Genomic DNA, 72,089 nt, shown 5'->3' on the forward strand with positions numbered 1-72,089 from the left:
ATCTAATGATATTCTTGATCTTATTCATACTGATTTGTGTGGCCCTGCAAGAGTTAAAAAATTTCAAGGTGATAGATATTTCATGCTAATCATTAATGACTATTCTAGAATGATGTGGGTTACTTTTCTAAGGGAGAAATTTGAGGATTTTGAAAAGTTTAAAATCTTTAAGGTTAAAGTGGAAACTGAGTTAGGATTGAAGATTAAATGTTTGAGGTCAAATCATGGTGGAGAATTCACATCTGGTGAGTTTAATAACTTTTGTGAGAAGCATGGTATAAGGAGGCAATTTCTAGCTCCTCAGACACCTCAACAGAATGGATTTGTGGAAAGGAAGAACAAAACTATCTTGGATGCTACTAGAACAATGATGATGGAAGCTAGTCTACCTCATATCTACTGGAGAGAAGCAGTGAGCACAGTGGTTTATACATTCAACATAGTACATATCAAAGGAGAAACTGGTAAGATGCCTTATGAATTATGGTTTGGCAATACACCTACAGTTAAGTATTTTGAAATCTTTGGTAGTAAATGTTATATCAGGAGAGATGATATCATTGGAAAATTTGATCGTAGATGTGATGAAGGCATATTTTATGGTTATTCTAATGAAAGCAAAGCATATAGATGTTATAACAAGAGAATGCAGAGAATTATGGAGAGCGCTAATGTCAAGGTGGATGAGTTGAATAGAGGTCAAATCAGAGTTTATGAGCAAGAACCAGTACTAGAAATGATTATATCTAAACCGGTAGCACCTTTACCAAAATAGAGTGTTGAACCAGTTACTCCAACAGTATCAAAAAATTCAACAGTAACTAAAGAATCGGGAAGAGGAACAGAGAGTCAAAAGACTCCTAGGTATGTGAGATTGAATCATTCAGAAGATCAGATCATTGGGGATAAGAACAATGGAGTGATGACAAGAAGAAGACTAGAAACTAATGAGGTATGTTTAATTTCTCAAGTTGAACCGGTATTAGTAATTGAAGCGTGTAAAGATGAATGTTGGTTGAAATCTATGGAAGAAGAATTAGATCAGATTGAGAAGAATAACACATGGACTTTAGTTCCCCAGCCTAAAAATAAGAATGATATTGGAATGAAAAGGGTTTTAAAAAAAAATTGAATGAAGATGGTCAAGCTATAAGAAATAAGGCTAGATTGGTTTGTAAAGGATATTCTCAGAAGGAAGGAATTGATTATGGAGAGACTTTTGCACTTGTACCTAGGATTGATGGTGTAAGATTATTTCTTGCCTATGTTGCCCATAAGAACTACAAGGATTATCTGATGGATGTCAAGTGTGCATTTTTTAATGGGGATCTTGATGAGGAAGTTTATATTGAGAAACCTGATGTTTTTTCACTGTCAGATGATAAAAACATGGTTTGCAGGTTAAGAAAAGCTTTATATGGATTGAAACAGGCACCTAGAGCTTGGTATGCAAGGTTGGATAAATATCTTTTGAAGCTTAGTTTTACTAAGGATAATGCTGACAGTAATTTATATTATAAGATCACTAATGATGATATATTGATTATTGAAGTATTTGTTGATGACATTATTTTTGGAGGTGAAGATAAGTTTTGCATGGAATTTTCTAAGAATATGGAGAAGGAATTTGAAATGCCTATGATTGGGGCAATGAAATTTTTCTTAGGTTTGTAGATTACTCAGACTGACAAGGGTATTTTCATCTATCAAACTAAGTATAATAGGGAATTATTCAAGAAATTTGGTATGGGAGATTCTAAACCATTAAGTACTCCTATGGTTACAAGTGAGAAATTGACAAGGAAAGATGTTTTTGCACCAGTAAATCCTACAAGATACAAATCTATGACTGGAGATTTGCTTTATTTGACTCAGACTAGGCCTGACATAATGAATGTTATTTGTATTGCATCTACATTTCAGAGTGATCCTGGAGAAAATCATGAGAATGCAGTGAAAAGGATTTTTAGATACTTGCAAGGTACATTAGAATATGGTTTGTGGTACCCTAAGGAAGATGAATTTACTTTATGTGCATATACAAATGCCAATTGGGCTAGAGATGTTGATGACTGAAAAATTACTTCCGGTGGAGCTTTATTTCTTGGAAAGAAGTTGGTTTCATGGATCAACAAGAAATAGTCATGTACTTCTGTATCTACTGTTGAAGCTTAGTATGTTGTTGCTACTACATATTGTACACAGGTTTTATGGATGAAGCAAATTTTGAAGGATATCAAAGTGCATTGCACTGGACCGGTAGTTATTCACTGTGAAAACTCTACTACTATTGACATATAAAAAAATTCGTTATTTCATTCTAAGACAAAGCACATATCTATCAAATATAACTTCTTGAAGAAGGTGGAAGAAAATGAAGTTAGATCGGTTTATGTGAACACCAAAGAATAGATTTCAGATATTTTCACTAAACCTTTGCCTAAAGAATTATTTGAGACCCTGAGAGACAGGTTAGGGGTTTGTGTCCCTCCGGCAAAAAATGATTGATGCTTTTTGGCATCAGTCTGGTATCTATTATTAGAGATATCATTTATTCTGGCATTTATGTGGGGATGCTACTACTCAGGGGGAGTAGTTAGCCTTGTGTTTCAATGGTTTTTGTTTTTGCTTTGACATTTTTGTCATATTTCTGGCATTATTGTCAAAGGGGGAGAAATATTGATGTGAAAAAGAAAAAAAGGAGTTGCATACATTAGGTGGAGTTTGGTTTTTGTTTCAGAATTTCATTGATATATCTTTATGTGGGAGATTGTTGGATGTCTTCCATTGGGGGAGACTTGTTTGGCATTTCTTGGTACTTAGATGTTTTTCACATCTAGTGTTGCCATCAATGCCAAAGGGGGAGATTGTTGGCCATTTGGAGGAATTAATTGTGTGTTGCATTGATGTCAGCACTAGTTGTCTTAGATACTTTACCGACACCCTTCTGGTTGGTTTGGATCCAGCATGATCTGGTATGATTTGGTTATGGAATTGAATTATTTATGCTACTCATCTTCATATTCAATCAGTTGGTTTTGGTCTGGTGATCTGATGCTATCCTATTTTCTTAGAAGCTTGGTTTGTGGTTCCAGCAAGGGTTTCACTGGCAAAGCTTTGATGAAGATCTTTGATGATATGCATAAATGGTGTTGGTGCAGCTTCTCGTATGGATTCAGGATATTGATGGTGATCATGTTCGAGACTTGGTGGATGGAGATCATTGCTTTAGCATGTGGACCTATATTGGGTCTCGGTTGATCTAGGCTATGGACCGGCTTAATGTAACACATGGATTGGACCTCTCGATGTGTTTCCAGAATGTCTTATACATTGGATATTGTTTTGATTAAGTAAAAGTAGGTATTTGAAAGGTACCCGAACCTTTTACAAGCTAGGAAAATAGAACTACTAAAAAAGTGCCTGATCACTTCAAAAAGACAAAATGAACCCACCAAAAGGGATCAACTTAACACAACATTACATTAAAAACTCGGAATAGACAGCAAAAGGAAAGCACAAAGACAACAAAGAGACAGAACCAAGGACAACAACTGAAACTAAATACTATTCATAATTTCCTCAGCGTGAACAACCATTTGTTTCATGTTGTTCGTTGAGGTCTTCATATCCTCCAGCTCATGACCTTTGATGTCGCCCTTATTCTTTATGTTAGCTCTGGTCCTCCTTTCATGACCCTTCTTGTTCAACTACTCTTTATCACCATCCTTCTTTGTATTATTCTCGAACCTGTTGATAAGGATGTTCATGTTGTCCATCGAAGATTTGAGGATTTGGAAATTTTGATCAACAATCTTCTTGACGTTGAGCTCCAACCTATCAATTCTACTATCAAAATATTTCATTTTGTTTTCCATTTCCTTTCTATCTCCCATCTCATTGACCTTTTTTCTGTTGCTATGATTTTTCCAACCATACATTCAATAGCTTTCGTATTATGCAGAATGGCCACTAACTCTTTAACATGATCCGCCAAGGGCTTGTCACCAACTGTAATTCTTGCAATGGCATGTGTATCAGTTTTAAGACTGTTAATATCCTTCACCATAGTAGCGATGGTCTCACAGAAGGCCTTAACAGTATCTTTTTCACCACTGTCACTTTTATCCCCTTTTTCCTCCTTGTGCAAACTTGTGGTATTCACGGCCTCCAAATTGTCCTTAACCAGGTTACCCTCCCCTTCTTTGTCCTGACTATCGACCCTCTTGTTTTCTTCAGCCTCCTCCTCAGATTCAACCAGAACATAATTGAAATCAGAAATGCTACCCTTTTTAGTATTCTTTTTCTGAGCCTTCTTTCCAGTGGCTTTCCCTTTCCTCTTTTTAACAGATTTTTCCTCAAGAGATTCAATTTCAGAATCCGACATTTTAGATTCCACAATAATCCTCCTCTTCTTGGCCCTATTCCTCCCTTTTTTGCTAGTTTCTTTTGACTCTCCCTCGGTCTCTGAATTAAAGTTAAAACCACTATCCTTACTTTTTGTAGTCTCATCTCTAGCATTTTTGCCTTTAATAGGCTTTTCAATGCACTTCCCCTTTAGCATTTTATAAACCAGGACCATAAGCCCCTAGTGGAGGGCATGATCACCTTTAGGATCCTTCTGGATCTTCTTTATAGTATGATCCATAGAACGGATGAGGTAATAGGGAAGGATAACCCTTTCTCCATGATGGAAATGGTTGAGTAGGACGAAGTGATACCTGTAGGCCCTGGTAAACCTACCATCTAAGCTAATGTATTCAATAGAAGCAAATAAAACAAACCTCCATGACCTGCAAATTCTCTTCAGGGAGTGGTAGGAGTTGTCAATTTTTCTCATCTTTCTCCTCTCTCCATCCGTAATAGGAAACTTGTCTGCTGCTTTATCTGATATTCCTCTGTCCCTGTAAAATTTCATACCCTCGGTAGTCATCCTCATGGCCTCAATGATAACCTCTTCATCAGCATTCATCATCTGTGATCCAATCAGAATTTTTTTGTTTTTCCAATTCTTGATGAAATAGCTAGTGATTGTGGGGTCTTTCCCACTTAGTCGTTCCATGAAAACATTCAGACCCCCCTGATGAAGGATATCCCATACTTCTTCATTCTTTCTCCAGTCAGAGAAAGAAGCAGGTTCAAATCTTTTCTTGTTACCTCCCATTTTTCCAGCACCTTCCTTCTAATGCCTTCTCTTGTTTTGATAACTTCTCCTTTGGTTTCTGTGGTTATTCTGTAAGAGCGCCCATAATCCATGCCAAATAATAATGACAAGACACCTATTTAAGAGCTCATTATCTTCAAGCAAGCCCTACATAGAAAAAGGTGGAAAGGTCATTAGAAATAATGATTAAAAGTACCAAGTTGCCTTGTATAGCTTCAGTCCTGATTGAGCAAGGATTTCATTTCACTTGCAATCTCCATTTCACCTTAACTAGTAATGATGTCTCACAATTGGCAAGCCAGGTTGGCTGCCCAATTAGCACAAGAGTTGGCCTCCCTATAAACATGTGTAAAAACACACATATCAAACTCTTTTTTGATTTTCCTAGTAGCTTTAATAGCATTACTAATTGACCAAGATGGTGGGAATTTCATATTTAAACAATTGATAATGTTTAAGGAGTCTCCTTCACACCAAACTTTAGTGCAATTGGCTTCCTTGGCAAGGATCATCCCATGATAAGCCGCCATAGCTTCGGCAACATGATTGGTTTGATTTCCTATGGGAATACATTTTCATATTCCCCATTAATCCCTTAGGACCACTCCACATCCTGCAACCCCCGGGTTTCCCTTAGAGGCCCTGTCAAAATTGATTTTCATCCATCCCCTAGCGGCCTGATCCATATCACTCCCTCTCTAGGATTGCTCTAGATGCTCTCTTGAGCCTTTAATCTCCACTTTTTATAGATAAATTGATCCTCCTTAGTGTTAGGATTATCAATGCCACCTATAATATTCATATTTTCCACTATACTTCTTCTTTTTTTTTCAAACACAATTTTAGCCTTAGTAGTCTTTTCTCTGAAAACTCTATCATTTCTCTCTTTCCATAAACCCCAAAACATGTGAGGTAAAGCAATTTTCCATAATAAGGTTGTGGTTTTGTTTTTTGAAGGATGATGCCATGACTTGAAAATCTCCTGAATTGAGTTAGGGAAGCTCCAACTGATATTGAATTGACCTAGACAACCTCCCTAAACATCAGCAGAGAAGGGGTAATGAAAGAGCATATGATTTATAATCTCCTCCCAGAACTAAATAAGATTCCCTTTCCCCAACTTCCATTTTGTACCTTTGATAATTAAGTCTCTAGTCCTAGAGACATTTTTCCAAATATTGGATCCAATTGGGATAATCTCTACTTTGAGGAAACTTTGAAGATTCAGACATTGGCTTTTATATTTGTTGTCCCATATTTTTTTCCACTCTCCTTGATTTCTATATCCTCTCCAAATCTGCTTGGCCATGAGGTAATCATTTATGTCTCTTATTCTTCTAAGGCCTAGACCTCCTTTATTCATAGGCTTACAGGCCTTCTCCCAAGCAATTAAGTTCATTCTCTTCTTCTCCTCAACCCCTATCCATAAAAAAGATCTCTGAATTTTTTCAATAGCCTCAGCATACTTAGTAGGAATCCTAAACAAGCTGATGGCATAGAGAGGGATACTTTGAAGAGTGGTTTTTAGCAATTGAACCTTACCTGCTTGACTAAGAAGAGCTCCCTTCCATCCAGGTAGCTTTTTATGGAATTTATCCACCAAGGCTCCCCAAAAGGTATCCAGAGGATCTTGGCCTAAGGGGAGCCCCAAATAAGAAGCAGGCAGACTACCAATTTGGCCACCCAAAATGTTACTAATTTTAATCCTCCTTCTCTCCAGGGTATTGATAAAATAAACAAAGCTTTTAGATCAATTTATAAGCTAACCAGTAGCCTCTCCATAGTTATCCAAAGCCTTTTTTAGTCTTCTATAATCCTTCACAATGGCTTTTTCCATTATTATAGAATCATCAACAAACTGTTGATGAGAACATATTTGATCTACCGAAGAAGGATTCAAACCACAAAACTCCCTTTTCTCAACCAGCTTTCCAATACATCTCCCCAAACATTCTACCATAATGATAAAGATCACTGGAGATAGAGGGTGCCCCTGCCTAAGACCTCTTGAGGCTTTAAAGAAAGGACAGGGGGAACCATTCATTAAAATAGAGAAAGAATCCAAAGAGACAAGTTGCCTGATAAGGCTAACACTTCTAGGACTAAAACCAAAAGCAAAGAGAACATCCATCATAAAATCCCAATCCACTCTGTCGTAGGCTTTAGAGAGATCAAGCTTCATTAGAAAACCTTCTTTTTAAGAAAAAGCCAGAGAGTGGATATTTTCATGAACAGAGATGATAGAATTCAAAATTTGCCTTCCTGGGACAAAACCGTTTTGCTGAGGTGAGATGATGGAGGGAAGCAACTTTAGAATTCTAGAGGTAAGGACCTTAGAGATTATCTTATAGAGAGAGTTTCATAAACTTATAGGTTTGAAAAGATCCATTGAATCTGCCCCCATCTTTTTGGGTATAAGAGCAATAAAAGTACCATTAACTTCTTTCAAAAGTTTTCTAGCACCAAAAAACTCTTTCATGGCTCTGGTAACATCATCTCCAATAATATACCAGTACATTTGGAAGAAGAACATGGGAAAGTCGTCTGGACTTGGGGCCTTGTTTCCCTCAAAGGATTTAACAGCTATCAGAATTTCATCATGGGAAGGGATGGCCGTCAAATGATCATTCTAATCATCCCCCAAAATGGTAGGTATATTGTCCAGTAGTTTGCTTTGGGCCTGTATATTCAAATTCTGATCCTTAGCAAGTGAATTAGAGAAAAAATCCATAGGAACCTTGCTCATGGAATCATCATCTACAACACATCTGCCATTCACTTTAATCTGAACAATTCTATTTATGGCCTTATGTCTTAAGGTGGACATATGGATGTATTTAGTGTTCCTATCCCCCTCCTTTAACCAAACATTTCTCGATCTTTGTTTCTAGTAGGTTTCCTCTTTAGTTATTATATCATGATATCTCATAAGAATAGCATCTTCAGTATCTCTAGACATATTAGTGTAACCATTGTTTTGTATCTCATCCTGGATTTCCTTGAGCTCTAAGAGGGTAGTAGCTTTTGAGGTAAAGATGTTCCCAAAGCAATCCTTATTCCACTTCTTAACATTATCTTTAACATTCTTCAGCTTTTTGACCACTTTATACATGGCATTACCTTCAATACTGACCTGCCACCAGTCCTTAATCTTACTTTCCAGATCCAAGTGTCTAGTCCACATTTTTTCAAATCTATAAGGTAAATGTCTCCTTCTATTCTTTACTTCAGCCATGAAGGTTATAGGGTAATGATCTGATCCTGCCCTTATGTGAGAAGATAAAGAACATTCATGAAGATTAAACCAATCTAAGGAAACAAGAGCTCTCTCAAGTCTAACTTGAATCAAATTCTCACCACTTCTTCTATTATTCCAAGTGTATTTGACTCCTTGCAACTCCAGATCATGAATGGCATTATTGTTTATGGAGTCCATTAGGTCCAGTCTGCTATCTAGATTAGCTTAAATCCCTCCCTTTTTCTCATTTTCCTTCAAGGGAGTGTTGAAATCTCCCATAATTATCTAGATGTCCTCAGCAAACCTACTTCTCAACCCAGTAAGATATCTCCACATCTCACTTCTACCAGTCTTATTGTTGGGAGAATAAACATTAGTTAGGACCTGAGTAGTGCAATTCTTAATGTGCTTAAATCGTATACAAGCCAGATTGTTGTCTTGAATCAACACCTCTCCTTCTATATTGTTTTTGTTCCAGAAGGTAACAATTCCTCTCGATGCACCTTCTGAACTACCTCCGCTAACTCCTCCATTTTTGAACATATTCAAACTTTCAACTTTATCTTTTGCCATCTTAGTTTCTTGAATCAAAAAAATATCAGGGTTTTTATCTCTAATATTATTTTTAACTAAATTATGCTTGTGAGGACTATTAAGTCCCCTAATATTCCAGAAGATGATTTTCATGGATTTTTAGAAATACCTGCCTCAAAGATGGTTCTTTGGGTACCATCTGCTAAATTCCTACTTGTTTCTAATTATCTTTTTTTGGCATTTGAATGTCTTCCTGGAGAAGTGTGTTGCGCTCCCACATCACCAAGCCTACTTCTAGTGTTTCTAGTCAGCGTACTATTGACTAGGTTATTGTTATCTTTTTTTTTTGCTTGTTCCTTCTTTTATCCTCTGCTACTTCTTCATCCTTCTGCTTTGTTTCATTCTTCCCCAGTGCCTTTTTTATGTCCTCTTCATCTCCCCATTTTGGATCTTGTTCCTCTGAAAGGGCCAACTTTCCCTTTGCCGGGGTGGTTAGTGAAATTTTCAATAGCCCTTGGCCCAGAATAGTATCAGGTTGGGCCTCCTGGAACCAATCTATTTCTTTATCTTGATCTTGAGATTTTAAAACAAGGTTAAAGTTATCTCCTTCCTCTTTGTTATCTGTGGGATTTTTATCTACTTTCTCTAACTTTGTCTTGTCCTCTTTCTGATCCTCTTGATGAGTGTTGTCTTTTTCTTCATGCTCTGAGTCCTTAACACTCTGCTCTAACATCTAAATCTTTAGTTCATTACCCACTCCACTGGTGATTTCTTCCTCCACCCATCCTATCTGAGACTGCTTCTCCTGATTAGGATCATTGGATTCCAGGGCTTTTAGTGGCTTCTCCACTTTTTTCCAAACCTTAGTTTGGAGATGGAGTTTATCCTCTATAGTTGGACATTTTTTAGCCCAGTGTCTGACTTTTTTACAATGAAAATAGGCGAAGGGGATTGTTTCATAAACAATATTCTGCTTCCACTTCCCCAGTTTTGATTCTATCTCTATTTCTTCTGGCATGTTTGTATCAGGTCCAACTCCAACACAGATCCTAGCATGGATCAGCCTTCTTCTAGATGTCGTGACCTGGTCAATAGCGATAAGCTCCCCAAAGGTATTGGCAATTCCTGCAAAAACATCTTCCTCCCAAAATTCCATTGGGAGCCCAGGGAGCTTGACCCACACCAGGACTTGGACCAAAAAATTCTTTCCTTTCGCTACATTAGGGTACCACTTCTGGATGTACATGATGTATTTTCCTATTGCCCAAGACCCACTACATAGAATTTTTCTTCTATCCTCATCACAAGAAAAAGAGAAGGATAGACAGCCTTTGTTCATTGCTACCACATCAACCTGACCTTTCAAGTTCCACTTTCTTTTGACAAATCCACGAACTATTTCTATATTAGGTCTAGACCCCAAAAAATTACCAATCAAAGTATTTTCCATTCTAGCAATGTTTTGATCAATGATTTGGTCTGGAACAACGATAGCAAACTTTCCCTAAGACACATTCGAGGAGTTTTTAATAGGAGGCGATGAGGACTTACCTTTAGGCTTAACCCCAAACAACAAGGACCACTTACGTGTCTGTCCATTGGGTCCCCCCTTAGGGTCCGTTGACGAAAGAACCTTTTCCAGATGATCTTTACCTTCCACCATGTTCTCTGAGACACAAGTCGCTTGTTGTCCTTGGGCTCCTTCCAAGTTGTCATCTTCTATTTTTGAAGTTTGAACCTACCCTTTCCTACTCTCATCTGCTAACTGCTCTTCACATGGTTTTGGTCCTCCCCCTGGGTCCCCCAAATTCATGGGATCATCGGGGTCCTTACCATCTGAACCCCCTCCATCTACAAGAATCTCTGAATCATCTATCGCATGCTGTCCTGATGCCGATCCAGAACTCCTGCTCAAATTTGAATTCTGGAACCGACTGCCCTCCATTGTTTTCACTATACATTGGATATTGTTTGTTTGGCCTAAGGCTGACATATTTTATAATTATCTAATTGGTTTATTGTTTGGTGGCTGACCTGATTGTTTATGGTTGAGGGTTTGTATATATATGATGTAAGATCTCATTGTAGATCATGGTCATGGAATGGGATATGGATATGTAATGTGTGAATAATGTAATCTCATTCAGACAGAGGATTTGGTCGATCATTGAAGATCGATTTGGGTTTATGTAAGAGGATTTAGTCCTTTGGTAATGAGCTTAACTAGAACTATACTTAGGCATAGGAGATGCTATCTTTGCAGTTCATTCATTCTTCCAGATTGTAGTCTGGATTTCTATGTAGTTAGTGAGACTCCTTTTATGATGAGCAGTGCACTCTAGGATGTTGGCCTTCCTACAAGTGTAGGCCCCTCAATTGTAATTCACATACTTACTGCAAAGGTATTATCTGACTGTGGGTAGGCTTCCCACCGTGGTTTTTTCCTTTATCAGGTTTTCCACATATAAATCTTGGTGTTGTGTGGATGATATTTATTCTGTGATTACTGTTTATGCTTAATTGGTTTAACTGTTATCCGATATTTGGTTTAAGCATTATGTTATTAATGTTTTGGGTTTTAGTATTCAAGTTTTAATTGCTAAATGTTCTGATAATTTGTGACAACTAATTCACCCCCCTCTCAGTTGTCTTTTGGTTATTTGAACTATCTAACACTCCTAAATTACATAAGTATATCACCTATATATACAAATCATCAACCTTGATAGCAAGGTCAACTAAACCCACAACATCCAACAAAAATTACATTACACAATACAAAGATCGACCAACAAACCAATATTATGATTTACATTACATAGCATGGACCTAATTCGAATTCCCAAATGATCATATCCACTGGAAATCATGCCAAGATCAACCGCAATGCATTACACCACCATAAACACTCAAATCATCACCAGTTATAGAAATCACCAAAAATTGCACAAAAATCAATGTGGATCACCAAAAGAAATAGGACACAATTAGGAGACACCAACAAACACGTTAGAATCATCCGAAACAGTTTCACCAACACCTCAAATCAAATCTTCACCAGTCAACGTCTCAAAGCTCAAGAACACATCCAAACAACAACTGTCACAAAGAAACATAACTTGTGGTAAACCAAATCATGATCCATCTAAAATGAAGATACACAAGATGATCCAAAACAATATCCCAAAGTCTCAACACAAGAGATGATCATACCAAAATATATCGGAGGGCATACCGACAGAAACACCAATAGGAACACCAAGAACTGGTAACCAAAGAATTGCAAATTGGATCAAAAAATCTTCACAATCTCAGCAGAAAAAATCATAGGAATATGTTGACATCAATGAAAACATCATATCCAAGTCCAACAACAAAATACAACAGACTACAACAATCTCCCCCTTTGGCATTGATGGCAACATATGAATGTGAAAAACAGTCAATGCAAAGAAAGAGAATATCACCAGCAAACTCACCCTAAGATCAAGATAGATAATGCAGTTTTTCACATGATCTCTCCCCCTTTGACATAAATGCCAAATCTCTCCAAATTTAGAAAACAAAACACCTATCTCACTCCACCAAAACACAAAAACATGAATCTGTCACAACCAAATCAACAGACTACTCCAGTAGAGGAGCAACAATAACACATCAATCCGGAGAAGAAGAATAAGGCTTTGTAATCCACCAGATCAATGCAACTCAATGTATATAGTTCTCATTAGGAGGGGTGGTTACCCCTAGCTTATCTCTCAAATAGACAAATGTATCTATAGGCAAAGGCTTAGTAAAAATATCAGCAATTTGTTCCTTTGTAGATACATATTCCAGCTTCACCTTCTATTCATTGACCTGCTCTTTCAAGTAATTGTATTTGATTGATATATGCTTAGTCTTTGAATATATAATATTAGGTGCATCATAAGTAATTCTAATATCTTTCAACATTTTCTTCATGCAAACTATCTGAGTGCAATTACTAGCAGCAGCAATATACTCAGCTTCAGCAGTAGATAGAGATATTGAGTCTTGTTTCTTGCTAGCCCATGAAACCAACTTCTTACCCAAAAAGAATGCTCCATCGGTAGTACTCTTCCAATCATCTACATCACCTGCCCAATTTGCATCACATAACATGAAATCATCTTTCTTAGGATATCATAAACCATAATCCATGGTTCCCTTTAGATATCTGATTATTCTTTTAACAATAGTAACATGACTTTCCTTCAGATCAACTTGATATCTAGGAGCCATACATACAACATGAATAATGTCAGGCCTAGTCTGAGTAAGATATAATAGTCCACCAACCATATATTTGTACAAACTCCTATTAGCTTTAGGAGATTCATCATTTTTAGACAATTTACAACTAGTCACCATAGGAGTTCCAACCAGTTTGGAATAATCTATTCCAAACTTCTTCAACAATTCCTTCACATACTTAGTTTGAGATATAAAGAAACCTTTCTCTATCTGTGCAATCTACAAACCTAAGAAACATTTCATCTCACCAATCATAGACATCTCAAATTCCTTTTGCATATCACCACCAAACTTCATACTCATATCATCATCACCACCAAAAATAATTTCATCAACAAATACTTCAACAATCAAAATGTTATCATTTTCAATTTTAAAGTATAGATTACTATCAATAGCACCTTTAGTGAATCCTAATTTCAACAAGTATTCATCCAAGCTTTAGGAGCTTTTTTTAGTCCATAAAGTGATTTCTTCAACTTGCATACCATATCACCATCATCTGACAGTCAAAATCCATTAGGTTGTTCAATGTAGACTTCTTCTTCTATATCACCATTCAAAAATGCAGATTTGACATCCATCTGATATACCTTGAAATTTTTATAAGCAGCATAGGCAAGTAATAACCTACCAGCTTCAATTCTAGAAACCGAAGAAAAAATTTCTTCATAATCAATTCCTTCTTGATGTGAATACCCTTTGCAGACCAGTCTTGCTTTGTTTCTAACTACTTCACTGACTTCATTCAATTTGTTTCTAAAAAACCATGTAGTACCAATAATATTTTTATCCTTAGGTCTAGGCACAAGTTCCCAAGTATTATCTTTTCAATCTGATCTAATTCTTCTTCCATGGCCCTTATCCAATTCTCATCTTTACATGCTTCAGTAACATCTTTAGGTTCAACTTTGGATATCAAACATACCTCTTCTGCAACTAACCTTCTTCTAGTCATCACACCTTTATTCTTATCACCAATAATCTAATTCTCAGAGTGATTTAATCTAACATACCTCGTATTCTTCTGATTCTCAGATTCCTGCACATCATCACCAACAGAAGCAATATCTAGATTAACAGTCTTTGTCTCTACCAGATCATTATGCTTGGGTCCTTCAGGCTGAATAGGAGCTAAAACAACAAGTTGACCTTCATCATAAGCTCTAATCTCCTTTCGGAAGTTCTCATCCACCTTCACACATGCACTCTCAACAATATTTCTCAGTCTCTTGTTATGATACCGGTAGGCTTTAGTCTTTGTGGAATATCCCAAAAAGATACCTTCATCACCTCTAGCATCAAACTTTTCAATATCCTCATCTCTCTTGATATAACATTTGCTACCAAAAACTTAGAAGTATTTCACAATAGGAACATGACCAAACCAAAGCTCATAAGGGGTCTTACCAGTATCACCTTTGATATGGACTCTATTAAATGTGTAGACTGTAGTGCTAATGGCTTCTCTCCAATAGATCTTCGAAACATTTCCTTCAATCAACATAGTCCTTGCAGCATCCAAAACAGTACGGTTCTTCCTTTCAACAACTCCATTTTGCTTTGGGGTTCTAGGAGCAGAAAGCTATCTTTTGATTCCATGCATCTCATAGAAATAATTGAACTCACTGGAACAAAATTCTCCACCTCTATCAAATCTCAGATACTTCAACTTCAATCTGGACTATGTTTCAACTTAATCTCTGAATATCTTGAATTTCTCAAATGCTTCTGATTTCTCCTTCAAAAAGACAACCCACATCATCCTGGAATAATCATCAATTAGCAGCATAAATTATCTATCTCCCTGCACACTTCTAACATTTGTAGGTCCACATAAGTCAGTATGCACAAGATCCAGCAATCCATTTGATATATACTGTTTGTTCTTGAAAGAAATTCTTGTTTGCTTACCCAACTGACACTCCTTACATACTGAATTAAGAGGTTTGACAATCTTAGGCAGATCTCTAACAGCATGTGTAGAACTAATCTTGATTAGTGAATCCAAGTTTACATGACATGTCCTTCTATGCCATAGCCAACTCTCATCTATCTTACCAATCAAACAACTTTTCTCACTTGCATTCAAATGAAAAATGTTACCTTCAATCTTAGTCCTAGATGCAATCTCTATACCGGAGGCATTCAAGATTTTGCATTTACCATCCTTGAATTGCAGATCATAACCTTTCTCAACCATCTATCCAACACTCAAAATATTATGCTTCAAACCTTCAACATACAAGACATCATCAGTGTTATGCTTACCATCAAAAGAAATAGAACCTCTCCCATGAATTACATAGGATTTGTCATCTCCAAATCTGACTATTCCACTATCATACTTTTCCATAATTACAAATTTGTTTTTATCACTGGTCATATGATGTGAACAACCATTGTCAATCACCCATACACTCTTTTCTTCTACTTTAGTAGCCAAAGTTTTTTCTTCAACAAAACAACTAGTGGAATCAATAGGCATAGATCCACATTCCTTAATGGCAATAAACACAACTTCATCTCCTTCTGATTCTTCATCTGTAACACCTTCATCTGCAGCCTAATAAGAGTTCTTTAGGTTCCTAAAATTCTTGTTAGACTTATAAGGCTTATCATACTTCTTATGCTTCTCATATCTATCATTCCTATCATACTTGTCAAACTTATCATGTCTAGCATACTTAGTCATTCTCTCCGAACATCTAGAAGAAAAATGTCCTATCTTATTGTAAGTAAAACATTTCAAAGGCAACTTTCCATCATACTTACCGGCACCTTTAGGTAATCTTTGGACAATCAACACTTCAAGCTCATCAAGTTCTCTCTCTTTCTCTACAATCTCTCTTCTTTCTCTTTCATACCTGGATATCCTACACTCATCAGGATCATAATTCTACTTACCGAAGATAGATGTTGATGCTTTAAATGTTGTCTCAAACTTTCCATGTGATTCTCCAAATTCGCTCAACTCAAATGCAGCAAGTTTTCCAACCAGCGTATCTCTTGTTACTGTAGTTACACTCCTAATCTCATCTATAGCAGCAACCTTATGTTTGTAAGAAGGAGGCAAAGATCTCAACACCTTAACAACAATCTCTCATCTTCCTCAATCTTTCCACCATCATTCCTGATACCAAGGACAAGTACATTCACCTTAGCCATGTATGAATGTATGTTCTCATCATCTTCCATCTTCAATGTATCATACTTTCCTTTCAAGCTCTGCAACTTAGCAAATTTCACTTGACTATCACCTTCGTACAAGATCTCAAGCTTCACCCAAATTTCATGTGCAGTCTGAAGTTCCATTACATTTATCATTTCAGAATCAGTCAAGGCACTAAGTAATGCTTCCTTCACTCTAATATTATATTCACCTTCCTTAACTTCATTGGGAGTGGATGGTCCATTCTGAGGAACAACATAGGCATTTTTAGTAATCTTCTCCAAGACATTTCAAGTGCACCTCCATCCAGTTCTTCCACACAGTATAGTTCCTTCCATCAAACCTTGGACTGTCCTTCTTGAAAAGAATACCTTGAGCTGCCATCCTGGATCTCCTCAAGTGATTAAGCTTCTACCAGATGATCTAGCTCTGATACCAATTGTTAGCAGCAATCAAGAAGGAAGATCGAGAGGGGAGTGGGGGGGTGAATCAGTCTTCACCGAAAATCAGATAATCAAACACCAAAGCATAAACTTGATAAACTGCATCAACTAAAAGATAAGCAAATGAACAACATAACACACAACACCAAGATTTTTGATATAGAAAACTCGGTCAAGGGAAAAACCTGTTGGCATTTCAATAAAGATTGAGAGAAGGTTGTTGATGATCATGGACATAACTGATTAAAGATGTTTTACTATCTTGATATTATTATTTTGTCATTGATGTCAAGAAATTTATTTTCCAATTCAGTATGATGTTTCCATATCTTGAGAAGTATGATATGAAGATTATAAAGAAGTCGGTAAAAGACATGGGAAAGAATATGATGAATAAAGGGATGAATAAGGTATTCAATGGGCAACTACTATCGAGTCAGACAATGATGAGATCATGATGTTTTAGATTGTTTTAACATCATACATATGTTGTAAAATGTAAAGGTTAATACTATGCTATGTTATCAGGCAAAGAACCTAGTCAATAAACCCTAAGGAACCTAGTCCGTAAACCCTAAGGTTATCGCTATTGGTTAATGAAGGCGGAATGTCTACCGAGTGAAGTTTAGTATTCACCGAGTTGTTACCAAGTTGTAACTGAGCTATAATAGGATGCATTAAATGTTTACGTGCGGTATTTAATGAAAGAAGCTAATGAGCTGGAGTGGATCAATGATTGGTAAGCCATGGAAGAAGTTTGTTAACGAATCTAAGGCAATGGAAAGTCGGCATGAAGATCTACAGCTCAGATTGAACCGCAATACCCTGGCACAAGTTCCAAGACTATTATGCAAGTTCCAAGGTAGGGTAAAACATTTTCAGATTGAAAGATGCATTAAACCTAGACAAGATTGAAGATCTGATGGCTATGATTGATCATGGGAAATGTGATCAAGGAGATTAAGTGGTTACCTAATTGTTTATAAATAGGAAACTGTTGATAAACAATGTATGCAGGAAAGTGTATGCACGGGGATGCTACATAGTGATTACTGAGCATAGAAGCTTGAAGACCTGTTAGAATAATAGAGTATAGAAGCCCAGTAGATAGACAAGATTAGTTCTATGTCTAGATCGTATGGAACAAATAGGAATCTGCTTTAGCATTTTAGATGTGAAGGTGCAGATAGATTTTTATTACTGTTATTTTGTGAAAGTGATAGAAAATCTCTTAACCGAGTGGACTTAACAGTCTTATATGTAAATCCTCTAGCAAGGTGACATTCTGATTGAGTGTTTGAAATCCTTTGACAAGGTCACTTCTAACAAAGTAAAGATCCTAACAGATATGAGTGAAATCCTTTGACAAGGTCACATCTAGCAATGTGTTTGTAATCTTTAACAAGATTTGCTTTTAACTGAGCATACTCCAGAAGAGTATATTTCTTAGTGGGTCCGAAATCCCACAGTGGTTTTTCCCTATTTGGGTTTCCACATTAAATCTGGTGTTATGAGGTTTATATTGTTCATATGCTTTTGAGTTTACATGTTCGACAGTTTTGGATATATGATTGATATATATATTACCGAGGTTGAATCTAATGTTTTTATGGATGATTAAGTTTGTATGATTCACCCCCCCCCTCTCATCTTGTTGGCTATTGGATTTGTACTGATATTAAGTATCAGAACTATCAATTGGTATCAGAGCTTTGGACTCCGAAAGGAAAGTTTAAAGGTACTTGAGTTAAAGATCCAAAGATGTATAAGAGGGATGCACCGAAGCTGAACAAGTCAAGTTTCTCTACATGGCAGAAAAGGATGAAGCTACATCTATCAGAAGTTGGAGAATATGTTGTATACTATCTGGAGAATGATTTTGTCACACCGAGCATCTATCCATTGACTATGGAAGAGATAAAAGCAAAGCAAGAACATATTCAAGCAATGATTGAAATAACATCTACATTGACCGATTCAGAGTTTAATGATCGAGAAGGCTGCAATGATGCAAAGGCAATGTGGAATAAGCTCATATCAATATATGGAGGAGATGAACATGTTCAAAGAGAAAAAGTAGACAGTTTAAGAGGACAACTTGAATCTATGAGGATCAATGAAGGTGAGAACACAACTCAGTACAGTACAAGACTAAAGGAGATTGTCAATCAAATCAAAGGAGCAGGTGGAACTATTGAAGAAAAAGATATAACAAGTAAGTTGTTAAGAACCCTTCTACCAGCTTATGCAATCTGAGTCTCAGTAATCAATGAATTGAGGTCTGTACCTAATATGCCAGTTTCTTTGGATGCTACTATTGGTAAGCTACATGCATTTGAGTTAAGTAATTTTGATAACAGTGGATCTTCGGTAAATAAGGTTGAATCTGCATTTAGTTCTTTTCACCTTGATAAATATAATGATTACAATGAAAGAAAGTATAAGTACTCTGAAGGAGATCACAGTGGAGCAAGTGAAAGATTTTGGAAGAACATGGAAGTAGTACACAAACTGTATGAAGAAATCAGAAAGCAAGAAGAGTTTGAAGCACTATTGGCCAAAAAGTTACCGAGAGGCAAAGGTAAGTATAAAGGAAAACTACCTTTGAAATGTGTCAATTGTGATAAGATTGGACATATGGCTTCTAACTGTCCTGACAAAGATTTAATTGAAAAGAGAGATTACCGAGATGATAGACAGAAAGATAACCATTACAGAGGACACCGAGACTTCAGAAGAAGAGATAGAAAGACATGCTTATGTTAGTGTAGGTTTTTTTATTTTCCTTATGTTAGGGGGTATTTATTTTTCCTACACATATATTATTAAGCTTGCTTAGGTTATTAGGTGTGGTTAATATGAGGACACGTGGCGGAATACATTAGCTACATGTGTAACTCTCCACCTCACATGGGTAGTTGAGTTACACACCCTCTTTTGGCTTGTTGTGCCACCTCTCATAACCACTATTTGTCATTTCCTAAGTGGGTTATGGGGTAGTTGGGTTTCTCACCCTCTTTTGGCCTTATGTGCCACCTCTTATAACTCCTTTTTTGTTTTCATGTAAGGAGGTTATGCCACATGTTTTGGCATTTACCAAGTAGGTAAAAACCTCCCACCTTTTATGGGGTAGTAGGTAAAACCTCCCACTTTTTATGGAGGTGGGAGTTAATGCACCTCTTGGTTGTATATGCTATTATTTTTCTATATAATAAGCAATATACTCTCACCTTCACAAGTGAAGTGATAGCTCGGTGAGAGTCTTCTCTAAATTCTCTTCTTTGTCTCTATTTTTCTCTCATATCAGATTTATCTTCATTCAGCTAATTTGATCTTCGATCATCCGTTGCTTGGAGTTGCATGTGATCTATGACCGACATCAGATCCTGGCTCAATTCTTGCTTCTCACAGAATTTAACATGGTATCAGAGCCGTGTTGTCTGGTATAGCTCATTGCTTTTCTGATTTATTTGAGAGATTTGAGATTGTTAGATAGCTAATATTTTTCTTAAAAACCAAGTATGCTCTTCTCCTGCATTTTTGTGTGATCTGGAGAATCAGAACAGTTTAAAGGAAAATAAGCTTCTAGTTAAGTCTGGTTTTATATATGTGTTCTTTGAGATCTGGGTGATTGCAGCATTTTTGGTAATATTGGAGGCTTCTTTAGCTTTTCCAGAATGTCCAGAAGGCTTGTGAAAATCATAAGTGACTTTTATTTCACCAAATTCAGAGTTTGGAGAACACAGTAAAAAAAATCAGAGTACTTGACGGAAAGCTGGAAATGAGCACTCTTCATAATTGCAGGTCTTATTGAAATATTCTACCCTTCTTTTTTAGATATTGCAGGTTGAATCAGCTGCATGTTTTTTTCCATTCTATAGATCATATCTTTCTTTTCACAACTCTATTTTACAAAAATGAATAGTTGTTGGAAAGGTATTAAGATACATTGAGCAGCTATAAGGCTAATTTTTTCAGATTTTGTGTTAAATTTATATGTATCTAAACTTTCTATTTTGGCCATTAAAGCCTTAGAAAGCATTGTAATCTGATAAAAGCCTTGTAAATGCACTAATTATAAAGTGCCAACCTTGTAATATTTGGGGGGGGTGTCTCTTGTGTCTTCTTTCTTGCACTCTTCTTGACTCTTTGCAATCTTCTTTTCTGCTATCATGGATGCATCTATAGTTCCACTTTTAACACCATATAATTACTTTGAATGGAAATCTAAGATGATAATATATCTGAAAAGACATGGATATCATCGTGTTACTATGGGACTTGAAACTGAACCTCAAGATGCTGCAGAAAAGATTAAATGGTTTAATAAATGTGATGAAGCTTTTGGTACATTGTGCATGTCAGTCTCTCCTGACCTTCTTTTTCACATTGAATCTGCTACTACACCAAATGCAGTATGGACTACTTTGGGAAACCTCTTTGGTAAGTAGGATGAACTAAGAGGTCATCAATTGGAGAATGAACTCATAGGGTTGAATCCAACCAATTTTGATACTATACAAGACTTCTTCACTAAACTTAAGTCTATAAGATTGCAGTTGGAACAGTGTGGAACTAAAAAAGATGATAAGCAACTGATCTTGAGTATTCTTTCTAAGCTTGGTCCTAACTATTCAGTGTTTGTTTCTACATTCTATGCTACCAAATGTGCCCTAGGTACCACATTCAAAATGCCTTCTTTAGATGATTTTGCTGCAGAACTCACTAGGGAGCAGGACAAATTGGTTCAAATGGGTACAATAAAGCCCTCTAAGTCACATGCCTTAGTTGTAAATCAAGGCACAAAAGAACAGAAAGGGTTTAGTAAGCAAGATAAGAAACAAAAGAACCAAGGAGAGAAGAAGAAAGATCAGAAATCTGCTACTTCAAAAGCAGACAATGAGACCTCTTCATCAAAAGGTGAACAACCTAAGAAGGAGAAGGTCAAGTGTTCTTATTGTAAGAGGCCTAGTCATGATGAACATAAGTGTTTAAGGAAACAAATTGATCACCTTTCAAATCTTCTTGAAAAGAATAATATCAAGGTTCCTGATTCAGTCAAACAGAGTTCATCAGAAGGATCTTCTAAGGACATAGATAAGAGTAAGGGGAAAGGAAAGGGTAAGGCCCTAGTTGCTATTGCTTCACAACCAAATTCTTGGATAATTGACTCAGGTACTTCACACCACATGGCTTCTTCAGAAGATGATTTCACATCTTTAGAGCCATGTTCTATGCCTTCCATCCTAATGGGTGATGACACTCCTGTTGAAGTGCATGGGAGAGGGTCTGTTGATATGGGTGAAGGAACATTTCAAGATGTCCTTTGTGTTCCATCTTTATCAACTAATCTCCTATCTGTTTATCAGATCACTCACACTGGTTCTGGCAAGCGAGTTGAGTTCACATCAGATGCAGTGGTAATCAGTGAAATGCATAATGGGTCTACTGTTGCTGTGGGAAAAGCAGATCATCATTCTAGATTATATCAGTTTTCTCACTTTGTTCCTGACTCTCCTTCGACAGTTTTACTCACTCATGCAGATGAGGTGAGTTGTTTGTGGCATCAACGGTTTGGCCACTTGAACTACCGTTACTTGCAACAACTCAGTCAACAAGAAATGGTTTCAGGGTTGCCTTCTATTCAATTTTCTGATGGAGTTTGCCAAGGGTGCATTCTTGGTAAGCATCCAGAGGAGAAGTATGATAAAGGTAAAGCTTGGAGAGCTACACAACTATTGGAGTTGGTACATAGTGACTTGGCAGGACCATTTCCACAACCATCTTTCAGCAAGGCTAGATATGTCTTGACATTTATTGATGACTTTTCTAGATATACATGGGTTTACTTTCTCAAACAAAAGTCTGAAGTCTTTGAAAATTTTCTAGATTTCAAAGCTTTTGCAGAGAAACAATCTGGGAAGTTCATCAAGATTCTGCGTACAGATAATGGGGGTGAATATGTTAATAATCAGTTTGAATAGTTTTGTGCTTCAGAAGGTATCAACATGCAGCACACAGTTCCATACAGTCCTCAACAAAATGGTGTAGCAGAACGAAAGAATAGGTCCTTGAAGGAGATGGCTAATTGTATGATTCACTCCAAGTCTTTGGCACCTCAGTATTGGGCAGAGGCCATCAACTGTGCATGTTACATCCAGAATCGAGTTCCTCATAAAGCTGTGAAAGGGGTAACTCCCTTTCAAGCTTGGACTGGTCGAAAACCCATAGTTAAACACTTTAGAGTGTTTGGTTCTCTTGCATGGGCCCACATTCCAGCTGAAAAATGCAAGGCTATGGATCCGCAGAGTAAGCCTTGCATATTTGTTGGATATCCAGATGATGTCAAAGGGTATAGGCTTCTCCATCCCACTACTCATGAGTTGTTCATTGAGAGGAGTGTTCATTTTGAGGAGAGTTCTTCTAGTTCTTCTCATACCACTTCTCCATCCACTATCACATTGGAGAAATTGCATTATGATGACAGTTCTTCAGAGGATCTTAATCCTCCTAATCTTGATGAGGAGTCTTCTTCCTCTACTTTAGATGGTGACAGTGATGATGAGGATTCACATTCCTCTCATAGTCATCATTCAGAGGCTGATGATTCTCCCCCAGACTCTCCAGCCTCAGTACCTCTTTGGGCTCGACAAACTTTTGAGTCAGCAGGAGATTGGCTTGGTGATCCATTAGATACTAGAAGAACAAGGTCACAATTTCAGCAAGCTCCACATCTCTTCATTGCTTCAGCTTCTAATCCACAGTCCTTTCGAGAAGCTTCAGGTGTTCCTGAGTGGGATGCTGCAATGCAAGAAGAGTTCAATTCCTTGCAAAGGAATCACACATGGGATTTAGTTCCTCTTCCTAAGGGAAGGAAACTTGTTCGATGCAAGTGGATCTATCGAACAAAATTTGCAGCGGATGGGTCAGTTGATAAGTATAAGGCTCGCTTGGTAGCAAAAGGTTTTTCCCAAGTTCCAGGGGTTGATTACTCTGAGACTTTTGCTCCAGTTGCTAAGATGAATTCCATCCGACTTGTTCTTGCTATAGCTACAGCCCATCGTTGGGAAGTTCATCAGATGGATGTGAAGAGTGCATTTCTTCATGGTGACCTTCAGGAGGAAATCTACATGGAGCAACCACAGGGGTTTGTTCAGGATCCTTCACTTGTGTGTCGACTTCGAAAGTCTCTCTATGGCCTCAAACAGGCTCCTCGAGCTTGGTATGCCAAGATGGACTCATTTCTTCTGACAGTTGGTTTCACTCGGTGCCATTCTGATCCGAACGTATACATTCTGCAACAGGATGAAACTCTCACATTTCTGGTTCTTTATGTTGATGACTTGTTACTCACAGGGAGTCACTCATCCACCATCAAAGCAGTGAAAATTGCTCTACATGATAGATTTTTGACGTCAGACTTGGGTCTTCTGCATTACTTCTTGGGAATTGAGATCACTCAATCATCTTTAGGAATCTTCCTTGGACAACCCAAGTATGCACTTGATATGCTCTCTAGATTTCACATGGCTGATTGTAAGCCTGCACCTACTCCATTTTTATCAGGGGTCAAACTTGAGGCTAAGTGCTCTTCACCCTTGGTTGATGGCACTTTATATCGACAGCTTGTTGGAAGCCTCATTTATTTGACTCATACGAGACCCGACATTTCTTATGTTGTGGGCATGGTCTCTAGATTCATGCAGGAGCCACATGAGTTGCATTGGAAAGCAGCTAGGCGGATCCTCCACTACATTCAGGGTACTCACAATTATGGAATTCAGTATGTAGCAAGTGTGGATATTGACTTGGTAGGATATACGGATTCAGATTGGGCAGGTGATTCTCAGGATCGCAAGTCTACTTCTGGGTATTGCTTCTCACTTGGTTCTGGTCCAGTTTGTTGGTCGAGCAAGAAGCAGTCTGCAATTGCTCTTTCATCAACAGAGGCCGAGTATCGAGGGGCAGTCAATGCCACCACTGAGGCTATTTGGCTTCAAAATATTCTTACTGAGCTTGGTATTCCAGTTAGAAAGCCTACCATCATCTTTTGTGATAATCAGAGTGCTATACAGATCTCAAGAAATCCAGTTCATCATCAGAGGATGAAACACATTGAGATACATATGCACTATATTCGGGAGCTCATTCAGGAAGGCATCATTGATCTTAAGTATTGTTCTACATTGGAGCAAACTGCGGACATCTTCACCAAACCTTTCACTGAAAGCAAGTTCCTTCATTTGCGATCTTTGCTTGGGATGCAAAAGGTGTCTACTTCAAGAGGGGCTTCTTAGTCCTTCATTCTTTCTCTCTCTATTTAGGGGGGGTCTATTCCTCTTATGGGGGGCTTCTTCTTTTGGGGGGGATATTTATGTACATGGGTACCTAACATGGCCTCATTTGCTGGGACCCATCTTTTCACCCACCTAAGCTACGCTTAAGGGGGGGTGTTAGTGTAGGTTTTTTTATTTTCCTTATGTTAGGGGGTATTTATTTTTCCTACACATATATTATTAAGCTTGCTTAGGTTATTAGGTGTGGTTAATATGAGGACACGTGGCGGAATACATTAGCTACATGTGTAACTCTCCACCTCACATGGGTAGTTGAGTTACACACCCTCTTTTGGCTTGTTGTGCCACCTCTCATAACCACTATTTTGTCATTTCCTAAGTGGGTTATGGGGTAGTTGGGTTTCTCACCCTCTTTTGGCCTTATGTGCCACCTCTTATAACTCCTTTTTTGTTTTCATGTAAGGAGGTTATGCCACATGTTTTGGCATTTACCAAGTAGGTAAAAACCTCCCACCTTTTATGGGGTAGTAGGTAAAACCTCCCACTTTTTATGGAGGTGGGAGTTAATGCACCTCTTGGTTGTATATGCTATTATTTTTCTATATAATAAGCAATATACTCTCACCTTCACAAGTGAAGTGATAGCTCGGTGAGAGTCTTCTCTAAATTCTCTTCTTTGTCTCTATTTTTCTCTCATATCAGATTTATCTTCATTCAGCTAATTTGATCTTCGATCATCCGTTGCTTGGAGTTGCATGTGATCTATGACCGACATCAGATCCTGGCTCAATTCTTGCTTCTCACAGAATTTAACAGCTTAATAGCTGATGAGGAATCTAATGATGATAAATCAAATGAGACTGATACAGAGGAAGTTGTTTATGTGGCTATCAAGGATGGATCAGATGAAGAAAGGTATGAAGAAAAAGCCCTAATATCTCACATAAACACTAATGATTCTTGGATTATAGACAGTGGATGCTCACATCATATGACAGGAGATAAACACAAGTTTGTTATGTTAGAAGATTATGATGGAGGCTATGTTAGATTTGGTAATGATGCACCATGTCTGGTAAGAGGTAAAGGATCTATAACACTTCTTGATAATGCAATATGCAATGATGTCTATTGGGTTGAAGGTTTGAAATACAATTTGTTGAGTGTAGCATAGCTAAACAACATAGGTTGCCGAATAGAATTTCATAAAGGAATTGTCAAAGTTCATGACAAGAATGGAAAGTTAGCTGCTATAGGGACACAAACAAAAGGTAATACATTTCACCTTGACTCAACTCGGAATAAGTGTTTGCATGCAAAGATTGATGATACCTGGCTATAGCATAAGAGGTTTTGTCATGTAAATTTTGATAACCTGATCAAGATAAGTAAAAAGCACAGAGTAAGAGGTCTACTAAGTCTTGAAAAACCTGAGAATGCTATGTGCCAAGGATACCAGATGGGTAAGATGACAAGATCAAGCTTTACAAGTAAGTCTTACACTTCTAAGGGAATTTTAGATCTAGTGCACACTGATCTTTGTGGTCCTACGAAAGTTCAAAGTTATTATGGTGATAAGTATTTCATATTATTTGTGGATGACTATTCATGGATGATGTCAATAATGTTTTTAAAAGAAAAATCAGAAGCTTTTCAAATGTTTAAATGGTACAAGGCAAGAGTTGAAAATGAAATAGGAAGACAACTGAAATGTCTTAGATCGGATAGAGGAGGAGAGTTCACATCTGATGAATTCAACTTATTCTGCAATGATCATGGTATTAAAAGACAAGTCTCTGCACCGAGAACTCCACAGCAAAATGGAATAGCTGAAACAAGAAACAGATCTATTATGGATTGTGCTAGAACACTGATGATTGAGAAGAAGGTGCCACAAACATTTTGGAGAGAAGCAATAAGCACAGTTGTTTACACCTTGAACCAAGTTCAATTGAAGAAAGGTACTTTGAAGACACCATATGAGATCTGGTATAATAAGAAACCTAATGTTAGTTATTTTAAAATCTTTGGAAGTAGATGCTACATTCATAAAGATGATAGAAATGGCAAGTTTGATTAGAAAAGTGAAGAAGGAACATTTCTAGGTTATTCTTCTAGAAGCAAAGCATTTAAATGTCAGATCAAATCATCTAACAAAACAGTAGAAAGTGCAAATGTGAAAATTGATGAATTTGCAGGAAGAAATGATGAAGGAAATTCCAAAGAACCAAAAGACTATGATGAATTTGTCTATGTGCAACCGAGAAGTCCTACCGAGAAAACTCTTGAAGAAAATATCCAGTTACTGAGTGATGAAGAAGATCATACAGAGCCTACCGAGCTTGTATTAGCCAAGTATGTCAGAAGACATCATGCACCAAGTCAGATTATAGGAGATAAGGATGATCCAGTGATGACAAGGAACAAACTGAGACAGAACACATGTTTGATATCTGAATTTGAACCGAGAATAGTAAAAGAGGCATTTAACAGTGAAGATTGGGTAAATGCTATGACAGAAGAGATTGATCAAATCAAGAAGAATGACACATGGACACTAATCCCAAGACCGAAGGAAAAAAATGTAATCGGTACAAAGTGGATTTTCAGAAACAAGCTAAATGAAAAAGGGGAGGTCATTCGAAACAAAGCAAGATTAGTTTGCAAAGGTTATGCACAGGAAGAAGGAATTGATTATGGTGAAACTTTTGCACCTGTTGCTAGACTTGAAGGAGTAAGAATATTGTTGGCCTATGCTGCTTTCAAGAACTTCAAGGTATATCAAATGGATGTCAAATCTGCATTTCTGAATGGAATATTAGAAGAAGAAGTTTTCATTGAACAATCTGAAGGATTTGCTAAAGACAATAATAAAGATCAGGTATGTAAGCTGAACAAAGTTTTATATGGTTTGAAACAAGCACCAAGAGCATGGTATGAAAGATTGCACTCTTATTTGATTAAGATTAGTTTTATAAGGACAAATGAGAACAGCAACATGTACATGAAGAATGATGAAAATGGAATACTGATCTCAGCCATATTTGTTGATGATATTATATTTTGTGGAAATGACTCTTTATGCATGAACTTTGGAAATGAAATGAGCAAAGAATTTGAGATGTCATTAATCGATGAGATAAAGTATTTTATAGGCTTATAGATACTGCAAATGAAAAATGAGATTTTCATTACTCAATCCAAATACATAAAGGAAATCTTGAAGAAATTTGGAATGGATGATTCAAAACTAGTAAGTACTCCTATGACTACCAATTGTAAATTATCAAAGAATGATGAATCTGCATCTGTTGATGAGACACTCTATCGATCCATGATTGGAAAGCTACAATATGTTGTTCACAGCAGACCAGACATAGCACATGTAGTAGGTATAGTTGCAAGATTCTCTGTAGATCCTAAGGAAACACACATGACAGCAATCAAAAGAATTTTTAGATACTTGAAAGGCACAGAGGATTATGGCTTAGTATATCAGAAAGGAAATGATTTTGATTTAAAAGTTTATACTGATGCTGATTGGGCAGGCAACATTGATGACAGAAAAAGCACAAGTAGTGGAGCTTTCTTTTTAGGAGAAAGACTAGTGAGTTGGCTTAGCAAGAAACAAGGATGTGTTTCACAGTCAACAACAGAAGCTGAATATGTTGCTGCAGCATTGAAATGTACCAACATTGCATGGATCAAACAACTGTTGGAAGGTATAAATGAGAAAGTTATTGAGCCAGTAACTATATTCTATGACAATACCAGTGCCATTAATATTTCAAAAAATTCTATTATACACTCTAAGACAAAGCACATATCTATCAAATATCATTATCTTAGAGAAGAAGCTCAAGAGAAGAAAGTGGTGTTGGAATATGTTAGCAGAAAGGAGCAAATAGAATATATCTTCACCAAGCCACTACCAAAGGACACTTTTGAATATCTTAGAAGTAAGTTAGGGGTCCTACCCCTATCTTCTACTCACTGACCGAGTTCGGTGAAAGCATCAATCCGATGACTCTATTGAATATCTTTTGGGAGTTAATGCTGAGTTATACACTTTAGAATGTTTTCTAAAAGTGTACTGGAATTAATACTAAAATAATACAAAGAATATTATAGGGAACAGGAATTGAAGACAAATGCTCTGACCGAGACTCAATTGATACACAACAGCAGGAAATAACTTCTTACAGAAACAAATTATGTTTTAGTTTTTTTCTTTTTGGCATTGTTGTCAAAGGGGGAGAATACCTATGAAGGGGGAGAAGACCAATATAGGGGAGAAGACCTATCAGGAGAAGACTAAGAGAAAACTGAGTAGACTACAGATTGGAAAGAAGACTGAGAAAACAGGTGAAGTCTAATGTATGGGGGAGAGCATTTCAGCATTTCAGAATCACAGCAATCCGAATCTACTAAGGTCAAATCAATTGGTTTTGCCATCAATGCCAAAGGGGGAGATTGTTGGCATTTCAATAAGGATATTGAGAAGGTTGTTGATGATCATGGGCATAACTGATTAAAGATGTTTTACTATCTTGATATTATTATTTTGTCATTGATGTCAAGAAATTGATTTTCTAATTCAGTATGATGTTGCCATATCTTGAGAAGTATGATATGAAGATTATAAAGAAGTTTGTAAAAGAAACAGGAAAGAATATGACGAATAAAGGGATGAATAAGGTATTCAATGGGAAACTACTACCGAGTCAGACAATGATGAGATCATGATGTTTTAGATTGTTTTAACATCATACATATGTTGTAAAATGTAAAGGTTAATACTATACTATGTTATCAAGCAAAGAACCTAGTCGGTAAACCCTAAGGAACCTAGTCAGTAAACCCTAAGGTTATCGCTATCGGTTAATGAAGGCGGAATGTCTACCGAGTGAAGTTTAGTATTCACTGAGTTGTTACCGAGTTGTAACTGAGCTATAACAGAATGCATTAAATGTTTACATGTGGTATTTAATGAAAGAAGCTAATGAGCTGGAGTGGATCAATGATTGGTAAGCCATGGAAGAAGTTTGTTAATGAATCTAAGGCAATGGAAAGTTGGCATGAAGATCTACAGCTCAGATTGAACCACAATACCCTAGCACAAGTTCCAAGACTATTATGCAAGTTCCAAGGTGGGGTAAAACATTTTCAGATCAAAAGATGCATTGAACCTAGACAAGATTGAAGATCTGATGGCTATGATTGATCATGGGAAATGTGATCAAGGAGATTAAGCGGTTACCTAATTGTTTATAAATAGGAAACTGTTGATAAACAATGTATGTGGGCAAGTGTATGCACAGGGATGCTACATAGTGATTACCGAGCACAGAAGCTTGAAGACCTATTAGAATAACAGAGTATAGAAGCCTAGCAAATAGACAAGATTAGTTCTATGTCTAGATTGTATTGAACAAATAGGAATCTTCTTTATCATTTTAGATGTGAAGGTGCAGATAGATTTTTATTACTGTTATTTTGTGAAAGTGACAGAAAATCTCTTAACCGAGTGGACTTAACAGTCTTATATGTAAATCCTCTAGCAAGGTGACATTCTAATTCAGTGTTTGAAATCTTTTGACAAGGTCACTTCTAACAAAGTGAAGATCCTAACAGATCTGAGGGAAATCCCTTAACCGGGTCACATCTAGCAATGTGTTTGTAATCTTTAATAGGATTTGCTTTTAACCGAGCATACTCTAGAAGAGTATATTTCTTAGTGGGTCCAAAATCCCACAGTGGTTTTTCCCTATTTGGGTTTCCACATTAAATCTGGTGTTATGAGGTTTATATTGTTCATATTTTGACAGTTTTGGATATATGACTGATATATATATATGTTACCGAGGTTGAATCTAATGTTTTTATGGATGATTAAGTTTGTATGATTCACACCCCCCTGCCCCTCTCATCTTGTTGGCTATTGGATCTGTACTGATATTAAGTATCAGAACTATCAAAACCATGGTGGTAACCTACCCACAATAATATGATACTCTACAGTTGTATGTGAAAATATTATAATGGGGAATGCACATGCATTCAAGCCCACTGCCTAGGCTCACTGCCAAAAGATATATGCCCAAAAGGCTCCAATCCTTAGGGAAGTCTCACTGACTTACAAAATAAATTAGATTACAATCCGAAAGAAATGAGCTGCAATAATAGCATCTACATATGCCTGATAACGGTTCCTGTTAAGCACAATTGTCTACTCTGCAACACTAATCTCACCACAACACTTCACCGAATGATAAATCTTTTTCACATATACAACTCTCTCTGATAATGCAGACATCACATCAACTCCTAAATTACATAAGTATATCACCTATATATACAAATCATCAACCTTGGTAGCAAGGTCGGCTAAATGCTTAACCTCCAACAAAAATTACATTACACGATACAAAGATCAACCATCGAACCAATATTATAATTTACATTACATAGCATGGACCTAATTTAAATTCCCAAACGATCATATCCACCGAAAATCATGCCAAGATCAACCGCAACACGTTACACCACCAGAAACACTCAAATCATTACCAGTTGATAGAAATCACCAAAAATCGTACAATGATCAATGCGGATCACCAAAACAAATAGGACATAATTAGGAGAGACCAGAAAACATGTTAGAATCATCTAGAATAGTTGCACCAACACCTCAAATCAAATCTTCATCGGTCAACACCTCAAAGCTCAAGAACACATCCAAACAGCAACTGTCACAAAGAAAGATAACTTGCGGATCACCAAATAATGATTCATCTGAAATGAAGATACACAAGATCATCCAAAACAACATCCCAAAGTCTTGGCACAAGATCTCATCATACAAGAATATACCAGAGGGAATACCATTAGAAACACCAATAGGAACACCAGGAACCAATAACCAAAGAACAACAAACCGGATCAGAAAATTTTCACAAGCTCACTAGAAAAACTCACAGGAATATGTTGACATCAATGACAATAACATATCCAAGTCCAACAGCCAAATCCACCATACTACAACAAGTTGTTATTCTCTTTGTTCAAACATTGCAAGGTGCGGTAGCTGATTGGTTTTATTATTTTGCACCTCTTACTATTGATTCTTGGAATGCTCTCAAGATGCAGTTTGAAGCGCGCTTCAAACCAACAGAAGATGCTCATTCTCTCCTAGCTCAGTTAACTTCTATGAAGAAGCAACCACATGAACCTATGAGAGATTGGCTAAGTTTAATAGACTAAAGAATAGAATACATGCAACTTCTTAGCCTACAGCTGAAAATCTCAAAGGTTTCTTTATCAATGCTCAATTGCTAGAAGTAAGTTTTTTGTTAAGAAGAACACCTCCTACTAACTTGGCAACAACACAAAATCAAGCAGTGGAAATTGAAGACCACTTGATTCTCGCTAGAAAAATTAAGAAAGATCCTAACAAAGCTAAAGTAAGTTTCTGGTTCTTATCCTTCAAATTCCACTGATCCCATGATACAAAGGCTTGCAAATGAAGTTCTCACCTTGAAGAAATAGATTTTGCAGACTTCTTACCCTGCTCCATATAAGGATGTTCCACGATGAATATATCCCAATAATTCCAGTAATTATGTCACGAAGAATCAAGTGAAATTACCTCCTCCTCTTGAGAGGTTGTCTCTTGAAGCTCCACCTTCCAATTCAGTAGTTGGGTACTTTGAAGCCGAACAAGGTGATTTTCAATCTTCTCAAGAAGATGTTGCAGCTCTTTTTCAGGAACATGATGAAGAAGTTGTTGGCGACTCTACTATTGGTTACATGCATTTTGAAGAATCTTCCAAGGTGTTTGATTCAAGTATCAATGTTGTTCTCACTCACTCACATAGTCATTATGATCATTATCAAGATGATGGTGCAAAGAAGAAAGCCACTCCTCAGTTGCCAGTTACAATTGTGAAGAGAGGGACTCCTCTTCCTACATTACCCAATAGTGTTTCGAGTGATAATCAAATAAGTGCTCCTACTCAATTCCCCATGGTTTCAAATGCATCTAAGACTAGTGTCCATAATACCAAAAGTCAAGATGTGTCTTTGCCCATTTTGCCAAATTCTTATCAGCTCTTTGATATAATTGATCATGCTAAAAAGACCAAAATTCAAATGTCAGAAGTTGAGTATCTCCAGTCTAAACCTGATCAATTTGATAGGTCGGTTAGATTTGTAAAAGATGGAGACTCTCAAACTATTGTGAATTCTTCCCAGAATAATATTGTGTTGTCTAAACCTAAGAATATTCCCAATAACCTAGTTACTATTCCTTTTGCAGTACCTAGAAAAATAGATCCTTTCTACATTTCCTTATTGATTAATGGTTTTAAGTTGAGTAACTACGTTATTGATTATGGGGCTTGATATAATGTAATGCCTCTCAAGGTTGCTAATGCCCTTGGTTTAAAATTGACCAAAACCTTCGGTCATTGTTATTCCATGGAAAATAAGAAAGTCTTGCTTGTTGGGAAGATTAAGGATGCACAATTTGCTTTTGCATCTTTTCCTAAAAAGAAGATTAAAATGGCAGTCTTGGTTGTTGATGTTCCAGCATCATGTGGAATGTTGTTGGGATGATTTTTTTTCAAGGATGTAGATGGTGAGTTACACATGAATATGACCCAAGCCAAAATTCCAATTAATGGAGTTATGCAAAAGCTTACTCCTAAAAGAGAAACCAAGTATACAGTAGCAAAATTTGATGATCCACATGCCTAGATTTTGTTCAAGTCAGCAGGTATGGAAAATTATTATCTACACATTGATAAGATTTCTGAATTTGCTGAGGATTGGGTTGAAGTTTCAAATTCTGAGGTATCTAAGTCATCCATCATTAATGATATTAAAGAATCTGATTCCTCGTGTATTTTTTTTCGAAAGGTCTACTGATGCATGTGAAGACCACGTTTCATGCACAGAATCTCCTAAGTCCTTAGTCATGATTGACATAGGTGAAAGTTATTTCAATCAAGATCAAGTTTATTTTCCTCATGATAGAGATACGTCTATGACTTATGTTCAATATGTCTCTAATAATGTGTGGATATTGGAATTTGACGGTAGTTGTGCCTCAGTTGGTTCGAGTGCAGGTGTAGTACTTATTTCTCCTCAAGGAGAAATCTTTCCCTATTCCTTCAAATTGTAGCTTTCAAATACTAATAATATAGCAGAGTATGAATCTTTTTTGTTGGGAATTGAAGTTGCACATAGAAAGAGAATCAAGAATTTGCATGCACAAGGTGATGCTGAGCTAGTAGTATGATAGGTGGGGAATATCTACCAGACTAGAAATGATAGAATAAAGCACTATCGTAATCTTGTATGGGATAATATTGAAGGATTTGATGCTTTCAATATTTTTGTCATCCCAAGAGATTTATGTTAGACAACTCAAATAACCGGAAGACAACTAAGAGGGGGGTTGAATCAGTTGTCTCGAATTGCCAGAATATTTAGCAATTAAAACTTCAATACCAAAACCCAAAACATTAATACTGGAATGCTTAAACCAAATACTAGAATAGTAGTTAAACCAATTAATCATAAACAATAATCAGAGAATAAATACCATCCACATGACACCAAGATTTATACGTAGAAAACTCAGTAAAGGGAAAAACCATGATGGGAAGCCTACGCACAATCAGATAATACTTCTGCAGTAAGTATGTGAATTACAATTGAGGGGCCTGCACTTGCGGGAAGGCCAATAGCCTAGTGCGCACTACTCATCACAAAAGGAGTCTCACTAATTACATAGAAATCGAGACTACAATCCAAAAGAATGAATGAACTGCAAAGATAACATCTCCTATGCCTGAGTATAGTCCTGATTAGCTCAATACTAGAGGACTAAATCCACTTGTATAAACCCAACTCGATCTCCAATGATCGACCAAATCCTCTGCCTAAATGATATTACATTATTCACACATCATATATCCATATCCCATTCCCTAAATATGATCTACAATGAGATCTTACATCATATATATATATATACAAACCCTCGACCATAAACAATCAGGTTGGCCACCAGACAATAAACCAATTACATAATTACAAAATATGTTAGCCTTAGACCAAACAAATAATATTCAACACATAAGACATCCTGAAAATACATCAAGAGGTCCAATCCACACGTTACATTAAGTCAGTCCATAACCTAGATCAACCGGGACCCAATATAGGTCCACAGGCTAAAGCAATGATCCTAATCTGCCAAGTCTCAAACATGATCACCATCAGCATCCTAAATCTCCACCTGAAGTTGCACCAACACCACTTATGCATATCATCAAAGATCTTCATCAAAACTCTATCGGTGAAACCCTCGTCAGAACCACAAACCAAGCTTCCAAGAAAACAGGATAGCATCTGATCACCAGACCAAAACCAACCAACTGAATATGAACATAAGTATCATGAATAAGCCAATTCCATAACCAAATCAGACCGGAGCATACTGGATCATGCTGGATCCAAACCAACCAAAAACCACAAATCCTACCAGGACCAGAAGGGTGTTGGTAAAGCATCCAAAATAGCTAGTGTTGACATCAATGATAAAACATCAATGTAACACATAATCAATTCCTCCAAATGGCCAACAATCTCCCCCTTTGGCATTAATGGCAACACTAGATGTGAAAAACATCTAAGTATCAAGAAATGCCAAACAAGTCTCCCTCAATGGAAGACAACCAACAATCCCCCACATAAGGATATAGAAATGAAATTCTGAAACAAAGACCAAACTCCCCCTAATGTATACAACTCCCCTTTTTCTTTTTCACATCAATATTTCTCCCCCTTTGACATCAATGCCTTAAATCTGACAAAAATATCAAAGTAGAAACAAAAACCATTGAAACACAAGGCTAACTACTCCCTCTGAGTAGTAGCATCACCACATCATTGTTGAAATGAATAATATCTCTGATAATGCATACTGGACTTATGCCAAAACACATCAATCGGTTCTCTATCGGAGGGGCGGAAACCCCTAACCTGTCTCTCAGGTACTCAAATGATTCTTTAGGCAAAGGTTTAGTAAAAATGTCTGTAATCTTCTCTTTAGTGTTCACATAGACCAATCTAACTTCATTTTCTTCCACCTTCTCCTTCAAAAAGTTATACTTGATAGATATTTGTTTTGTCTTAGAATGAAATACTAAATTCTTTGATATGTCGATAGCAACAAACTTATCACAGTGAACAACTACTAGTCTAGTGCAATGCACTTTGATATCCTTTGGCATTTACTTAATCCATAGAACATGTGTACAGTTACTAGAAGCAACAACACACTCATCTTCAGTGGTAGATAAATAAGTACATGACTATTTCTTGTTGATCCATGAAACCAACTTCTTTCCAAGAAAGAAAGTTCCACCATAAGTACTTTTCCGATCATCAACATCTTTAGCCCAATCAACATATGTATATGCACATAAATTAAAGTCATCATCCTTAGGGTACCACAAACCATATTCTGATGTACCTTGCAAGTATCTAAAAATCCTTTTCACCGCACTCTCATGATTTTCTCTAGGATCACCCTGAAATCTAGATGCAATACAAACAACATTCATTATATTAGGCCTAGTTTGAGTCAAATAAAGTAGACCTCCAATCATAGATTTGTATCTTGTAGGATTTACCGGTGCAAAAACATCTTTCCTTGTCAATTTCTCACTTGTAACCATAGGAGTACTTAACAGTTTAGAATCTCCCATACCAAATTTCTTCAACAATTCCCTAGCATACTTAGTTTGATAGATGAAAATACCTTTGTCAGTCTGAGTAATCTGCAAACCTAAGAAAAATTTCAATTCCTCAATCATAGACATTTCAAATTCCTTCTCCATATTCTTAGAAAATTCCATGCATAACTTATCTTCACCTCCAAAAATAATATCATCAACAAATACTTCAATAATCAGTATATCATTATCAGTGATCTTATAATATAAATTACTGTCAACATTATCCTTACTAAAACCAAGCTTCAAAAGATATTTATCCAACCTTGCATACCAACCTCTAGGTGCCTGTTACAATCCATATAAAGCTTTCCTTAACCTGAAAACCATGTTTTTATAATCTAATAGTGAAAAACCATCAGGTTTCTCAATATAAACTTCCTCATCAAGATCCCCATTCAAAAATGCACACTTAACATCCATCTGATAAACCTTGTAGTTCTTGTGAGCAGCATAGTCAAGAAATAATCTTATAGCTTCAATCCTAGCAACATGTGCAAAAGTCTCTTCATAATCAATTCCTTCCTTCTGAGAATATCCTTTACAAACCAATCTAGCCTTATTCCTTACGACGTGACCATCTTCATTCAATTTATTCCTAAAAACCCATTTAGTTCCAATAACATACTTATTTTTAGGTCGAGGAACTAAAGTCCATGTGTTATTCTTCTCAATATGATGTAATTCTTTTTCCGTAGCTTTCAACCAACATTAATCTTTACATGCTTCAATTACCGGTACCAGTTCAACTCGAGAAATTAAACATACCTCATTAGTTGCCAATCTTCTTCTTGTCATCACTCCATTGTTCTTATCCCCAATGATCTCATCTTCTGAATGAATCAATCTCACATACCTAGGAGTCTTCTGACTCTTTGTTCCTCTTCCTGGTTCTTCATTTACTATTGAATTTTCTAATACTGTCAGAGTAACTAGTTCAACACTCTGTTCTGGTAAAGATGCTACTGGTTCAGATATAATCATTTCCACCGCTAGTTCCTTCTCATAAACTCTGATTTGACCTCTATTCAACTCATCCACTTTGACAATAGCACTCTCCATAATTCTCTGCAATCTCTAGTTATAAAATCTATATGTTTTGTTTTCATTAGAATAACCAAGAAATATGCCTTCATCACATCTAGGATCAAATTTTCCAATGATATCATCTCTTCTGATATAACATTTACTACCAAAGATTCTTAAATACTTAACTGTAGGTGTATTGACAAACCATAATTCATAAGGTGTCTTACTGATTTCTCCTTTGATATGTACTATGTTGAATGTATAAACTGATGTGCTTACTATTTCTCTCCAATAGATATTAGGTAGACTAGCTTCCATCATCATTTTTCTAGCAGCATCCAAGATTGTTTTGTTATTCCTTTCCACAACTCCATTCAGCTGAGGTGTTCTGGGAGAATAAAATTGTCTCCTTATACCGTGCTTCTTACAAAAGTTATTAAACTAACCAGATTTGAATTCTCCACCATGATTATACCTCAAACATTTAATCTTCAATCATGTCTCAATTCCCACTTTAGCCTTATAGATTTAAAACTATTCAAAAGCCTCATATTTCTCCTAGAAAAGTAACCCACATCATTCTAGAATAATCATCAATGATTAGCATAAAATATCTATCACTTTGAAAACTTTTAACTTTAGTAGGGCCACACAAATTAGTATGAATAAGATCAAAAACATCATTAGATTTATCTTGTATACTCTTAACAGAGGTCCTGGCCTATTTTCCCATTTGACATTCTTTACATACCGGATTATAGAGCTTCACAATCTTAAGTATATCTCTAACTCCCTTAGTTGAACTGATCTTTACAATGCAATTGAAATTCACATGACATAGCCTCTTATGTCATAGCCAACTCTCATCAATTTTTGCAATCAAACATGTCTTCTCACCAGAATTCAAATGAAATATATTACCTTTTGTCTATGTATTGGTTGCAATCTCCAAACTAGATCTGTTAATGATTTTGCATTTTCCATCCTTGAACTATAATTGAAATCCCTTATCCACCAATTGTCCTACACTCAAAATATTATGCTTCAAACCTTCAACAAAATAAACATTATCAGTATTGTTCTTACCATCCAATGATATAGTTCCTTTTCCTTTGATCATACATGCTTTGTCATCTCCAAATCTAACCAGACCACCATCAAATTCTTGCAAAGATAGAAACTTCCTTTTATCTCCAGTCATATGATGTTAACATCCACTATCAATTACCCATTCATCCTTATCTTTAATTTTAGTAGCAAAGTGCCTTCTCTTCAGGTACATTGTCTTCCAGTTCCGGAACATCTTCCTTGATAGCCTAGAACACCCATTCCTTTCCATTGTCAGAACCAGTAGCAGAGTCTTATGTCGATTCATCATCAGAGTTAGTCACAACTTCCTCATCCACTATGTAGCATGATTTATCTCTATTTTTCCTTTACTTATACTTGTTCTGATATCCAGGGTTAGGCTTAAAATATCTCTAACTCTCTCTTCAAATCTTGAATTCCTTTCAGGATATCTAGATGCAAAATGACCAATCTTATTACATGCAAAACATTTATAAGGTGCTTTTCCTTCATACTTACTTCCTACTGGTCCTTTAGGTACTCTTCTAGCAAATAGTTCTTCAAGTTTCTCAAACTCATCATCTTCTCTATTCATATCATCCAATTCCTTTGCATAAAAATCTTTCCAATATTACTTACCGATTGAGGATGCGGAAGCATGAAAAGCAGGTTCAGACTTCACAGCTTTAGAAGGTCCAAATTATTCAAGCTCAAAAGCAGATAACTTCCCAACCAAGGTATCTCTGTTGACAAAGGTATTAGCCATTTTTCTCAACTCATTAATAGCAGTAGCCTTCATCTTGTAAGCTAGTGGTAGGGCTCTCAAAACTTTAGAAACAATTTCATCTTCACTCAGAGTTCCTCCACAACATTGAATTCCCATAACAATCTCATTTACCCTTTCCATGAATGCAGTAATCCTTTCATCTTCTTCCGTCTTCAAGTTTTCATATCTCACCTGATAACCATCAAGTTTAGCAATCTTCACAGGAGGGTCACCTTCATTAAGAGTCTCCAGCTTATCCCATATAACCTTTGCAGATGATTTGTCACTTAATCCCATTATTTGTTGATCAGAAAGTGCACACAAGAGGGGTTCTCTTGCTCTATAATCAATCTCAAGCTCCTTATTCAAGTTTGTCGGAGGAGGATTTCCAGATGTTGGATTATGATATGTAACACCATTCTATGTGATCTCCCAAATCTCCTTGCCAACACATCTCAGATGAGTCTCCATCTGAATCTTCCATACTGTGTAATTTGTTCCATCAAGCCTAGGAATATCTCTCTGAAAGATAGCTCCAGATAAACTGGATGAACTTGAACTGTTATTAGCCATAGGATCTTCTTGAAGTGGTTAAGCTTTCTACAGAGAGGACTAGAGCTCTGATACCAATTGTTAGACAATTCAAATAATCAGAAGACAACTGAGAGGGGGGGGTGAATCAGTTGTCACGGATTATCAGAACATTTAGCAATTAAAACTTCAATATCGTAACCCAAAACATTAATATCGGAATGCTTAAACCAAATACCATAATAGTAGTTAAACCAATTAAGCATAGATAATAATCAAAGAATAAATACCATCCACATGACACCAAGATTTATACGTGGAAAACCTGGTTAAGGGAAAAACCACAATGGGAAGCCTACCCACATTTAGATAATACTTTTGTAGTAAGTATGTGAATTACAATTGAGGGACCTACACTTGTAGGAAGGCCAATAGCCTAGAGTGCATTGCTCATCACAAAAGGAGTCTCACTAACTACATAGAAATCCATACTACAATCCAGAAGAATGAATGAATTACAAAGATAGCATCTCCTATGCCTGAGTACAGTTTTGGTTAAGCTCAATACTGGATGACTAAATCCTCTTATATAAACCCTTCTTGATCTCCAATGATCGACCAAATCATGTGCCTGAATGATACTACATTATTCACACATCATATATCCATATCCCATTCCCTGACTATGATCTTCAATGAGATCTTACATCATATATATACAAACCCTCAACCATAAACAATCAGGTCGGCCACCAGACAATAAACCAATTACATAATTACAAAAAATGTTGGCCTTAGAACAAAAAAATAATATTCAACCCATAAGACATCATCAAAACACATCGAGAGGTCCAATCCACATGTTACATTAAGTCGGTCCATAACCTAGATCAACCGGGACCCAATATAGGTCCACACGCTAAAGCAATGATCCCAATCCACCAAGTCTCGAACATGATCACCATCAGCATCGTGAATCTCCACCAAAAGCTATACCAACACCACTTATGCATATCATCAAATATCTTCATCAAAGCTCTGCCAGTGAAACCCTTGTCAGAACCAAAAACCAAGCTTCAAAGCAAACACGATAGCATCCGATCACCAGACCAAAACTAATTGACTGGATATGAACATGACTTTCATGAATAAGCCAATTTTGTAACCAAATCATACCAAAGCATACTGGATCATGCCAGACCCAAACCAACCAAAAACCACACATCGTACTAGGACCAGAAGGGTATCAGTAAAGCATCCAAAACAGCTAGTGTTGACATCAATGACAAAACATGAATGCAACACATAATCAATTCCTCCAAATGGCCAAAAATTTCAATGACAAGGCAGATTCTCTAGCTGCCTCTGCCACTCTCTTAATTCCACACAAGGATTTAAATCAAGATAGATATTCCATTGAATTAGTGTCAAGGCCAAATGTTCCAAATAATTGGGACCACTCCAAATTTTTAATGATGATAAGCACATCATTAATTCCTAGGAAATTAAATATGATTTTAATAATCTATACTTTGAAGGTAGCAATTGTTCTTCTTCAAATTCAGCTTCAAACAAAGAATCTGAGCAGGAAGAAGAAATATTACAATTGAAAGGTAATAAGATTCCCAAGGGTCTTGTCTCACTTGAGAAATTGTTTGACAAACATGATAGGTACATCAAACAGCAACAACAAGTGTCATCAAATGTTGCTATGGGATATGAGAAATATAACATTGAGTCGAAAAGTGATCCAAAGTATATAAATATTGGTAATAGTTGTACTCTAGTTGAAAGAGAGCAATTCACTCAATTATTATGTCAATACTTTGATGTATTGGCATATTCTTATGATGATTTAAAGTATTTCAAACCCAAGGAGGTACACCATGATATTCCCCTTAAAGCTGGTACAACTCCTTTTAAGCAAAAACATAGGCAGTATAATCCCAAGATTTCAGGTACAATACTTTTTGAGATTCAAAAAATATTGAATGTAAGAATAATCTTTCTAATTCATCATTCTTCATGGGTTGTTGATATTGTACCAATCAGGAAAAAGAATGGGGAAATTTGTATTTGTGTGGATTTCCGTAATCTTAATCAGTCTTCCTTGAAGGATAATTATGCTTTGGTGGTGATGGATCAACTTCTGTAAACAGTCACTGGCTCATAGATGTTTTCCATGCTTGATGGGTTCTCGGGCTCTAATCAAATGGAAGTTCATGAGGATGATCAACATAGGTTGCCTTCACAGCTTCTTGGGGTACCTTTTCTTATCGAAGGATTCCTTTTGGTTTGATCAATGTAGGCATAAATTTTCAAAGAGCCATGGACATGGCCTTCTGAGGTATCATTGGAAGGTATCTTGTTGTCTATCTTGATGTTCTTACAGTTTTTTCCAAAGACCATGATAATCACCTCTCCCATCTAGAAGATGTTCTTAGAAGATACTGTGAACATGGAATTTCTTTGAATCCTAAAAAATCAGTTTTTGGTGTGACTGAAGGTAAACTCCTTGGTCACATTGCTTCTAAAGAAGGGATAAAAATTGATCCTAAAAGAGTTTAGTCAATCCAGTGTTTAGCTCTACCTACCAATAAAATAGCAGTTCATTCATTCTTAGGGAAGGTAAATTTTCTCTAAAGATTTATTCCAGATTTTGTGGAGAAGACCCATCACATAGTGGATACGATGAAAGACAAAACAATTTTTTGATGGAGTGTTGAAGGTAAAGTGGCTTTCAATGAAATTAAAGAAGCTATTTCCCATGCTCCAGATTTGGTTTGTCCAAACTATACTCAAGATTTCATCATATACAGTTATGCTTCAAAGCATGCTATGTCTACCATTCTCATGTAGAGAAATAATGAGGGGATAGAATCTCCTATAGTTTTTATAAGTTTTCCTTTGAAATCTCATGAATTGAAGTACTCTCAAATAGAAAAGCATGCTTATGTTGTAGTCAAGGTGGTTAAGTATTTTAGGTTCTACATCTTGAATTCGCATACTCTTGTTTTGGTCCTTGACACTACAGTGAAATCAATCCTTACTCAATAGGATTTTGGTACTGAGAGAGGCAATTGGATTGCCAAAATTCAAGAATGTGATCTTGAAATCAGACCTACGAAGCTAGTTCATGGAAAATGTTTTTGTCAGCTTATGGCTAAAAATGATTCACCTCATTCATGTGATCAAGCTGATGAAATTCTAGAACCTTTACCAAAGGTGTTGTTTGTTAACACTACAAACAAGTGGTACTCTAATATTGCTCATTTTCTCACATATGGTGATTGTCCATCATATTTGAGTTACAAGGAAAAAAGAATGTCAAGCTCAAAGCTGCAAACTTTGTTATTTGGGACAATTGTTTGTATAAAAAGAACATTGATGGTGTTTTCTTGAGATGCGTTGACAAAGTACAAAAGGTGAAATTGTTGGAATCCTTTCATAACTTAGCATCTGGTGGTCATTTTTTTGCACCTGTGGCAACTCATAAAATTTTAAGAGCTAGGTAATATTGGCCTACTCTTTTCAAGGATGCATACAAGTGGGTTCACAAATGTGATATTTGCCAGCAGTTTGTTAGAAAGCAAAAGATCACAACTCTTCCTCTCAAACATGTTGTTATTGATGAGCCTTTCAAACAATGGGGTATGGATTTTATTGGTGTAATTAATCCATCTTCTAGTGCTGGACACTTATATTTTGATGGCTATGGATTATTTTACCAAGTGGGTTGAATCTATTCCAATGAGGCATGTTACATCAAAAGTGGTATGTCAATTTTTTAAAGATAATATTGTTTATAGATTTGGTGTTCACAATAAAATTGTGGCGGATAATGCAGTTGTGTTTTCCTCACATGAAGCTACTAAGTTTTTCTTTGAGTATGGGGTCACTCTTTCTCATTCATCTGACTATTATCCTCAAGGTAATGGTCAGGCAAAATCTTGTAACAAGAACATGATGAATATCATTTGGAAGCTTGTTGATGATAATCAATGGTTGTGGCACAAGGCTTTGTTTGATGCTTTGTGGGCTAATCATATTACTCCCAAGTGAGATATTGGTATGTCTACTTTTCAATTGCTTTATGGTCTCAATGTTAAAATTCTTGTTACTTTGGAATTACCTGCTCTAAAGTTAGCAAAAGTAGTTGAGGATGAGACTTATGTTGATGCTCTTGATAAAAGAATTATGTTTCTCACTCATTTGGAGGAACAACATTCACAAGTTATAGATCATCTTACAGAACATCATAAGTGAGTCAAGACTCTCTTTGATAAAAAAGGCAAAATCAAAAGGTTTCATAGTTGGTGATCTTATTCTTCTTTGGGATAAGAGGCGTGAACCTAAACAAATGCATGGGAAATTTGATTCCTTGTGGACTAGTCCTTTCACAATTATCCAAGAGTGTGGACAATCAATTTATCTTTTGGTGTATCAAGATGGTACATCATTTTCTTTACCTCATAACGAGCATCATCTCAAGCTGTTCACTCGGTGAAGTCTTAAATATCCTTGTAAATATTTGTGCAGTGGTTCTTTCTTTCACCTTTTCTTTTCTTTGTTTTTGTTTTAGTCGCTTGACTTTGTGACCCAATGGATTAGAGGAAGGCACTATAAAAATGAGGTTCTACACCTTTGAAATCATTCTTGTGAATGATTAAGAAGATATTCCCCAGTCAGAGCCAGTTGTTGTCTTCGTTTTCATTTTTTGTAAAAATAGGACAACCCTTACGATTTTTTCATAATTCATTCTCTTTCCCTTCATAGTCAAGAAAGTGAGGCATTTTGGTCATCTCATTTGTCATTGAATGACTGTTATTCGATGTTGGAATTACCTCTTTAAGTTAAAATTTTGAAATTCTAACTTAAAATGCGAACTTCCCTGTTTTGGTGTAAAATCGGGTTTTATCTCCGATTTTGCATTCATCCTTGTTGCTTAAGTGTTGAATCGGGTTAAATATAATTAAATTTTAGGTTATATTGATTCACCACCCCCCCCCCCTCTCAGCATCAAATAGTGTTCAAGAATGTTTGGTCGAGAGGGTAATTTTTTTACATGGGCAAAGTTTTTTAATTAAAAGGCGTCAATCATTTAAAGGGAAATACATAGAAACTACACCACATAGTACCTGCATAGGTTTGCCCTCACTTGGTACTCTGTACCTAGGGAATATTCCCTCCTATTTATTTTGCAAAAAAATTAAGATTTTCTTATTGCATGGAGACTCCATGAAAAATATTTCAAGGGTATGATTCTTTGTCGATGACTTGATTTTTTACCTGTAAAGGTGATTTTTTCTGACAATAGGGAATATTTTGCTAACATTAGCAATTGACTTTTGACCCAGTTTGCCCTCCAAGCCCTAGAAAGCTACAGTTGGTTTTTTTCCTATAACTTGCTCATACTCCATCTAATTTTTTACATCTATGTATTGTCAGAAAGATGGTTCTCACACCAATCTGCTTGTGGTGGTTGTTTTGTCAAATTTTTCTCTTGGTGACTACTACATGTTGTTGAAGTCAAGTTTGTTTTTCATGCTTTCAAGGATATAACTTGGGCAAACAAAATTTGTTTGTTGACTTCTACATATCGTCAGAAAGCTCTCAAAGTCCTCTATTCAGATCTACTATTAATTTTTCTATTTTTTTCTAGATATGTTTTATTCATGTTGTCATGGGGATTTGCACCTGATGCAAGTATGAAAACTTGTAATCCCATGAAACATGGGACTACTCTCAAGCTATGGGTATCCTATTCTAAGAGTAGACCTCCAGATTATAGATCAGCTACCTTTAGATCACCTAAAACTAACTTAGATTTGACTAAGGAAAAGGATAGAAGGATATGCATAAGCTAATGATTTAACTACTAAGATAATCCACCAATGACTGAAAATGAGTTGGTATGATAATGAACTCACAAAATTTCAATAATGAAACTAAAATAGTTCACAACTCCCTAATGCACACTTGCAAAAATGATTCTTATGAAAGGATAAGCTTTCTATTGTTCACAAAAGGATAACAAATAATGTTTCTCGCAATCTTGATACAATAGAATAGCTTAAACAAACACAAACCTATACTATAGCATGCTAAACCATGAACTCAACATTAAAGGAAAATAGATAAAATGAAGGATTATTAAACAACAATCAGAACTATTTCATCAAAATCATTTACAACAATACTTAGAACACATAAATAAGAGAAGGAAACAACTTTTTATTGAAAGAAGGAGTCTTTCTCATTACAAAATCTAAAAAATGCTCATGAAAATCTAGAAATACTCATAAGGAATGAGTTACAAAAATCTCAAAGCCTACTACCACCACAAGTCTCAAAAAATCAGAACTAGAGAAGATAGAGTGAAAAACAATCACTTATACAAACAGCCTCCCAAAATTCAAATTTGAATTTTGGCTCTCAAAAATAATGAGTTGTCATCAACTCCAAGCCCTTCCTCAAACCATGCACCAAACTGGAAGAGAACTCCCTCAATACTGCACAAGGAGTTGTCAAGATGAAAACAACTTCTTTGGGTCGGATGCAACTAAAAATCTCCCAAAATTAGGGCTATAACTGAAAGATTTGTGCAGTTAACCTCCACAAAATGCTCCTTGACTGAAACACAACCTCCTAGGACTCTCTAACTGAAATAAAACTAACAATTAGGTGACAAATCACCTATCTTAACTCCACTTGTTTGCCAATCGTCACAGTTAACTTATTGATGCAAGCTAAGACTCAAAAGTAACTAAGTCTTCCTATTTGCTCTCACTTTGCATCTGAATGAATCACCTATTATGCATTGATAAATAGCATTTGTTAAAGTGATTTATAACATCATTTTAACAAAGCCTTACGATTTTGAAACCAATACATATACAAAATATTTTTACCTTATCCCTAAAAAACACTTAAGTTGACTATCCTTGCATAAGTGTTTAACAAACACTTAGAATAATTGTAAAAATAAAAGAACCACGGTCTTTTGAGGAATAAATATTTTCTTTTCTTTTATCGGGTTGCACTAGGTTTTGGAAAACCCTAAAACAAAATGATGAAAAGATGAAATCAATTCATCTTTTTCTTACTTCTCAACAAAGCACTGCCATGTTGATCTAGGGCTTGAACCAAGAACTATCCATCCTAAATATTTCTCAGAAGATTTTTATGAAGGCAAATGTGAGGTATGATTATCTTCATTCTAGATCTACTATTTTCTTTGATCACTATGTTTGGAGCTATCTTCAAATGCTCTATTTAACTATTACCTGACTACAATCTCTCCATGGTTGGGGTTGCATGAATGCAACTATGCATCTTTATGAATATTTTCGACCAAGTAATACTGGTTATGAGTTTATTATGTCAACAATTGTTCTCACAAAGTGTTCGCTTGTTTTTATGACCTTCTCCTCTACAAGAATATTATCCATCATTTTTCAGAGAGTTATCTTTGATATTTGGCTTATGACTGCAATGTTTCTTGTGTAGGTCGTAATACATTGTTTATCTCACGACTAAGTCTTTATTCTGGATTTGTGGCTAGCATTTCTTGGCAAACTTTACAGCTCTAAGACTATGATGGGTAGTATCATCACTGTAGGTGGCTCTAAGTGTTCTAAACTCCTTATGAAGTGGGTTTTCTTATCTTGTATGCTCTCTTTATCTTCTATGTTCATGGTGTGATATAATGTAGCTTACTACTTTCAGGCTATAATGTGATCTCTCTTCTTTTGATAGATTTGGGACTTTTCATCTTTGATTGTGTTCTGGAGGATGAACTCTTTAATAACTTACTATTGTGGAATCTAGACAAAGATAGGAATCTAGACAAAGATAGACTATATTTTCACAAAAAGGCTATCATCTCAGCTTTTGATGTTGACTGTGACTCTACTTTCATGAAAATAAAAATATTAGAGTAGGGTTTTCTCTATGTTTATATAATAGTGATATTCATGAGTTGAGGGTCGTAACCCCATACCACGGAACTCATTTGAGTACTTCACTGTATCTTCATTATTGTATTTCACTATGTTTTGATATATGCACTATTTCTTTGTCATCAATAAAATCTATTTATCCTTTCATTGCTATTGACATTTGAAGGTCTCTAATCACGATGACTACAAATTCAATGATTACACAAGAATTGATATAGTATCTTGCCATTGACTGTGTATCATTCCTTCTTAGTAAGGTTGTTATACTGAGACTGTTACTTTCCATATTCTTCATGGAGTTTGGATCTTTTATGATTTCTTATGGGTATATGATGCATCTCTATCACTTGATACTATACTCATACTTATATGTTAATACATTGCAATCCCTTCATACCCAATGGTATGGCTAGGTTATGATTGTTGTTTGATGTATGATGAAGTTGCTCTATGATCTTGGTTTAAATACAGAGACCTCCTTGATACATTGACTGATTATACATGCTTCTCATGCTTCTCTTTGACAATGAATGTTGTCATTGTCTCTTGTTCCCTTAGTGATAGTTATGAATATTGTGATAAAATTAAGTCCTCTACTAATTATGACACTTGATTCCATTCATGCTTCTAACTCACCATGACTGCTATACCTATGTCCTATTCATCACAATGGATGTAGCATGATTGACTTTGAGTCCCTTGAAACTCAAACACTTAAAACTTGCTAAAGCTCAACATATTGTTGTGTGTGGTGGTTGGTCATAAATCTGATAAATGCCCTGTTTATTTCTCGGATGTAGTTGTAACTTCATTATGATATTGTCCTTTCTTAATTAATACTTCTATGTGACTAGTCTTTTGATATTTGATCTTTGCACTCACTGTAGCTCTTTTACATTCTTCCATAGCACTATGAGACATTTAAATGACTTTTATTTATATATTGTCTTATCAATAATGCTTGACCATTACTGTATTTCCCAGTCTTATAGGCTTCTCTTGAATGATCTGAAAATCTATGACAGTGATTTATGAATATACTTATATGCTCAAAAAATGAAGATATTTGCTCTTGTTTTTTTCACATAATGCTATATTGACACTTATATTCTCTGTTGTGATATCATTATTCATGAATTCCTTTAGACTACAATTGTTGTCTTAGACCTTGTGTTTATGCATTATGATGTTTAGAAACACTTTCAAATTTTGACAGTGACTGTATCCTCACCATGTTTACATTCATATGAAAGCCCTATCAAAATGCTCCTTGACTATCCTAAGTGTTTTCATCATTCACTATATCCATTGTACCTTCATGTGTTTTATGTCTTTCTCTTGAGTTGCACCATTGAAGGTGATTGTAGCTACAATAACACTTATACTGGGTAGTAGTTTTCTTTGATTGAAGTGTCAAGGTTTTGCCTTGGTATACGATGGTTATCAGAGCATTATGATTGCTCTGGATAACTATCTAACCCAAGACAAAATCTTGACACCTCTTTGGGACACTACTGATCTGCAAACTTAATGAGTTGGGCTCAACCCTTGTGGGACCATATTTTACCCCTCATATAACCTAATAAATAACCATAATACTTTCCTGTATCTGCACATGAAGCAAACAAGTTAGACAAAACAATGCATATCTGATTTCTTTCTAATGGTTTGATCTGATATTTGTCTCCTGAGTTTATATGTTGAGCTAGTTGTTGTGATACACGTGAGGGATAGATTTTATGTTTGTAGGTGGGTGTGAAGATAATGAATGATTATTGTCATTACTTTTAACACACTTTCTCAAATGTAGGTACGCAGGGGTAGAAACGAGGCAAAACTAGATGCAGGATGGGCGAAAGACTATAGATTCTATAGGGCAACTCAAAGAGGACTCATCATTTAGGCAATGACAAATCACCCTTCTTTATTTTCATTTAGTTTAATGTTTTGCATCTATAAATATATAGTCTATTCTTCATTTGCACCACCAGTTAGTCTCATGGCTTGTGTGAGACATTGTACATTCATAATAATAAAGATTACTTTCTCATAAAATTTGTGTTCTCTTTCTACTTCATATGCACTTTCATAATGAGAAATGAGATTAATCTATCTGTTTTCTTTTCTTTTTTAAATGTTCATGAATGCAATTCAGCAAAATAAAAATGTACCTTTGTTTATAAAACACAAAAGGTCTACCTGATTGATCTTGTAGAAAAAGTAGGTAACATTTATGGTGACATCTGCTATATGTTTGCCTACTAAATATCTGATCTATTGCCTTATTCTTTCCATTGGGCATAGAGTCATTGAAACTTGTCAAAACTGAAAACACAACTCATGATACTGCGAGAACTCTGAAATCTCTCTAAATTGTCCCAATTCATTGACTACAGGTATGTGGTTTGTGATAGTAAGCTGAAACAACTTGTTGTCATGAATTGTGTGATTCTAATTGATGGACCATGGTAGGGCAACAGAAAAACAACTCTGAAAAATAGTGTTGTAGTACACTATAGCTATATAAAGGAGGTATTTGTTGTGTGTGGAAGTGAATACATAATTTATCTGCCTCATATAATGAATAATTTCCATTAGTAACTAAAATGCATTACAATAGGAAGCAAAACTCCTTATAACTCATTCAAAACTGTGCACTAGGCACTTAGGGAAAAGAAAATTGCAATTGATGTATTGTGCATCAACACTTATTAACAACTGGGAACTACTGAAATATGTACAAATTTTAGGCATACCTCAAAAAAAATGCTTGAGGTGAATCCCATTGGCTGGGATTGGTTCCACTTAAACATCCAACTTAGATAGCTAGAAGGCATTGTGTTGCTTGCACTTAGATTTATCATGTAAGGCCCACTCCAAAAAGCATCAAACTTTGTATGCTTGCCTGGCCTGCTCTTGAATTCATCCATTTCAGGACAATGTCTCCTTCTTTGAATAATTTAGGAGTTTCCCTCTTGTCAAAAAATCTTTTTATTTAACCTTGGTGATGCTCAATCTTCTTCATTGCATCATCTCTAACTTCTTCTAGCTCAACCAGCTGAGCTAATCTTGTTGTCATGGACTCTTCTTCAATCATATCCAGTTGGTTACCTAGATCAAGGGTTCAAAGCTCAAATGAAATAGGCAACCTTGCTTCTTTTCCATACACAAGCTTGTATGGTGACATTCTAGTGGATCTTTTTGGTGTAATCCTATCAGCCCATAAGGCTGATTTCAGCTTGGTATGTCAAGCTCTTTGATTTCCTTCCATGGTTCTTTTAATGATTCTTAATAGGTTCTTATTTGTGGAATCAGCCTATCAATTTCCCTGAGGGTAATAGTTAGATGAAGTGTTGAGATAAACACCATTTTTAATAGCCAAATTAGATATTCTAGTTCCTACAAAGGTGAGAGCATTATCTGAAACTATTGATTCTGGAACACTAAACTTGGTTATTAGTTCTTCATAAAAGTTAATTACAGTTGTCTCATTCTCCTCTTTGAGTGCTACAACCTCAGTCCACTTGGTAAAATAATCAGTGGTTGTGAGCACCCACTTATGGAAAGCACTTAAAGGTGGATTTATGACCCCAATGAAATCTAAACCCCACTTCATAAAGGGTTGTTCTACTTGAATAGGTTGCAAAGGCAGTGCTGCTAACTTTTCCTTTCCTGCAAACATGGCACATTCCTTACATTTTCTCACCAATGAATGTGTGTCTCTAAATAAATTAGACCAGTAATAGCCTCCTTTAATTACTGTTAGAGTTGTAGCTCTTGGAGAAAAATGTCCCCCTGTTGATCCTTCATGGAATTCATGTAATACTTTACCTACTTGATCAGCTTCAATGCACCTTAGTAAAACACCATGAAAATCTTTTCTGAAAAAGAATACCATTGAAAAGAACATAGGGAATGGATTGAAGTTTGTAATACCTTCTTTTTGCCTTAGTAAATCCATGAGGAAACTCACTAGTTGATAAGAAATGGGTCATTTCTTGCACCTAGCTTGTAGTAGGAGTAGATTCAGTTGCTGGTTCTTGATCTTGGAGAGCTAAAAAAACTTTCTCTTCATTCTTTTCACTGTTGTTTGAGTCACCAACAAGCTGCTCACACAGTCATTTACCTCTTTCTAGTTTAGTGACCTTGATATCCACATCAAAATCCATCACTTTAGTCACCCGGCTAGCCCTTTTATCATTCAGATCCTTGCTCAGTAATCACTCCTTGACTGAGGGATGAGAAACCAGCAACTTAATTCTATTGTTAGACAACATATGCTTAAACTTCTTTAAACTTCTAACAACAACAAGAACATGTTTCTCAACAAATGAATACTCTTCTTCATAGTCCTTAAGGCCTTGACTGAAAAAGGCCAAGGGTTGCTCTGTTGATATTCTATCAATGCTGCCATAAGCATACAAAATAAAATCCTTTTAAAAAAATGGGTTAAGCAAGGTAGGGGTAGTCGCAAGTGCCTCCTTTATGAGCTCAAAACTCCTCTTTCCATCCCTTGACAAGCTGAAAGGAACATTCTTTTTTCATCATAGAGGTTAGAGGCTTTGATAATTCTGCTATATCTGGAATGAACCTTCTAACAAAATTTATCCTACCCAAGAATATATGTAAACCCTTCTTGTGTGCTGGCAGGGGAAGAGAAAGAATAGCACTTACTCTTTCTAGATCAATTGTAATACCCTCCTTTGAAACCACATAACCCGGTAACTTACCCTCATGGACAACAAACATGGATTTCTTTGGGTTAAGGGATATACCAAACCTCTGCACCTCTCAAAGATCTTCCTCAAGTGAGCTAAGTGTTCATCTGAATTTTTTGAATAAATAGTTATGTCATCCAAATAAACAAGCACAAATTTATACATTAAACCATGAAATGCCATATCCATGGCACGCTGAAAAGTGGATCCAGCATTGGACAAACCAAATTGCGTCTTCTTGTATGCCATAGTACCCCATTTGGTTGTGAACGTTGTCTTAAAATGGTCTTCCTCCTTCACTAAAACTTGGTTATAACTCGAGAATCCATCTAATAGAGAAAACCTCTTAGAACCATCAACAACTTGAAGGATCTACTCCATAGAGGGTAGCAGATATCTATCCTTGAGGGAGGCCCTATTAAGGTCTCTAAAATCAACACAAAGTCTGATTTCACCATTCTTTTTTCTCAATCGGACAAGATTTGACACCCAGGAAGTGTGTTTGATTGGAAAAATTATGTTGCTCTCAATCAATTTATTAAGTTCTTTTTTTGCCTCATAGGTTTGGCATTTGGCTCAAGCTCTATGGTATGTTGGGCAATACTAGGATCAAAGTCTCTTAAATCAAAATACTGCTAAGCAAAGATGTCACTAAACTCTTGGCAAAGTAGTATAAAAGCATGTCTTTCTTCTAGAGTGTATACCTTGCTAAGCTTTAACAGCTTGTCTTTGAAAATTTCCACATTTTCATAATGTTATTCTTTGATCTGCAAGCTGGATTTTTCTTTTCTTAGCTAATTATCATCATTGAATATTGAATCCAAGGTGACCAATCCCTTGGGTAACTGATAGGGAATCATAGGGAAAGGGGGTTGCCCAATTAGGCTTGTATTTTCACTAAGTGATAGGTCCTTTGCTAGTTTCAAGGTGTAGTCACCAAAAGAAGAGTGCAAAAAGCTTATAGGCAACCTAGCAACTCTCCTTGATCCACCTCCCTAAGTCAAACACTCCCTGGTTGCTCAAGGGCTTCAACTCCATTGTTTAGGCTTTGTAGTTTAACACCTTACCCTCTCAATTGGAACTCATTTCCTCTATCCCTAACCTATTCTCTAACTACACAAGGTCTCCTCTTGATTAATTATAAGTTTGTGTCAAGTTCTACCCCCATGAGTGTCTTTGGTCTTCTATGGTTTGGAGCGTAGTAATCCTTCACAAGTGCTACAAATCAACTTATGGAGTCTAACTCACCAAATGTGTTAAATGCATGAAATATTAACTTGTTTCAACTGGATTTGGTGGGTTTTAGGCTTTACAACCTTCCTTTGTGTACCCGATTTGACAAAAAGACATATTTTAGGCCTAAAACGGGCTACAAGGAATTAGCCCTCTTTTTGGGGTTTTGTGCTCACCCTGCTCCAACGATGGAATTCCAGACAAAAAGAACCTTATATTTAGATACCCTTTTGGAATTTCTTGAATATTTTCTAAGTCTTAGGGTCCATTAGGCCTCCTCCATGATTGTCCCAAAAATGGGTGCAAAAAGAAGGGTTTGCAAGGGTTTTGATGGCAAGAATCGACTTGCAAGCTAGAAACCTTCAATATGAATCATGCAACCTTAGTTCTACCATGTCACATACTAATTAGGCCAAAATGAAGTAGTTTTACACCTTCAAAGGTTAGAGAACAAGGTTTTACAAAAGATGCTCATAAGGAGTGTGCAACATTTACAACTTTTCATTTTCTTGCTTTCCACAAACACATTAATGCATGAGTACCAATTACATTCAAAACATGTAAACCTATCTTCCATTAGTGACAAACGATAACCACATTATCCTTGCACAAAAAGGCATTAGGCAATTTACAAACAAATAATTCATTCACTATCAAAGCTTATTGTCACTGCACTTTGCCACTTTCGCTGCACTTTCACTTTAACCTGCATTTACCACTATCAAAACTCCTTTTCAAAGGTCTGTTTGGTGCTTTTAATCAATGCTATGCCTTTTAATATTTTTTTTCCTTCATACCTGCTATTTGGAAGAGGAATATTACATAAACAACTTCAACAAAAATGCAAAAATCAATCATAATTGATTATTGCTGCTAGCAGGGCGTTACAACTTTGCCTAAAGGATCATTAATTGATCTTGTCAATCTCAAAACCCATGGTCAGGGTCAAAGACCACTCCTTTTTCTTGTTTGAAATCAAATTAAAGGAGGAACAAGGTTTTACAAACACCAAAATATGGTGGAGAGTAAGAAAATGGGTGCAAACCAACACCAGAACAGTGACTCACTGTTTTTTTACACAATTTTCACAAACTGAAATATGCAACCCTCTTTATCATGGCTTAGAAAGCCTCTTTGCTTTCACATTTATCTTGAACAACAAGACAGGTCTGTTCACCTGATGAATGCATTTTCTATGGAAGAGCAAAGCATCAAACTTCTTCAAAGACCCTAGCCAAATGACACACTTGCCTAGGGCTCCATGGCCACAAAACTTCTTGCACCTGCATTTTTGAAATAAAAACATGTATTTACATATCTTACAAGTTGACCAACTGGTTCTTGGGAAGCCATGAACATTTAGGGCTTCAAGAAGCCAAGTTGGTCAAGCATCCTTGCCAAATTCCTAGACAAGGCAGTGAAACTGTCAAAACCAAATAATTTTGCTTAAAACTCAAAACTTAATGAAACTTGATGCCACCAAAGGGAAAAGCTTCAAGAAGCATAAGATAACTAGAAAATGTAAAAATAGTATGGCCACGTACAGCAGGTGTACGGACTAATGCTCACATGGAGCTAAAACATAGAGAAAAACAAGGTAAAATAAATACAAACTTTCAAAATGCTTGATATCTCCAAATGATCAACCCTTACAATGGTTAAAGTAGGAGAATAAATACCTCTACAAGTCACTTATCCTCCTGTATAGACAGGTACATGTCCAAGAGCACTCAAATTTGACATTTTCATGTCTAAAATGACAACTTTTAATGCCTAGATGATGCAAGGTTGATCTCAAAGACTGCCAATCACCTAAGAACACTACTCACACCTAAAAACCAAACACCAAGCATGTCTAAAAACTTTTCAAAACAAAAACACATTGAAAACTCACTTCCCCAACATTTTGCCAGGCAACTCCAAACTGGCAACTTTGAGCAAAAAGATGAAAATAGGAAACATGACCACACAATGAGTTCAAAACTCATCCAAACAACTTAGAACAACTCAAAAACAACTTAGACAAACTTTCCAACTCAAGACTAATAAAAATAAAACTTGCTATCAAACCTATGATGAAAATGAAGCTAGGTGCTCTTGCACCAGTAACTTATTTGATTTCAGTTGTATGATTTGATCTTCATAATGTTGTTTGAACTTTTCTTGGTTGCCATTTGAGAACTCTACCCCTTCCCTTAAAAAATTTATAATTTGTTGATCACTGTCAAAAACTTTCCAATGGTCAAGATTGTTAGAAATAGAAGACCTTGCAATGACTTTTACATACTTCTGCTTCATATTATTGTTGATATTTGACTAGAAATATCATACTGAGCTCCTATTCCAGCTAGTCTATCAGCATACTTATTCAGTTTTCTAGGAATAGACAGCAAATTGAAATCTTCAAAATCCTCAATGAGATCCCATACCCTATGCTTATAAGACTTCAAAAATTCAATCTTAGTGGTATGGAGACCTCTTACTTGGTTTACAATCAACTCATTGTCACCATATACTTGCAAATAGTTGATTCCTCTCTTCCTTTCCCATTGTAGGCCATGAACTAAGGCCTCATATTCAGTTGTGTTATTAGTGCAGCTAAAAGAAAACCTAAAAGTTGCATAATACTTGTCATCATTAGGTGAAATTAGCATACAACCACCACCACCACCATTCTTACTCCTCGAACCATCAAAATAGAGCTTCCAAAGCTCATTAGAGTGTTGGTTATCTTAATGTTTTGCATCCTTAATCAAGTTTGGGACAACAGGATCCTACTCATGAAACATATATACCCCAAGACTTACCTCATCCATATGCTTAAAAGAATCTTCATCAAGATTTCCAGATTCCCATTCATCCAAAATAATATCAAGAAAATCATCAATAGGGGTATTTGGATCTCTTTGTATAGGTCGGTCTTCTTGTTCATGTATGGCCAAATTAGCATTTACAACACTAGGGACATATGGCTCTATGTGATCATTAGCCAAAATTTTAGATTTAATAGTAACCTTAGTCTCATACCTTGTCCTAAAGAGTATATGTGACCAATCAGATGGAAAATAACCCCCCAAATTGGTTGTAAAGTCTCTTGACATGCATATGGCAAAGTAGGGTGGGAGATCTATCACATATACATCCTATGGGATTGAAAAATTTGGACAAGAATGGAGAGTAAGACTCATATTTTTAATTACTCAAACACTATTTATAGTAGTCCCATCTAGTTAACCTACCCCCTTACTCATTGGCTCATATGATAGTCCTAATTTGTCCACTATTTGCTTTGGCATAACTAAGCTACTTGCACCTGAACCTATCATCCAGTTATGTACAAGGTGCTCACCAATTATTAAAGTAACATAGAAGGGGGGTGGCTTGACTACCTTGGACTGTTGTGACTGTTGTTCACTCTTTTGTTGAGGATTATTAGTGAGTACATCCTTGGAAGCTTGTTGGTTAGAAGACTGAGCAGTCAAAGAAAGGTTAGACAGGGCATCATGTAACAAATATTTTTGACTGAGTAAAGCTAGGGAATCCCACTTTGACACACTAACATGAGTCTTCTTTAGTTGGTCTAAAATATTAAAATCGGTCATACTAACCTTATGTTGTCTATTGGGTGAATATTTTGTCACTAGCGTACCAATGACAAAATATATGATTCACACACATCTATGTTGATAAATTAATCCCTCCTCTCAGCAAGGGGAGGTTCCCTTTGAAATTTCTTCTCTAATTACAAGAAACTTAAATCTATAGGTAAGTTTTGGGCATATAACTCTCTTTTTTCAGAGTTTATGTATTCTCCCTCCACTTTGTTACAATTCTCTATCACTTTTGATACTTAAAGAAATTAACAAACTACTCCAACAAATTACACCAAACCTACAATCAAGAAGCACAAAGTCTTTCTTGAATGTAATTCTAACTAAGCTAATGACTACAAATGATAAGAAATTTAACTTCCAATTCAAAGTCTTCAAGTATAAATTCCCAATTCCTTAAACTACAAGTAATAGAAGCAATACAAAGCCTACCACTAATCACTTAACATCAAAAAATTTCCCAAATATGCAAGGAGCACAAAGTCTACTTCCACAATTACAAAGCTCTCTTACTCACATAAACAATATCACCAATATCAAGGAATTAAAGAACATACATAAGCAATGAACATAGGAACATTAACTCATATAAACAATCTTTGACACGACACAAATTTTGAGATCCAATAGAGTGGCTTTCTTTACTTGTTTGATTGAATCTTCACAACAAAAGCTCAAAGTCTTAGATGAGGCAAAAATTCAGTAGAGTCTTTCTTAGCATATTAAAAGATAAATATTTACAAATGAGGCTCCTCTATATAGGAGAGAAAAGGAGAAAAAGGTGGGCACAGTTGACTAATTCAACTACACAATCCCACTTAACTACAACTACAACATAAAGGGTGTTAGATAGTTCAAATAACCGGAAGACACTTGAGAGGGGAGTGACTAAGTTGTCACAAATTACCGAAACTATTAGCAATTAAAACTTTAATACCGAAACCCAAAACATTAATATCAGAATAGCAGATAAACAAATTAAGCATAAACAATAATCACAAAATAAATATCATCCACATGACACCAAGATGTGTACGTGGAAAACCCATTAAAGGGAAAAACCACGGTGGGAAGCCTACCCATAGTCAAATAATACTTCTACAGTAAGTATGTGAATTATAATGAAGGGGCTTGCTCTTGTAGGAAGGCCAATAGCCTAGAGCACAGTGCTCATCATAAAAGGAGCCTCATTGACTACATATAAATCCAGACTACAATCTGGAGAAGTGTTGAACTGCAAAAGATAGCATCTCCTATGCCTGAGTACAGTTCCGGTTAAGCTCAATACCGGAGGACTAAATCCTTTTACACAAACCCAATTCAATCTCCAATGATCGACCAACTCCTCTGCCTAAATGATATTACATTATTCGCACATTACATTCCTTGACCATGACCTCTTACATTAACCATGATGATCTACAATGAGATCTTATATCTTATTTATACAAACCCTCAACCATAAACAATCAAGTCAGCCACCAGATAATAAACCAATTACATAATTACAAACCATGTTGACCTTAGACTAAACAAGTAATATCAACATATAAGACATCCCAGAAATACAACAATAGGTCCTATCCACACATTACATTAATGTCGGTTCATAACCTAGATCAACCGGGACCAAGTATAGGTCCACATGCTTCAACAATGATCTCCAACTGCCAAGTCTTGAACATGATCATCAACAACATCCTAAAACTCCATTAGAAGCTGCACCAACACCACTTATGCAATTCATCAAAGATCTCCACCAAAATCTCTGTTGGTGAAACCCTTGCCAGAACCAGAAGCCAATCTTCTAAGTAAAAAGGATAGCATCCAATCACCAGACCAAAACCAACTGACCAAATATGAGTATAAGTATCATGAATAAGCCAATTCCATCACCAGATTATACCAGAGTCTACTTGATCATGTCGGATCCAAGTTAACCAGAAACCACTCAACCTACCAGGACCAGAAGGGTGTCGGTAAAGCATCCAAATAGCTAGTATTGACATCAATGACAAAACATCAATGCAACACATAATCAATTTCACCAAATGGCCAACAATCTCCCCCTTTGGCATTGATGGAAACACTAGATGTGAAAAACATCTAAGTACCAAGAAATGCCACACAAGTCTCCCCCTATGGAAGACAGCCAACAATCACCTGCATATAGGTCTGAATATCAATATCTCTTCCCCTTTGATATTTACTTTTTCACATCACTATCTATCCCCCTTTGACATCAATGTCAAAAATCTGATAGAAATATCAAATCAAAAACATAAGCCTTTGAATCTTAAAGCTAACTACTCCCCTTGAGCAGTAGCATCCCACATCAGTGTCAAAATGAATAGTATCTTTGATAATGCATGTCTAATTGATTCCAAACCGCATCAATCAAGTCTCTATCGAAGGGGGAAAAACCCCCAATCTATCTCTCAGGTACTCAAATACTTCATTGGATAAAGGTTTAGTGAAAATATCCGCAATTTCTTCTTTAGTGTTCACATAAACCAATCTAACTTCATTTCCATCCACCTCCTTCAAAAAGTTATACATGATAGATATGTGCTTTGTCTTAGAATGAAATACCGAATTCTTTGATATATCAATAGCAGCAGAGTTATCACAGTGAATAACTATCGGTGCATCACAATCCACCTTTATATCCTTCAACATTTGCTTCATCCATAAAACTTGTGTACAGTTAGTAGTAGCAACAACATACTCAGCTTCAGTAGTAGATAAAGAAGTACATGACTGTTTCTTGTTGATCCATGAAACCAACTTCTTTCCAAGAAAGAAAGCTCCACCAAAAGTACTTTTTTTGTCATCAACATCTCCATCCCAATCAACATCTGTATATGCACATAAAGTAAATTTGTCATCCTTAGGGTACCACAAGCCATATTTTGATGTACCTTGCAAGTATCTAAAAATCCTTTTCACTGCCATCTCATGATTTTCTCTAGAATCACTCTAAAATCTTGAAACAATACAAATAACATTCATAATGTCAGGCCTAGTCTGAGTCAAATAAAGTAGACCTCCAATCATAGATTTCTATCTTGTAGGATTTACCAGTGCAGAAACATCTTTTCTTGTCAATTTCTCACTTGTAACCATAGGTGTACTTACCCGTTTAGAATCTCCCATACCAAATTTCTTCAGCAATTCCTTAGCATATTTAGTTTGACAGATAAAAATGCCTTTGTCAGTCGGAGTAATCTGCAAACCTAAGAAAAATTTCATCTCACTAATCATAGACATCTCAAACTATTTCTCCATATTCTTAGAAAATTCTATGCATAATTTATCTTCACCTCCAAAAATAATGTCATCAACAAATACTTCAACAATCAGTATATCATCATCAGTGATTTTATAATATAAAATACTATCAGCACTACCCTTAGTAAAACCAAGATTCAAAAGATATTTATCCAACCTTGCATACCAAGCTCTAGGTGCTTGTTTCAATCCATATAAAGATTTCCTTAATCTACAAACCATATTAGTATCATTTGATAGTGAAAAACCATCATGTTGCTCAATATAAACTTCCTCATTAAGATCCCCATTCAAAAATGCACATTTAACATCCATTTGATAAACCTTGTAGTTTTTATAAGCAGCATACGCAAGAAATAATCTTATAGCTTCAATCCTAGCTATCAGTGCAAAAGTTTCTCCATAATCAATTCAACTTATTCCTAAAACCCCATTTAGTTCCAATAACATTTTTATTTTTAGGCTGGAGAAACAAAGTCCATGTGTTATTTTTCTCGATTTGATCTAATTCTTCTTCCATAGCTTTTAACCAAAATTCATCTTTACATGCCTCAATTATCGATACCAGTTCAACTTGTGAAATTAAACATACCTCATTAGTTGTCAGTCTTCTTCTTGTCATCACTCCATTTCTCTTATCCCCAATGATTTGATCTTCAAAATGATTCAGTCTCACATACCTAGGAGTCTTCTGACTCTCTGTTCCTCTTCCCGGTTCTTCAGTTATTGTAAAATTATCTGATGTTGCCAGAGTAATTGGTTCAACTCTCTCTTTTGGTAAAGGTGCTACTAGTTTAGATATAATCATTTACACTGCCGGTTCCTTCTCATAAACTCTTATTTGACTTTTGTTCATCTCGTCTGCTTTAACATTAGCACTCTCCACAATTATCTACAATCTCTTGTTATAACATATATGTGCTTTGATTTCATTAGAATAACCAAGAAATATGCCTTCATCACTTCTAGGATCAAATTTCCCGATAATATCATCTCTCCTGATATAACATTTACTACTAAAAATTTTGAAATACTTAACTGTAGGTGTATTGCCAAACCATAATTCATAAGGTGTCTTACCGGTTTCTCCTTTGATATGTACTTTATTGAATGTATAAACTATTGTACTCGCTGCTTCTCTCCAGTAGATATGAGGTAGACTTGCTTCCATCATCATTGTTCTAGAAGCATCCAAGATAGTTCTGTTTTTCCTTTCCATAACTCCATTTTGATGAGGTGCCCGGGGAGCAGAAAAATGTCTTCTTATACCATGCTTGTCACAAAAGTTATTAAATTCACCAGATGTGAATTCTCCACCATGATCTGATCTCAAACATTTAATCTTCAATCCTGTCTCAGTTTCCACCTTAGCCTTAAAGATTTTAAACTTTTCAAATGCTTCAGATTTTTCTCTCAAAAAAGTAACTCACGTCATTCTAGAATAATCATAAATGATTAGCATGAAATATCTATCACCATGAAAACTTTTAACTCTAGCAGGGCCACACAAATCAGTATGAATAAGATCAATAACATCATTTGATTTATCTTGTATACTCCTAAAAGAGGTTATGACCTATTTACCCATTTGACATTCTTTAAATACTGGATTATAGGGCTTCATAATCATAGGTATATCTCTAACAGCCTTAGTTGAACTGATCTTCATAATGCAATCAAAATTCACATGACATAGCCTTTTATGCCATAACCAACTCTCATCAATCTGTGTAATCAAACATGTATTCTTACCAGAGTTCAAATGAAATATGTTACCTTTTGTCTGTATACTGGTTGCAATCTCCAAGCTAGATCTGTTAATGATTTGCATTTTCCATCCTTGAACTGTAATTGAAATCCCTTATCTACCAGTTGTCTTGCACTCAAAAGATTATGCTTCAAACCTTCAACATAATAAACATTGACAGTATTGTTCTTACCATCCAATGATAGGGTTCCTTTTCCTTTAATCATACATGCCTTGTAATCTCCAAATCTAATTAGTCCACCATCAAATTCTTGCAAAGATAGAAACTTCCCTATATGTCCATTCATATGATGTGAACAACCACTATCAATTACCCATTCATCCTTGTCCTCAATTTTAGCAGCAAGTACCTTCTCCTCAGATACATTCTCTTCCAGTGTCGAATCATCTTCTTTGATAGCCAGGAATACCCATTCCTTCCCATTGTCGGATCCACTAGCAGAGTCTTCTATCGGTTCATCATCTGAATTAGTAATTCCTTCCTCATCTGCTATGTAGCATGATTTGTCTCTGGATTTCTTGAATCTATACTTATTCTGATATCCAAGGTTAGGTTTAAATGATCTTTTAACTCTTTCTTCAAATCTTGAATTTCTTTCAGGACATCTAGATTCAAAATGACCAATCTTATTGCATGCAAAATATTTCAAAGGTGCTTTTCCTTCATACTTACTTCCTATTGGTCCTTTCAGTATTCTTCTAGAAAATAGTGCTTCAAGTTTCTCAAAGTCATCATCTTCTCTCTTCATATCTTCTAATTCCTTTGCATATAAAGTTTTCTAGTCTTGCTTACCGGTTGCAAATGTAGATGCATGAAAAGAAGGTTCAATCTTCACAGCTCCAGAAGGTCCAAATTCCTCAAGATCAAAATAAGATAGTTTCCCAGCCAAAGTATCTCTGTTGACAAATGTATTAGCCATTATTCTCAATTCATTAATAGCAGTAGCCTTCATTTTGTAAGCTAGTGGTAGGGCTCTCAGGACTTTAGAAACAATTTCATCTTCGCTCAAAGTTTCACCACAACATTGAATTCCCATAACAATCTCATTTACCCTTTCCATGAATGCAGTAATCCTTTCATCTTCTTCCATGTTCAAGTTTTCATATCTCACCCGGTAACCATCATGTTTAGCAATCTTCACTGTAGTGTCACCTTCATTAAGAGTCTGCAACTTATCCCATATAGCCTTTCCAAATTATTTGTCTGTTAATTCCATTATTTTCTTATCAGAAAGTGCACATAAGAGTGCTTCTCTTGCTCTACAATCATTCTCAAGCTCCTTGTCTAGGTTTGTGAGAGGAGGATTGTCAGATCCTAGATTATAGGGTGTGACACCATTCTGTGTGATCTCCCAAATCTCCTTGCCAAGACATCTCAGATGAGTCTCCATCTGAATCTTCCATACAGTGTAATTTTTTCCTTCAAGCCTCAGTATATCCCTTTGAAAAATATCTCCAGAAGAACTCAATGAACTTGAACTGTTAGTTGCCATAGGATCTTCCTCAATCAGTTAAGCTTTATGTAGAGAGGACCAAAGCTCTGATACCAATTGTTAGACAGTTCAGATAATCAAAAGACAACTAAGAGGGGGGGTGAATCAGTTGTCACAGATTATCGAAAGTATTAGCAATTAAAACTTTAATACCGGAACCTAAAACATTAATATCGGAATAGTAGATAAACCAATTAAGCATAAACAATAATCACATAAAAATTGGATCCACATGACACCAATATTTGTACATGGAAAACCGAGTAAAGGGAAAAACCACGGTGGCAAGCCTACCCACAGTCAGATAATACTTCTACAGTAAGTATGTGAATTATAATGAAGGGGCTTGCTCTTGCAGGAAGGCCAACAGCCTAGAGCACACTTCTCATCACAAAAGGAGCCTCACTGGCTACATATAAATCCAGACTACAATCCGGAGAAGTGTTGAACTGCAAAAGATAGCATCTCCTATGCCTGAGTACAGTTCTGGTTAAGCTCAATATCGGAGGACTAAATCCTCTTACACAAACCCAATTCGATCTCCAATGATCAACCAACTCCTCTGCCTGAATGATATTACATTATTCACACATTACATTCCTTGACCATGACTTCTTACATTAACCATGATGATCTACAATAAGATCTTATATCTTATCTATACAAACCCTCAACCATAAATAATCAGGTCAGCCACCAGATAATAAACCAATTACATAATTACAAACCATATCAGCCTTAGACTAAACAAGTAATATCAACACATAATACATCCCAAAAATACAACAATAGGTCCTATCCACACGTTACATTAATGTCGATCCATAACCTAGATCAACTGGGACCAAGTATAGGTCCACAGGCTTCAGCGATGATCTCCAACCGCCAAGTCTCGAACATGATCATCAACAGCATCTTGAAACTCCATCAGAAGCTGCACCAACACCACTTATGTAATTCATCAAAGATCTCCACCAAAATCTCTACTGGTGAAACCCTTGCCAAAACCATAAACCAATCTTCTAAGTAAGCAGGATAGCATCCAATCACCAAACCAAAAGCAACTGACCAAATATGAGTATAAGTATCATGAACAAGCCAATTCCATCACCAGATTATACCAGAGTCTGCTAGATCATGTCAGATCCAAGTTAACCAGAAACCACTCAACCTATCGGGACTAGAAGGGTTTTGGTAAAGCATCCAAATAGCTAGTGTTGACATCAATGACAAAACATCAATGCAACACATAATCAATTCCACAAAATGGCCAAGAAAGGGAACATACAACCGCGAGAAAACTTACAACATCTAAAAATGTAACTACACTAAAAATGCATCTATATGAAAAACTAAGTGTCAAAAATGGGACACCTTATTCATCTTTCTCCTCATTGGATTTAAATTCTTCAAATTTAGCCAAGATGGATCTCATCTCAGCTTCATCTAGCAGGGCGATGGAACTTGATATGACATTGATCCGGCATATAGCATCTCATGTCTTCACATGTTGCTTCTTTCCATCCTTGAATAAAGAGGCAAGAAACTCTAAACCAACCTATATTTCAAGGCATTTATCAAAGGTGTTCAAAGTGAAGTCTTTCTCTGCCCAATGTGAGATCAAAGAGTGGAATTCCTGGATGAGGGTATCACTTGAGACCAATTGCTGATTATCCTTACCATATAGGTAGCAAGGGATATCAGCTATTCTTGCTGAAATCTGATCAATATCATTATCACAACTCTTGATCTCACTTTCAAGATTAGTAACCATATGCTTGATCAATTCATTCCTATGTGTTAGTAGAGACAAAACTTGAACATATTTTCCTCTCATTTCTAACACTTTATTATCTACAAGAAAATCAATGTCAAAATCCTCCATCTTTTTCCACACTTGCATGTTTCTTCTGTTATCATCCATGTCTTGTGAGAAAGTGGCTTTGATTCCTTGCATTTCACTTTGCATGATTTCAAATTCTTTCAGCAGCTTGATAGTTGAATCTAAGAGGAGAGAGCCTTCAGATTTCAACCTTTCAATCCATTGGTCAACCATTCGACCCTTAGCCCCCACTTGTTCCATTCTTTTCAGTTCTTCTATATCAATGGATGAAACAATGGGTTCCACTTGTTGTGAAGTTTGGATCACCTTGATCAAAACATTAGTCAGTTGTTCACATTTTTCCTTGAATTTGAGCTTCTCAGCACGCTCTTCATCCAGTCTTCTCATGATAGCTTCATTTGCAACTCTTGAGTTATGCATCACACTTTCATGAGTTTCTTCTCTAATCTCGACAGTTTAAACTATATAATCTGCAGATTGGATGTTTTCTTTGGTCTTACCTGTTGCTGGCACAATTACTTCGACATGCTTCCTTTTACTAACTGGATCAATGAGCACCCTTGATATTGACTTGGGCTTTTTGGCTACCTTAGCCTTTGAAGAAGTTAACTATTCAAAATCAAAATCATCTAGTGAGACAACTTGCTTCTTCCTTTTTTGGTGCCACTATGTCCAACCAAGGAGGAAAGACTGATTGTGTGGTTGAAGTAGTGACCTCCACTTGTGTAACCGCAGGCAAACTAGTGGACGGATGGCTGGAAGTTACTGTTGTTGCTAATGATCCCACTTGTACCAAAGTCATTGTAATAATAGGCACAACTGGAATTGTAGAAACCGATACTAGTAGCGGCAATGGCATAGAGGTTGGCAAAATGTTAATTGTCTCGACTGCTACATTTGTTGGTAGCATTGATGTATTAACATGAGTCGTTGCTACAGAAATGACAATTGTGCTTACCAAGGGTGAAGTTTCTTTCATGGCAGCAGAAACTAACAGACTTACTACCTATTGCTCCTTGGTGACCAGTTCCATAGCTTCATTAAAGTCCAAGATTGATTACTCGATTGTTGAAGTTGGAATGTCATTGAAACTAGGAAGATTAGAGAGAGTTACAAATTTTGCATCACCCCCTTCTTATTCTTGTTCTCCATCCAAGTCAACATATGTTTCTTCTTCATCATGTCCTCGCACCTCTTCATCAGAATCAGAGTCAATAGAATGAAACACAACATGATTTGATGATGATATCTGAGAGGCAGTAGGAGTAGAGATTTCTCCTTGTTCCTGTTCTTCCCCAACATGAGGAATTTCTTTGTCTTCTTGTTCATTTTCTTCTTCCCTGTCTTGATCAGGTCCTTAGACTGATTCATGTTACACAACAAGGAGGAAGATTCCCCTTTCTTTGGGCATTTAAGTGTGAACTTGAATTTTGGTGCCTTTCCCTTAGATTTTGTTGGTGAAGGCACCTAAGTATCTTCCTTATTCTTGGTTCTTAATTCTGAAGTTTTCTCATTAGACCATCATTATCTTCCTCACCTGAGCTAGCAGGAAGTTGTTTCATTCGGATTCCCTTTTTTAGTATCTATTGGTTTGTATTTGCCATGATAGGCATAAACCTCTTAAAAATTTATTTCCTCTCTTTCTTTGACCATTGAATTAAAGGCAAGGGAGTATCAGCAATTTTCTTCTAATAGTAGATCGGATCCACTATATCATTTGTATCTTCCATGGTATTTGGAATCTTTTCCAAGTACAATTTCTCTATTTTCTCCAATGTAAGATGACTATAGTCCATCCTCCTTACGTCTTCTTCACTTTTACAATCTGCCCAAACATCCTCAAGCCTATGTACATGCACATAGCTCCTCTTGATTTTGCTTCTCATATTGTAAAAATCAAAGTTTTCTCGGGCTTTAAATCTCCTCATTGTGACCCATAACATTTCATTTTCCATATTCTTGGCCTTGGGCATGGTGAGCACTGAATACCAGCCAATAGACATGTCATTTGAGACCTTCCTTATGAGTAGAAGCTTGCCTTGCATGTACATGCACCAATTGACAACAAATTTCCATGAATGGCTTACCTGTAAAGCATCCAATGCAGATATATGTAAATGTAGGAAATTGCAAGAAAACACAACCAAAGGAAGATACCAAGTCATATGTTGCTTCTGAAATTCTCTCCTTGTGCAGATTCTTGTTGAACAAACATCTCCACACTGCAAAGAAAGCATCATTAACTCTTCGAAAATGAGATCCCTGATTATTGATGACTAACTGATCATAATAATCCCAAACAGGTAACAACCTTCTATCTCCTTTTGTAGATAGGCCTGGATATTGCCTCATTGAGGCGGCTGCATACACAAGATACGAAGTCATATAAAATTTCAATGATGTTTTGACTTCCTTTAACTAAATACAGAGAGCATCACTGATTTCCCCCCCAATCAATATTGGTTGTCCCTTTCTTGATGATTTTCATGTAGTAGCACATTCACTCTTGGAAGTAGTGGGAGTCTTTCAAACCTTTAACTCATGCAAGAATTGTAACCATGTCATTGTACTCTTCACTAAAATCACTTGTATGAAAGTACTTAGGCCATCTAGTGACAGTTGAGTCACGTGGAGTAGATAAAAACATGGTGTTAATTATTTTCTTACACTTGTCTTTGTGCTTCTCATAGTATGCTTGTGGGCTTTCCAAGATTACATCAACAACTTCAACTTCCTTTAAGCCCTTAAAAAGACTGTTGAAAAATACACTATCCAATGTCATCACCATATTATTATTAGCATCCTTTACCTAACAAGTGTTTGGATCAAAGTGCTCTGCCATAGCCAACACAAATTCTGGATCATGAGCTACAACAAGAAAAGACGCATATTTGTGTAATTTTGAGCTCATCAAATTAGTGATATGGGATGAAGCCTTCTTGCATCTATCTTCAAATTCCTTCGTGTCCACATGCCCAATTTCAGTGTCCCTAATCTCTAACACATTTGAATCCACAAAAATTTCTGGGAACATATTCAAATACTTGTCGTACTTGAACTTCATCTTCTTGTACATAGGTTTTCCAGGTGACGGTTCTGTGTGACTAGGAGTGGCCTTTGACTTGCTTGCAGATGGATTGGATGTTTACAAGAATGTTGTAGACAACATGTTCGTTAGGTCCATGATCACTTTTCATCACCAAAAGATCAAATTAGATATCCAGAATTCAACAAGATGGAAAACCCAATCAAAATTGACTCTGGAAAGAAAAACACTAAAACTAGCAGGTCAAGGTTTAAAACCCAACCTGCAAGTTGCCAAGGAAAAATACTGGCATTTCAGGTTTTAAACCCTAACATGCTAATATAAAGGATAAAACAAATCACTAACAGTTCAGGGCTTAAAACCCAACATGTCAATGGAACTGACTGGCAGGTCGAGTTTTAAACCCCAACCTGTCAGTTGGAAGGGAAAAGACTAGACATGTCGGGGTTTGAAACCTGACATGTTAGTCAAATAAAACTGACTGGCAGGTTGGGTTTTAAACCCCGACCTATCATTTGCGAGTAAAGATTAAAGCTCACATGTCGAGGTTTAAAACCCGACATGCGACTTGAGGAAACTTCCTCACATGTCGGCTTTTAAACCCTAACCTGTGAGCAGAGGGAAATCATGGATGACTCGCATGTTGGGGTTTGAAAACCCGACATGAAAGTTGAAGGGAACTTCCTCACATCGGTTGACTTACATGTCGGGGTTTGAAACCCGACATGTAATTTTTGAAGATATAACATCCTCACATGTCGGGTTTCAAACCCTGACATGTGAGGAGAAGGATATCTCATAACGTGACCTTCATGTCGGGGTTTGAAACTCGATGGGAAGGTCAAAAAGACAAGGGGAAAGCTGATGTAAAATAAATCAAATACTCAGGCTTTGAAACCCGAGGAGCGAGAGGTAGGAAAGGGAAAATAATATAACAAAACAAACGATCAAAAGAAACACTGAAAAACCTTAAACCCTATCGAAAATAAAACAAGGAAAAACTCGACATGCGAGTTGAAACCCTACCTGATAAATGTCAAAAAGTTGGAGATGAAGATGAATAGAGGTAGCAAATCACCAATCGCACTGAAAGAGGGAGGAGAGGAGCTAAGATGCCTAACCAGGAGGAAGAAAAAACTTAAAATTCCCAAAAGAAAGATAAAAAAGGCATTTATTGTTGGCCATTTAGAGTAATTGATTATGTGTTGCATTGATGTTTTGTCATTGATGTCAACACTAGCTATTTGGATGCTTTACCGACACCCTTCTGGTCCTAGTAGGTTGAGTAGTTTCTAGTTGGTTTGGATCCGGCATGATCCGGTAGGCTTCGGTATGATTTGGTTATGGAATTGGCTTACTCAAGATACTCATGTTCATATTCAATCAGTTGGTTTTGGTATGGTGATCGGATGCTATCTTCTCTTTTTTCCGAATTGAAAAGAAAAGAAGTAGATACAATATCCAAAGTAATTTATATGGCCAAGGGTGAAAATGTAAGAGTAACAATTACTTTAGAATGTACTAGATGTACTCAAGATAGTGTTAATAAAAAACCACCGGGTATTTCGAGACTGCTTGCTTGGAAGCTTGCCTTGTGGTTCCGGTGAGGGTTCATTGGTAGAGATTTTGATGAAGATCTTTTTATGATATGCATAAGTGGTGTTGATGTAGCTTCTGGTGGAGATTCAAGATGTTGTTGGTGATCATGTTCAAGACTTGGCCGATGGAGATCATTGCTTTAGTGTGTGGACCTATATTAGGTCCCAGTTGATCTAGGTTATGGACCGGTTTAATGAAACATGTGGATTGGACCTCTCTATGTGTTTTTGGGATGTCTTATGTGTTGGATATTATTTGTTTGGTCTAAGACCGACCCGTTTTGTAATTGTGTATTTGGTTTATTGTCTGGTGGTTGATCTGATTGTTTATGGTCGAGGGTTTGTATATATGTGATGTAACATCTCATTGTAGATCAGAGAGAGGAATGGGATAAGGATATGTAATGTGAGAATAATGTAATATCATTCAAGAAAAGGATGTGGTCGATCATTGGAGATCGAATTGGGTTTATGTAAGAGGATTTAGTCCTCTGGTATTGAGCTTAATCAGAACTGTACTCAAGCATAGGAGATGTTATCTTTTTAGTTCAACACTTCTTCGAATTGTAGTTTGGATTTATATGTAGTTAGTGAGACTCCTTTTGTGATGAGCAGTGCGCTCTAGGTTATTGGCCTTCCTGTACGTGCAAGCCCCTCAATTGTAATTCATATACTTACTGCAGAAGTATAATCTCACTGTGGGTAGGCTTCCCACCATGGTTTTTCCCTTTACCGGGTTTTCCACGTATAAATTTTGGTGTCATGTGGATGGTATCTATTATGTGATTATTGTTTATGCTTAATTGATTTAAGTGTTATTCCAGTATTTGGTTTAAGCATTTTGGTATTAATGTTTTGGATTCTAGTATTAAAGTTTTAATTACTTAAGGTTCTAGTAATCTGTGACAACTTATACACCCCTCCCTCTCAGTTGTCTTTTGGTAATTTGAACTGTCTAACATTTATAAATAAAAAAGAAGATAACACAAGTTGCAATAAATGCAACTTTGTGTTGACAGGTCAGGGTTTAAAACCCAACCTGTTAGCTTAAGACCCTGGCAGGTCAGATTTTAAACCCCGACCTGTCAGTTCATCAAAACGGTAGGTCAGACTTTAAAGTTCGACCTGTCAGCAAAGCATAATGAAAGGTCAAGATTTAAAACCCCACCTGTTAGGGAAACTGACTGGCACATCGGACTTTAA

Source organism: Cryptomeria japonica, chromosome 1 (assembly GCF_030272615.1).
Source record: "Cryptomeria japonica chromosome 1, Sugi_1.0, whole genome shotgun sequence".
Taxonomy (NCBI): Eukaryota; Viridiplantae; Streptophyta; class Pinopsida; order Cupressales; family Cupressaceae; genus Cryptomeria; species Cryptomeria japonica.